This window comes from Ovis aries, chromosome 2, assembly GCF_016772045.2.
Source record: "Ovis aries strain OAR_USU_Benz2616 breed Rambouillet chromosome 2, ARS-UI_Ramb_v3.0, whole genome shotgun sequence".
Lineage (NCBI taxonomy): Eukaryota > Metazoa > Chordata > Mammalia > Artiodactyla > Bovidae > Ovis > Ovis aries.
In genome coordinates this window covers 183,447,170-183,519,258 of record NC_056055.1, presented here as the reverse complement: position 1 = coordinate 183,519,258, position 72,089 = coordinate 183,447,170, and the positions used below count along the sequence as shown (strand labels likewise).

At 44.3% G+C, this 72,089-nt stretch overlaps 1 long non-coding RNA gene across 1 annotated transcript; it reads right to left on the bottom strand.

The window, feature by feature from the left end:
- Window positions 1-12,464: 12,464 nt before the first annotated feature.
- LOC132659323 (uncharacterized) lies at window positions 12,465-40,840 on the bottom strand. Its single transcript, XR_009599627.1, has 2 exons — window positions 40,729-40,840; window positions 12,465-15,877 (listed from the first exon to the last, which is right to left on the bottom strand). It is a non-coding gene; the product is annotated as an uncharacterized LOC132659323 (long non-coding RNA).
- Between the last annotated feature and the right edge of the window lie 31,249 nt (window positions 40,841-72,089).

The window sequence follows — 72,089 nt, the reverse complement described above, 5'->3', positions numbered from 1 at the left end:
TGTAGAAAGGAGATAGAGGGACATTTGGCACAGGAGAGAAAGAAGAGGATGTGAAGATAGAAACAGGAAGAAGAGAAGAAGTGATGAGGGGTCGTGAGCCCAGGGGTGAGAACAACCTCCAGAAGCTGGAAAAGTCAAGGCAACAGGGTGTCCTGTAGCATCTCTGACTCTGCTGACCACTGAAACCTACTGTAGACTCCTGGCCGGTAGTATTGTGAGAGAATACCTGTGACTATTAAGCTGCCAAATTTGTGGTCATGCATTACAGCAGCAATAGAAAAGTAAGACATTATTTTAAAATACTGCGCCCTACACAATCAGTTCCGGCTTTGCCTGCACAAACACTGCTGCTGCTAAGTCGCTTCAGTCGTGTCCGACTCTGTGCGACCCCATAGATGGCAGCCCACCAGGCTCCCCCGTCCCTGGGATTCTCCAGGCAAGAACACTGGAGTGGGTTGCCATTTCTTTCTCCAGTGCACACACACTGCAGTCACTCCTAATCCAGACTCAAAATCTGAGCAGCTGCGTTCTGTGTTCTTCCTTGTACACACCCCCCCACCCCCCAACACACACACACACACTCTCACTCACTCTGGTGCATTTGCATAAAGCCCTCTAACTCAGCTAAGCAAGTTCTAAAAGGACAGGCTTTTACACACTGGATCTCAGGATACGATTAACTGGCAGTAAAAAAGTTGGACTAGGCACCTTGGCTAAAGGAGCCAGAGGTTACATAGCATAGGGTAAGTACACATCTGGCTTGAAAGACAACTACAACATCTGCAACGTGGACAGTGGTGCCTCTTGAGGAAGCAGAATGATTGACACAAACCAACTTAGGACCACCCACCCTAAGTGCCATCCAGCATCAGGATACGGCTGCAGGGTTTTATGAATCATGCCTGTCCTGGTGGTCCAGTGGTTAAGACTCTGTGCTTTTGCTGCAGGAGGGCATGGATTTGATCTGTGGTCGAGAAACTAAGATTCCACATACCACAGCCATGGCCAAATAAAAAAATAAAAATAATTAGAGAGTGGGCTTTCTAGAGCTCACGTAGGAGCTGATGTCTCCTTAAGGGGCTGCCTGTGGGACCCAAGTGCAGGGCCAGCTAACAAGAAGCAGACCACTGGCTGCATCACCAGCCAGACTGCAAGCCTCAAAGTGTGTGGCTGATGCTCTCTGGGCCACCTGGAAGTGTAGCTGATGACCACAGGCATTTCTGCCTGGAAGGCAAGCTGGGGTCAATAGCCAATGGAAAAGGGAGAGTTAATTTACTGCATAACTAGCCCTACACAGAACCCAAGTTAAGTCCCTTAGAAGCCACCGGAGAGCCCAGTGCTGCTGGTTCTGTCACCTGTCAACCTCTCACTGGGCTTGAAATGCCGCCATTCATTCATTCACGTGACAAATAGGTATTGGACACATCCTAGGGATTAGAAATCAGATGAGGAGTTAGGGATAACAGAAAAAATAATGGGTGTCTACTGGAACCAAACTAGACAGCATATTAAAAAGCAGAGACATTACTTTACCAACAAAGGTCCATCTAGTCAAAGCTATGGTTTTTCCAGTGGTCATGTATGGATGTGGGAGTTGGACTATATAGAAAGCTGAGCGCTGGAGAATTGATGCTTTTGAACTGTGGTGCTGGAGAAGACTCTTGAGAGTCCCTTGGACTGTAAGGAGATCCAACCAGTCCATCCTAAAGGAAATCAGTCCTGAATATTCATTGGACGGACTGATGCTGAAGCTGAAATTCCAACACTTTGGCCAACTGATGTGAAAAACTGACTCATTGGAAAAGACCCTGATGCTGGGAAAGATTGAAGGCAGGAGGAGAATGGGATGACAGAGGATGAGATGGTTGGATGGCATCACCGACTCAATGGACATGAGTTTGAGTAAGCTCCGGGAGTAGGCGATGGACAGGGAGGCCTGGTGTGCTGCAGTCCATGGGGCCACAAAGAGATGGACACGACTGAGCAACTGAACTGAACTGAACGGGAAGTCCTGGGTCTAAGAGGAAGATAAATATGTAATCAAAGTGCTAACACAGACACACACACTCACAAATGGCTCAGTATTTTCAGGGATAGAAGTACAAATGAGAATGGAGCACAAAGCAAAGGGAGGCTGGTTTTGACCGCAGAGAAGAGGACATTCATGTTAGATATTACAAAATGAACAGTGCTTCTGAGGGAGGAGCATGTGCAGAGGCCTGGGAGTGAGAGGGCCAGAGAATGGCCCCGCCGTGTCAGGGAATGGCCCCACCATGTGGCCCTGGAGTGAGCAACTCTAAGAGAAAGGGTGGAACCAATGTGAAACGGTTAGTTCCCAATTTGCCATTTATGAGTGTTGTAACTTTGGGCAAGTCGCCTGATCTCCCTATGCCTCAGTTTCCTCTACCAAAATCACCAGGACTATCACTTTCCTCACATGCTTCTGGGAGGTGAATATGAGTGAGTCCATGTCAAGCGCTTAGCACAGTGCCTGGGGAGTAGGAAGCGGTCATTCAGGAAATGTTGACTCTCCCTCTCCTAAAGGGTCGCATAGGTCACTGTGGCAGAATGACATTACAGATTTCACGCTCTTTTTCATAACAGATCCTCCCCTGAGTTCCTCACAAAGGGCATCTCATTTAATCTTCATTATGAAAGTCTGGGAGTTTTGTGTTGTTCTTCCTATGTTTGTAGGGGAGGAAAATTGAAACGAAGACCAAGGGACTCATCCAAGGTCATGCAAATATTGCAAGGAAAACAGGCTGGAAAACATTTCTCCAATTCAAGTGTGTCAGATATGTGTGTTCACACTCATATGCTCCACAGAATTTTGTCCTGTGCATAGGCACTGGGTGAAAAGGGCCATTTTAAGTAGGAAAGCAAAGTATTGTTTTTAGAAAGAATACCTGTAAATGCAACCAGAAAACAAATATCAAAATAAAACACTGATAACCAAAGAAACAAGATACTACTCTTTAATATGCATAATCACTTTTAAATTATTTATGTATTTATGATTGCATTGGGTCTTCATGGCTGCCCAAGGGCTTTCTCTAGTTATGGTGAGCAGGGGCTAGTCTCTAGTTGCAGTGCATGAGCTTCTCATTGCTGTGGCTTCTCTTGTTTGGTGCACAGGCTCAGTAGTTGTGGCACACGGGCTTAGCTGTTCTGCAGCGTGTGGGATCTTCCCAGACCAAGGACTGAACCTGTGTCCCCTGCATTGGCAAGAGGATTCTTAACCACTGGACCACCAAGGAAGTCCCAAGATGCTATTTTTAAAAACAAGAGTACCCAGCATGGATGAAGGTATGAACCAACAGCAGTGTCATAAATGGCTTGTGGATGAATGAATCAGCAAAACATTTTTGCAAAACAAGTTTGTGTTATATTCCAAGAGCATTTACAATATCCAGATCTTTTAAACCTATAATGCTAGTAACTACTGAGACTTGATCTTTAGGAAAAATCCAAAACTGGCAAAAAATTTATGTATGAAGTTGTTTGTAAAAGTATAGTAAGAGTAAGAATTTAAAAAATCCCTAACACAGGTGCTTCTGAAGTCACTGTAAGTAAAAAATAATCATGAACAAAACAGTGCTTAACGCAGTGCTGTCTGAACCACATAAAAATATGAATAGGAACAAAGTCACAAGGAGTGGTGGAGTGATTGAATCTCTTTTCCTTCTCCTATTCTTCAGTATTTTTCAAATATTCTGCTTCATGTCTATATTACCTTTATAATTAGAAAGAATAACTTTATTTCAAAATTGAGAAAATTTTCATGACAGATATTTACTTACTTGAGTGAAAAAATAATAATTTCCAAATTGTTTTAACACAATATCGTGCAGAATCCCCGTAGGTAAAAGAATTTTTTAAAAAGCAGTTCTGGATCAAGTAGGCATGGGGGGCCCAAAAGCCCCGTCTCTCAGCCACCTCTGCTGGAGCCAGAGATATCCTCAGGGTGTAATATAAAAACCAGCAGTGAAGGCAGGTCCCCAGTTTTGTAACCAGCTCGTGCTCTTTCCAGGAAGACCCAGATGTCTATTTCTGTCTCTGGGGTCTTTGGCTAAGGTGGCTGGGTTCCTAGGGTGTTACAGACAAGGACATGATTCAGATGCTGTCGAGCTGAGCACCAACACAGGACTGCAGCGACTTTCCCAGTGCACAGCCCTCTTGTGAAGTCTTAGCGTACCACCTGCCAAGACTGTCCACTGCTTAACCCCTGAGAGACAGACGCTGAACCACCTCTAAGGATCCTAAAGTCACTAGCTTCATTCTGTGGGGAACAAGCACCTAACAGGGGCCCCCTAGGGTGCTGATTGCTAGAGGCTTCTGGCCATGCCTCTGATAACATTCCAAAATTCAGACCAGCAGAGCTTTTGAGAACCTTTCATTGTTGTTCAGCCCCTTAGTTGTGTCTCTTTATGACACCATAGACTGCAGCATGCCAGGCTTTCCTGTCCTTCACTTTCTCCCTGAGTTTGCTCAAACTCATGTCCACTGAGTCCATGATGGCATCCAACCATCTCATCCTCTGTCAACCCCTTCTCCTGTCCTCAATCTTTCCAGCATCAGGGTCTTTTCCAGTGAGTCAGTTCTTCACATCAGGTGACCAAAGGATTAGAGCTTCTGTTTCAGCATCAGTCCTTCCAATGAATATTCAGGACTGATTTCCTTTAGGATTAACTGGTTTGATCTCCTTGCTGTCCAAAGGACTCTCAAGAGTCTCCTCCAACACCACAGTTCGAAAACAGCAATTCTTCAGTGCTCCAGCCTTTTTTATGGTCCAACTCTCACATTTTTACATGACTGCTGGAAAAAACTATAGCTTAATTTTATCCAAATGGTTGCTTGTTTTCTTTAATCCTCCATTCCCTGACCAATTGAATCCTATTCTTTCATTTTCTAAGTGTAAAAGAAACATTTTCTCTACAGGGGTGCTAATCACACACCTCCTTCATTTAACAGTAACTCTTGGAAAGAGAATTAGAACAGAGAACAGTTTTCCTTCAACATTAGTGTTTCCACAGCAAGCCAGGCATGCGGTATGCTCACCCTTGTAAATTTTCCATTGGTCTTGGGAGTTACACATTTTAACCCAAATAAATATATTTGGCTCAGTATCAAATAGAAAAAAAAAATCATTCGTAAGCACTTTCTCTCCTTCATTTTTCTACAAGAGCAAATGAACTTCACACACAGAAGAAGGGCATCAGCTCAGTGCAAAACTTCCAATTCCCAGTGAACTAAATTTCACATCCTCAAATGAGTAAATATAAATGGAGGTACCCTGGGCCCTCGGAACTTGCAGATACAGAGGGCTGACGTACTATACTGTCGTCCCTAAGAGGCTTGAGCAGCAGAGGACTTTTGTCTCCTTAGAGGTCCTGGAACCATTCCCCTACTGAGAGACGATTACATATTAACTTTGAGGGCAAGACAAACTTCCAGTCTTTGGCCCATATGATGTTGCAGAGGCCTACAGATGACACAAGAACAGGCCTAAACCCCCAAATCCATCCATTTTGCTTTTACTCAATGGAGCAGTCCCAAAGTCAGTCTGTTTTTTACCACCAAGAATTACAGTGGCCCCACGGTATCAAGGGCTTCCCTGTTGGCTCAGATGGTAAAGAATTTTCTTCCAATGTAGGAGACCTGGGTTCAATCCTTAGGTCGGGAAGATCCCCTGGAGAAAGGCATTGCAATCCACTCCAGTATTCTTGCCTGGAGAATCCATGGACAGAGGAGCCTGGTGGGCTGCAGTCCATGGGGTTGCCAGGAGTCAAACACCACTGACGGGCTAACACTTTCACTTTCAGGGTACCAAGCAGCTCAAGGCAAACCCGTCCTTAGAACAAGAGAAACAAGTTAAATACCACATCTTTCTTGGGAAGCCCAGTTAAAATGAAATTATCTGAAGGACTGACTATGAGTTTTCTTCCTTTCACAGCTCCAGAGGCTTCCTTACTGCGCAGATGCTGGAAGGATGGTTCTAAACACCCGCTCTTCCATCATGGCACTCCTTGCTGACTAACCCTTCAGAGATGTCCCACTACTTACACAATGTGTCTAGACTTCTTAGTTTGGTATGTGAGTCTCTGGTTGATAATAACCCTTAAATTATAATAAAAGCAGCTGGCACTTACTGAAACATCTCTCCTGTGCCAGGCACTTGATGAATACGATCTTATGTTACATTATCTTCACTACAACCCCTGGAAGAATGTTCTAGGATCTCTACTTTAGCAAAGCAAAAGCAAACCTACTGTAGTGAATAGCTTGACCTCTGGAACGTGGAGGGTAGGGTTCATAATCAGGCTCCCCTGACCCAGAATCTTCCCTTTTCACCTCCTGGCTCTTTGGTCTATGCATCCAGAGGGAAAGTCCAGACGAGACAGGGGGTGGAGGAGGGAGAGTCAGGATATACCTTTCTTTTCCATCAGCCCTGAGCGAGAACAATGCACATGAAATGTACTTTTTCATTTTATCACCCAACAAGCATAATTAGGAACAATGAGGAATGACAAATAATAATGAACCTCTTTTCTTCCTAATTAAAATTTAACGACTGTATTTCTGCCATTATAGCCCAGAGCCGCAGTGCAGGTTGTGTGTTAACAAAGCCAACTCTGAAAGTCGGGGCCTGACTTCACAGATGGCTCAGCCTGGGTCTGCCCAGGCTTGCGAGAGGACAGCCTGCTTTACAGGTGGCTGCTGTCTGTCTGCCCACCTGCCCAGCGGCACTGGGCAAAATAAACTGGATGGGCAGTAGGGGGTCAGACTGAGCAGAATCTAATAAGCAGTGGTAAATACTGCAATTCCATGTACACAGTGGAGAAAATGTAGGCTTTGGTCACAGGTAGAACAGGGTTCAAGTACGGACTCTTACCAGCAGTGGGCTGTGCATTCTCTGACTGGCCCATTAGCCTCTTTGAGTCAGTGAGTGAGAAGGAAAAGCCTCCAGTGGCAGTGTTGGGGATTGTAAATGATGGAAGCAGACTCAGTGTGGCGGTCACTGTAGTCTGCGGCTGCCCATAACCTTTTAACGCTCTCTTTCTATTCAAATCATTCTTCATCATGTAAAACTTACCTTCCCATCAGAGATTCTTCCAAACTACATTTCCCAGCTTCCATGGCCATGGGGAGGCAAACATGTGATTTAATTTTACTGCTCAGAGGCCCCCTGCGCTGGGCTCTGAGGTGAGCAGAGCTATAGGGTGAATGAGGCGGGTCTGGGTCATCTGTTTCACTGGTAGAAGGTGACAGTGTGGCTGTGGAGGAGGCAGCTAAGGTGCCAGCTCCTAACAATGACAGAGCTAGCCCCTCCTCTGCCCAACAGTTCTGCAGTGGGTGCTGAGAGTTCCTCCAGGAAGGTCCACCTAGAATCTGTTTCTCCAGCCCTCTCAGTAATTCTATGCATTTTCTCTACCTATAAATATATCTCTCCCTGATTCAACTGGCCAGAGTGGACAGTGTCACTGCAAGGCAGAGCCCCAACCCAAACAGGGCATGATGGCACCCCTGAAGCCTACTGGTAGAAGTGGAGGAAGTGATGGTGAGAAGATTGCTGAGAGTCAGTTATCCTGATCCCTGCTGGAGGGAAGAGGGCCCCAACCAGGGAAGTCCCGCGAGTCATTCTAGAGAGTCGACCATTGACATGCCTCTTACATCTTCTGCCTTCTCTCCAGCCCACTGCCAGCATCTGGGGCTCCAGGATTACACCTTCACCTGAGGCCAGGGTGAGCTTTGCCACTGGTGTCATCTTACTTTCCCTGCTGAAAAGTTTCTCATAGCTTCCTAAGACTTCAGCACAAAGTCAGAATTTCTCATCATGGCCTGTAAGAATCATCATGGTCTGCAGCTCCTCCTCTCCCCTCTCTAGCCCATTGCTCCTTCTGACACAGAGCCCTTGACATGCACTTAACTCCTCATTCCTCACCTTCCCTTGCCCTATGACCTTTGAAGACACCCAGTTTGTAACTTCAGCTTCCAAACTTCAACCTTCTCATATCCAGCTGACTCCTATTTGCTCCCTTGCTAGGCCATCTCTGTCCCTTAGGCAAGACTGGACCTGCTATAGTTCTCAAACTCTCCTCTTTCACTGTCTCCAAAGCTCTGTATGGGAACTGCCTGCTTAACATCTGTCTGCTGAAGACTTGTGTCCCCCATTCTATCCTGTTTGCTGTTCCTAGCACCCCTGAGTGTGGATGGAGACATGGACTTGTGTTAACACAAGCGATGAGAGTCAAACTTTGGATTTAAAATGATTCAGACATGGATGAGTCTCCTCTTGCACACATGCTATCCATTGACCAAATGGAAGCCAGGGACTTGACAGCCCCTGGTCACGGCAGGATCACGAGGTAGAAGGGGCTTGGGTCCTTGAACGCCTGTGTTGAAGACTGCCTGTCAAATAAGTCCAACTGATATTACAGAAGCCAAGAATAATACAGCTCCGTGTTACAGCTCTATTTTATTTAGAAAATAGCAGGAAAATCCATCCTCGAGGCATGAGGGCATGCCAACCCAAAGACACGAAGAGAAGAGAGTGGGGGAGTGCGCGAGCGCACAGGAGAGACAGAGAGAGACAGACAGACAGTGCATGCATGCGGGAGAGAGAAAGAGACCCCTGGCCCTTTGGCTCCTGTTTTTATGCGTTTTCTCCTCCCCCGGGCCCGCCCTGTGTAAACTGGGCCAGCCAGGAGCGCTGTTTGTTCTACCTGAGGTCCTCACTCCAGTCCTTGGACCTTCCTTTGTTCTATTTTCGTGGGCTTTTCCCTTTCTTGTCCTTTAGCCACTGCCATTTTGGACTCCTGTTTCCTCTTCTAACTACCTAACATTCCCCCCTCAAGAGATGGGAGGCCCAATTCTTTGGGAATAGGGGCTTCAAGGTCTTTCTAGCTACTTTCTTCTGAACTGGGATGATGAGGGGTATTGGGCCTCCCCCTCTTGCTGGTCTCGAGCCTCAGAGTCCTTATAGCGGTGTCCATCTAAGGGTGTGTGATATTTTCCATGGCCAGCTGTAATTTTATATATCCTTGTTGAACTGGCACTGCATGTTGTAGCTTGACCTGTGCAGAGACAAAATGGGTCAGACAATTGGTAATACATGGAGCAATCATAAGCAACATCAATATGGTATAACAAGGACTAGTAGGGGCATTAGTCAATTCTGAATTCCCATCACCAGGACGGCTCAAGTCCCTCCTTGTTCAGGGATCAAAAGATCTATCTCCTGTCTGTTTTGGAGTACAATCCCTGCCAAGGGCTGGGTTTGGCTCTTTAGAGCTGTCCTGAGAAATCTTATCACCAGAAACTAGATTTTGGGGGTGTTCATTACAATGGCACTCACAATGATATTTTTGGTAGCCAACTTTATCTTAACTAGCACAGCCCTGCAAGAGTATGGAGGGAGAATACTGGGTCTGTCCTGGTCACTTCTGCAGCCCCAGCACAGAGCACACATCTTGACACAATATGCATTTAATTGGAAGGGCCTAATAAGCATTTGTTGCATGAATGACAGAGAAAGAAATTAACAGGCCAAGGAAACAGATAGCACTGGGGGATGCAAACGTGATAGGATAAAACCAATTCAAATATAGAGAGTGTTTTAAGGGCAGCAGTACTTGAGAGAAGAGGGATGTCAGTTAGTGAGGCCCGTAAAATATTCCAAGAGGACAAGCCCAGTTGGTCCATGGAAAGATAAATCAGAGAGGAGACAATTTCTATCATTTTCTGTACAGCCATCACTCACTCATTAATGTCTTATTTCTTCCTCTCAACCCAAATCTTACATCCTGACATGATCCTCCAGAGAGAGGAAAACAGTGCGCATAGTTTTCTCTCCATCATAAATACCTGAGCAACTTGATGGCTCAATTGAAAGCACTGAGGTGTAGGGACAATTTCCTCTTTCAGTGCCTGTGTAGACACACGCTTATGTGTGTATTTATAGTATGCATATGTATGTGTAGAATGAAGCTTGGCTCGGTAGAACTAAACTCATCCCAAATATACAATGTGGGCACATTTCCTGAAAGGGGAAAAATATCCTTCTCAGGATTATAAAATTTTATAGCAGGAAGGGATTCTCGGAACTATCCAATTTAAATCCCTAATTTTACGGTTGGAGAAACTGAGGCCAGAACAGCCAAGAAACTTGCTCTGGGTCCAACAGCTCCTTGTTACAGAGTCAGGCTGGTCTCCAGATACCCACTCCAGTGTTTAGAATTTTATTTGTAGGCAAAGAGAGACCAAGATATGAGGCCAGTATTAGTTTACTCATTGGCCCAGACATTAGACTTTAAGGGGTGCCTCATGAGTGACCTCAGGACCTAATCATATAGGGGTTCTGTCCCCAATGGTCAGTAAGACATGTGGAAGCCACACAGCTTCTCATCTAAGGTCCTCCGCTCTAGGTATTTTCCAGAGTCCATTGAAACCTGGCTTAAGCCCACTGGAAACCCACACGTAAAATGATTGTGGTCACCATTTTGTGAGCATTGGAATGTGTTCCAGAAACCGTGGAAAGCACGTTGCCTAAAGTTATTCCACACAGTTCTAACCGCAACACTGAAAAATAAGTATAGTTTAGTCTGTTTTGAGGCCAAGGATACTAGGACTCAGAGAGGCTAAGTAAGTTACACAGGAATACACAACTCAAGTAACAGAGCTGGGATCTGAACTCTGGTCTGTCAGGCTCCCCCTGGTGGCACTAGCAGTAGAGAATCTGCCTGCCAGCAGGAAATGCAGGTGATGTGGGTTCAATCCCTGGGTCAGTAAGATTCCTCTGGAGGAAGAAGTGGCAACCCACTCCAGTATTCTTGCTTGCAGAATCCCATGGACAGAGGAGTTCATGAGGCTGAAATGAGTTGGACACGACCGAGCACATACACTGTCAGGCTCCAGGGCTCGTATACCTTGCCACAGTGACACAGCCACTCCAACAGAAGACTTGAGAATAAAGTGAGACGTAAGGACAGACAGGGCTTCCCTTGCGGCTCAGCTGGTAAAAAATCCACCTGCAATTTGGGAGACCTGGGTTTGATCCCTGGGTTGGGAAGATCCCCTGGAGAAGGGAAAGGCTACCCACTCCAGTATTCTGGCCTGGAGAATTCCATGGACTGTGTAATCCACAGGGTCGCAAAGAGTCGGGCATGACTCACCGACTTTTACTCACCCACTCAGAGGACAGACAAAGCATCACCCAGAAGAGGACAAGACTAGAAGATATGTTCCTTGGTGAGGTGTCCAACTTGGTGTTGCTGACTCACGTCTGTGCTTCCTCTCCCCTGGTGGTGGTTGGGCTCTAATAGCTGGCTCTCCTTCCTGCCTGCTCTTTTTTCCCCAAACCTGATAGGACTCTAAACTATTTACTGCTCCACCCAGCAAAGTTGGTGCGAAATGCTGAGATGACATTTGCGTGTGACCCCATGGACTGTAGCCCACCAGGCTCCTCTGTCCATGGAAGTCTCCAGGTAAGAATACTGGAATAGGTTGTCAACTCTCTCCTCCAGGGGATCTTCCCAACCCAGGGATCGAACCCTCATCTCCTGTATTGCAGGTGGATTCCTTACCATCTGAACTACCTGGGAAGCCTGACTAAATGTGCACACAGAGTTTATACTCAGATCCCTAGCCCTGGAAACCATGTACACTTCTACACCTCCCACCCGCCCATATCCTCCCCCCACAGCCTTCATGCTACCTGGATGAAAAACAGGACTGCCTCATTTTCATTTCCTGCTATACAGTGCATAGCACAGGGCTTGGGGAGGCATAATAAAATTTTGTTTTTTTACTATGCTGTCTAGAAAAAATATTTTTCTAAAATATCTGCTGTATGGAGAAGTGTTTGTTCTCTTTCCACCATGATTTTGTATGGTTTCCTCAGCAGAGTGTGTTTGAGTCAAATGGGAGTTTTGTCTTCTCTAGAACCATAGGCTCATTGTCCTGAAGCTTTGCTGCCTTGGGCAATGGCCCATCTCCTGTGGGCTCCACCTACACCCGCTATAGCAGACCTCGGAGATACTGCAGATTTGGTTCCAAACCACCTCAATAAAGTGAATAGCACAATCAGTCAGTTCAGTTCAGTTCAGTCTCTCAGTCATGTCCAACTCTCAGGCCTCCCTGTCCATCACCAGCTCCCAGAGTTCACTCAAACTCACGTCCATCGAGTCGGTGATGCCATCCAGCCATCTCATCCTCTGTCCCCTTCTCCTCCTGCCCCCAATCCCTCCCAGCATCAGGGCCTTTTCCAATGAGTCAACTCTTCGCATCAGGTGGCCGAAGTACTGGAGTTTCAGCTTTAGCATCGTTCCTTCCAAAGAACACCCACAATAGAGTTACTCAAATTGTTTTATTTCCTCATGCATATGAAAGTTATGTTTGTGCTCTACTATAGTCTATCAAGTGTGCAATCATTTTATGTCCAAAGAAACAACATGTGTACGTATCTTGGTTAAAAAATACTTTATTGCTAAAAAATGTTCACCATCAACTGAAACTTCTGCAAATCCAAATTTTTTGCAAGAGTCACACCAAAGATCAGTGATCACAGGTCGTGTAAGAAATATAGTAACAATGAAAAAGCTTGAAATATTGTGAGAATTGCCAAATAGGATACAGAGACACAGAAGTAAGCAGATGCTGTTGGGAAAATGGTGCCGATAGACTTGCTTGACATGGGGTTACCACAAACCTTCAGTTTATGAAAAATGCAATATCTGTGAAATGCAATAAAGTGAAGCACAGTAAAACGAGGTATGCCTGTCCTTCTGGGTAAGGCCAGCCTCCTCATCCAACCTTCTGCACTCCAGAGTGATCCAGCGTCTCTGGTTTCCCAGATTTTCGATAAGTGATGTTTGCATCTGCCAGGACTGGGATATTGGCAGCCTTCCAAATAGCTTTCAGCAAGCACTAGGTTGCAAAAATATCATTTGGCCTGGAAACTGCTCACAGGACTGGTTGCATTTCTCAGAGTCTTTTCCACCACCCCTCCTCCACCATCCACTCATCCCTATCTCCCTCCCCAGACCCAGCGACATTCAGCATCAGTCTGAAGAATGGGTGTTTTTCTACATGAGTCGGCAGAGTTTTCATACACACACACACACAGACACACACACACACACACACACACACAGGACTTTCCACACCAATACAGACAGATGGAGAAGAACATGACCACATTCATTTACTGGAAACTGGGTGTTTGATTTTCAGTCCTTTTACCCCCATCTCTTTTTTCAAGTCTGACATAGACTAGAGGAAGACAGGACAGTTTTTAACCAGACTCAAGTTCTTGCGGATATCACAGCTGTGTCTCTTACTGGCAAGAACATGTGTGGGGTTCCTCAGAAAGTTGTTTGCAGGGATGGATGCAGGACCAGGTGGAAAGCAGCTGGCACCCAAGGCACTGAATGGAGATTAGCTCCTGCAGCCACATTCATTGCAAGCGGGCTCTGGGCCCTAACTCTGACTTGTCCAGGAGGGCACGTACACAGGGCAACACTTCTGCATGCTGTAACCAGATCTCAGTGTCAGAAGCTCAACAGTCCACATCCTCAAAGCCATTTTGGTGCCCCATGGTCATACAGACAGCCACTAATGACCAAGTGTTCTCTGCCTTGTATAGGACAAGGTGTCAGGAACTTTGTGTCCCTGTATATCTTTATCTCTAAGCTTTACAGCATTCTAGGGTAAGCATTACTATCCTTGTATCATATTAGTAGTGAGGAAACTAAGGCTCAAAGAGGTTAAAAAAGAAAAAGAAGTACTCAAGGTCTTGAAAGAGGGATTCAAATCTAGACTATCAGGCTATGAAATCTCATTCTTCCCACAATACCACAGAAACCTTCCCCCAAATGATTACACTGAGATCCAATCTGCCAATTACCTGAAGGACTCTCAGTGGCATCTGCACCAGAGGGAAAAGCCACTCCTTCCTGTTTTCAAGTGTGTATTGGGCACTCTGAGAGGTAAAAAAATAAAAGCCGAAGTCCCTTCCCAAAGCGAGGTCATTATCATTGACAATCCCCAAATATACGAAACTGAAATAAGAGGTGCTACAGGCCGCCTTTGGTCACACATTCTTAGGCCCACAAGGACCCTTAGAGGAAACCTTCAATACCCTGGTTTGGAAGATGAAGAATTGGCAGTCGGGTGTGAGGAAGTATGTTAGTCACTCAGCTGTGTCCTACTCTTTGCAACCCCATGAACTGTAGCCCACCAAACTCCGCGGTCCATAGGATTCTCCAAGCAAGAATACTGGAGTGGGTAGCCATTCCCTTCTCCAGGGGATCTTCCTGATCCAGGGATTGAACCCAGGTATTTTGCATTGCAGGTGGATTCTTTACCGTCGGAGCCACCAGGGAAGCCTAGTGTGAGGAACGGCTTATGCAAAGTTATGCAGTGTTGATGGTAGTTTCTAAACAGAACGCTGGTGTCTGACACCATGTTCTCTTCACACCCGCATCCCATGGGTTCTCTCATATCAAGGCTTTAAGAAAGGCAGCCTCATAGAACAGTGAAAAATGACTAAGCAGGTCTCCTGCTGAGGGATAAATGGCTGGCTACCTCTGGGTTTTCCTGGGTTCACAGTCCCCTGGCTGCTGTGTGCACGCATGAACTGTGAGAGCAGAGAGCATAGCATATGGTCGCTTAGACCTTCTTGACCACAGCGCAGCCCACTGAGGTTGCTGGGGAGTCTAGAGGAAGGTACACCTTGCTGTGTTCAGGAAAAAATTAAGAAACAGACTCCCCCCACGTTGTAAATGTCATATCATGTTGGCACCTAATCAACACTTTGAAGCATTAGCATTGTTTTAATCACTCTCCTATTGGAAAACAAATGTTGCATGTATAATTACACTGCTGCATTGTACTGTACAAATAACCATGTAATGACATCGTTGGAATTTCTTGGTTCTTCATGGTAATGCCAAGTATAATTACCATGTAATCTGCCGAGAGCAAACACGGTTGTAATTATTCTGTAATCCAATCTAATTATGGGGCAACTGGTTTGTTATTTGTGTTCAGAAGGAAAATATACACACAAAAGAGTGGAAGAAGAAACTCATTTTCTCCAATAGTAGGATGACAAGTGGCGGGGGGCGGGGGGGGGGGGGGGTTCAAGAGGACCCTCAGCTCTGCGACCATCTGCTCAGATGACAAGGTGCATGCTCGTCATGACTTGGAGCCCATGGTTTTCAAGGCTGACTGGATTGGTCAAGTGAAAAACTGACTACAAGGGCAAGTCCAAGTGGGAGTAGAAGAGTCCTCTCGGCAGAGCTGCTGGAGGGGAGCACCCGTGCAGTGAGATGGAGGATGAAGAGAGCCCAGCTCTCATAAAGGATCTCACCCACCAGCTTCTCCTATACCTAGGACATACCTGGGACAGCAACATATAAATCTCTGTGACTATGTTCCCATTCAATTCAGGTGTGGTCTTTTTATGGCGGCTGCAAGTCTGGCTCTGAGCCTTACAGAGAGGAGCCAGGCAAAGAAGAGCAGAAGAATGGAGTGAACAAACATTGGAGCAGGCTTTGGTAGGAAAAGTTTTCTGCGTTGCTTGGTGGGGGGTTCCACTGATTCACTAGGGCTGCTGTAATAACGGACCACACACTAGGTGACTTGAAAACCAGAAACTTAAATGTCACACCACTTTGGAAACCCAAGTTAAAAATCGAGGTGTTGGCATAGCTATGCTCCCTCTGAAGACTCCAGAGAAGAAGGCTTCCTTGCTCTTCTATCTTCTGGTGGTTTGCTGGCAGACTTTGGCTTCCTTAGCTGCAGGTACATGGCTCCAATCTCTGCGTCTGTCTTCATGTCCCTTTCTCCCCGTGTTTCTCTTCAAATGGTGTTCTTTCTATAAAGACATCAGCCATTGCATTAGGGACTCATCCTATTCCAATATGACCTCATCCTAATTTATTACATCTACAATGAGACTTGTCCCCAAGTAAGGTCACATTCTGAGGTCTTCAGAGTTCAAACTTCAATATATCTTTTTTGAAGGGAAATGATTCAATCCATAACAGGGACATCTAATGCATACATGTGAGCTTCCCTGGTGGCTCAGGCAGTAAAGAATCCACCTGCAATGAAGAACACCTGGGTTTGATCCCTGAGTCAGGTAGGTCTCCTGGAGAAGGGAATGGCTACCCACTCCAGTATTCTTGCCTAGAGAATTCCATGGACAGAGGAGTCTGACAAGCTTCAGTCCATGGGTTGCAAAGAGCTGGACATGACTGAGCGACTAATACTTTCATACTTGACATGCATTTATTTAGTATCTACTATGTGCCTAGTGTCTTTTCATACTGTTCATACTATTCATGGGGTTCTCAAGGCAAGAATACTGAAGTGGTTTGCCATTCCCTTCTCTAGCGGACCACGTTTTGTCAGAACTCTCCACCATGACCCATCTGTTTTGGGTGACCCTACACGATATGGCTCATGGTTTCATTGAGTTAGACAAGGCTGTGGTCCATGTGATCAGATTGATTAGTTTTCTGTGATTGTGATTTTCATTCTATCTTCCCTCTGATGAAGAAGGATAACAGGCTTTTGGAAGGTTCCTGATGGGAGAGGCTGACTAAGGGGGAAACTGAGTCTTGTTCTGATGGGTGGGGCCAAGCTCAGTAAATCTTTAATCCAATTTTCTGATGATGGGGCTGTGTTCCCTCCCTGTTATTTACCTGGGGCCAAACTGGAATGCAAAGTGGGCCTTAGGAAGCATCACTTAACAAAGCTAGTGGAGGTAATGAAATTCCAGTCAAGCTATTTCAAATCCTAAAAGATGATGCTGCAAAAGTGCTGCACACAATATGCCAGCAAATTTGGAAAACTCAGCAGTGGCCACAGGACTGGAAAAGGTCAGTTTTCATTCCAGTCCCAAAGAAAGAATGCTCAAACTACTGCACAATTGCACTCATCTCACATGCTAGCAAAGTAATGCCCCAAATTCTCCAAGCCAGGCTTCAACAATATGTGAACCATGAACTTCCAGATGTTCAAGCTGGTTTTAGAAAAGGCAGAGAAACCAGAGATCAAATTGCCAACATTCACTGGATCATCGAAAAAAGTGAGAGAGTTTCAGAAAAACATCTATTTTTGTTTTATTGACTATGCCAAAGCCTTTGACTGTGTGGATCACAACAAACTGTGGAAAATTCTGAAAGAGATGGTAATAACAGATCACCTGACCTGCCTCCTGAGAAATCTGTATACAGGTCAAGAAGCAACAGTTAGAACTGGACATGGAACAACAGACTGTTTCCAAATAGGGAAAGGAGTACATCAAGGATATATATTGTCACTGTACTTTTTTAACTTCTATGCAGAGTACATCATGAGAAATGCTGGCTGGATGAAGCACAAGATGGAATCAAGATTTCTAGGAAAAATATCGATAACCTCAGATATGCAGATGACACCACCCTTATGGCAGAAAGTGAAGAAGAACTAAAGAGCCTCTTGATGAAACTGAAAGAAGAAAGTGAAAAAGTTGGCTTAAGGCTCAACATTCAGAAAACTAAGATCATGGCATCCAGTCCTATCATTTCATGGAAAATAGATGGGGGAAACAATGGAAACAGTGTCAGACTTTATCTTTTTGGGCTCCAAAATCCCTCCAGATGGTGACTGCAGCCATGAAATTAAAAAATGCTTGCTCCTTGGAAGAAAAGTTATGACCAACTTAGACAGCATATTAAAAAGCAGAGACATTACTTTGCCAACAAATGTCCATATAGTCAAAGCTATGGTTTTTCCAGTAGTCATGTTTGGATGTGAGAGTTGGACTATAAAGGAAGCTGAGCACTGAAGAATTGATGCTTTTGAACTGTGGTGTTGGAGGAAATTCTTGAGAGTTCCTTGGACTGCAAGGAGATCCAACCAGTCCATCCTAAAGGAAATCAGACCTGAATATTTATTGGAAAGACTGATGCTGAAGCTGAAACTCCAATACTTTGGCCACTTGATGCAAAGCACTGACTCATTTGAAAAGACCTTGATGCTGGGAAAGATAGAAGGCTGGAGGAGGATGGGATGACAGGATGGGATGGCTGGATGGCATCACCGACTCAATGGACATGAATTTGAGTAAACTCTGGGAGTTGATGATGGACATGGAGACCTGGCATGCTGCAGTCCATGGGGTCGCAAAGACTTAGACAAGATTGAACAGCTGAACTGAACTGAACTGAACTGATGTGCCTGGTGTGTGATAATGGCCCAGTTTTTCTTTTCTTGATTATGTGCGGCATGCATTATCTCATTTAAGTCTTTTACAATGTTTGAAGTTGGTACTATTATTTAGCTCATTTTATATATATATGGAGACTGAGGCTTCGACTTGTGGGAACCCAAGCCCAGCCAGACTCCAGGACCTGCATGCTGAACCCCATACCTAAACTTGCCAAGCCCAACATGGCCCTGGAACATATAGAGACAGAAGCCAAGGTACCTTCAGGGAGTCCACTGACCAAGGTCCAGTCACCATCTCAGAGCAACCCATGAAAGGGGGTTAGGAGGAAGTATTGCACTATAGACAGGGAAGTTTTCGAAACTAGGCATGCAGAAGAAAGAAATCAAAACTGGAAGATGGAAAGTGTGGTTAAGTGTTAGGATGGGAGGACAGGAGATATGCATAGTTTTATCATGATAGAGCTTATCAAGTCCTACCCGATGCTTCCAGGGCCATCCAGGATGGCTTGTTGAGTTGCTCCTATGGATGGTGGCTTTTGCATCTTGCCAGAACGTCTTTACAGGAGGAGACTCACTACTTTATTTTCCATCCATGAATGTGGTATCCAAATGTGGCCTCCTCCTTTGGACACCCCTGGACAGGAGGGTCTAACCTTCCTATTGCCTTTTCTTCCTCACTCAAGGCCTGCTTGTGAGCCATATGGCCCCTGGCCTCGAGAACTTGCTTCCTTTCTCAAGGTACTGAAAACTTTTGGAAGAAGCTACAGTTACAGTCTTAAAACAGGTTGTAAATTCTTTATTTGGGGACTAATCTTGCCAGGTTGGTCGACCCTGGTGTTGACTGCTTTTCTAAACTGACATCAGTTAATCCCCACTGCTCAGAAGTTAATCCCTTTGAGAACAAGATGAAAAGTGGTTTTGTGAGGCAACATTTAAAGGCCTACAAACAATATCACGCCTTTGCCTCTGCTTCTGCAATTTCTACTCCTGGAAAGGGTTCAAAAACCTGTTTGTGTGAATGTATGTGAAGAACTTTTTATGGCTGATCTTGCGAGATGATACTTTGATGAATAATGTAGAAGTGCTTGTACATTAAGGCAGAAGGCACACCGCTTATGTGTGTTTATCAAATATGGCACAGGCAAGGCGCAAACAACAGCTAGTATGGGAATTTCAAAGGCTGTGGAAATTCTGGAAAAGATTCTCTAATTGTGAAATGTCAAGGGGAATGGGTGGAAAAAAGCCTTTAAGGAAATCCTCAGGAAAAATTGATACATGTTACCAGTTGTTACATTTTGGGCCCTTGACTCATTGGAACTGTACTGTGAGATATTATAAGTAATATATCCCCTCACCTTCCTCACACTCACAACAATCCATCTTGGCATCAGTGACTCTATTTTACAAAAAAAAAAAAAAGGAAAGAAACTAAGACTCAGAGAAGTTAACTAACCTACTGAGAGTCACATAATTACTATGAGATAAATGCTGAGATGAAAACTCGCATATGATTCCCAAGCACAGGGTCTTTCACCATCTGCTGGAAGCTACACACTTATAGAGCAAAGACAAATACTACATATCTTATGGCTGGAAATGAGTGTCTTGCTTTCATTTGCCAGATGACCTGTGTTTATTTTATCTGACAGAGTCCAGCTCAGAACCCTCTACTTCCAGGAAGACTTCCTGGATTAGACAGAATAAAAGAATGGATTAATAGAATTAAAATGTCAGCACTCATACAAACCTTATAGGTCATCTTATTCACTGGCTTTCAGCTATGTTTGAGGAGTCCTAGAGATTGTGCTGGGCTTCCTGTGTAGCTCATTTGGTAAAGAATCCACCAGCAATGCAGGAGAATCTGGTTTGATTTTTGGGTTGGGAAGCTCCCCTGGAGAAAGGATAGGCTACCCACTCCAGTATTCTTTTTTGGAGACTCCCTGTGGACAGAGGAGCCTGGTGGGCTACAGTCCATGAGGTCACAGAGTCAGACATGACTGAGTGACTAAGCATAGCACAGCACAGAGGTTGTACTTAGTGTCCTTAGGAATCACTGGGATGGTGGCTATGGATGAATGATGAGGTACCTAGGGGCTGGAGATTCAGACTATTTTATAGGTATTTGTTACATATTTAGGACTTCCCTGGTGGCTCAGATGATAAACCATCTGCCTACAATGTGGGAGACCTGGGTTCAATCCCTGGATAGGGAAGATCTTCTGGAGAAGGAAATGGCAACCCACTCCAGTACTCTTGCCTGGAAAATCCCACAGACGGCAGTCCATGGGGTTGCAAAGAGTCAGACATGGCTGAGCGACTAAACTTTCTTTTTCTTTACATATTTACACTTAACGTGTTGAGCTTCTTTCATAAAATTTCACTTGAAAAAGAACTCTATAGCTGAGATTTAAAAAATAATAATCAATATATGCTGGAGTTTGAAATGCACCATTATTGTCCAGTGTTCTTTTTTTATAGATTGTTATTGTTTAGTCATTAAGTCATGTCTGGTTCTTTTGGAACCCCATGGTCTATAGCCTGGCATGCTCCTCTGTCCACAGGATTTCACAGGCAAGGATACTGGAGTGGGTTGCCATTTCCTCCTCCAGGGAATCTTCCCAACCCAGGGACTGAATTGGAGTCTCCTGCTTTCCAGACAGGTTCCTTACCACTGAGCCACTAGGAAAGTATAAATACAGAGAGGGTAATTTCCTTCCTCAAAGTCCCAGTGATAGGCAGTATCCTGGAACCCAGGTCTCTGAGTTTCAATCCAATATTCTTGTTAATAATCCATCTTTTTTCCTGACTCTGTTCCAACCAGATCCTGACACTTCTTTACATAAGCAGATATATGCACATGTATATAGGTATGTAGGAGAAGGCAACGGCACCCCACTCCAGTACTCTTGCCTGGAAAATCCCATGGACGGAGGAGCCTGGTAGGCTGTAGTCCATGAGGTCCCTAAGAGTCAGACACGACTGAGCGACTTCACTTTCACTTTTCACTTTCATGCATTGGAGAAGGAAATGGCAACCCATTCCAGTGTTGTTGCCTGGAGAATCCCAGGGACGGGGGAGCCTGGTGGGCTGCCGTCTATGGGGTCGCACAGAGTCAGACACAACTAAAGCGACTTAGCAGCATATAGGTATATGACATGAAAAATATGAAGGTTATATATTTATACGTATTTAATCAGTTCCTGTGAACCAAGCTGTAAATTCTTTGAGAACTTGGACCACATCATATCTAGAGCTTTTGATTCTCATTGCCCATGAACAGTCTAACTCAGGGACTCCCTAGAAAAGGAGTCACTTCTTGTGATCTTTATATTCCCATTTACTAGCAAGATGACAGGCACATGAGAGCTCCTGAATAAATGGTTAGAGAATGAACAAGTAAATCTGACTACCAGTTCTCAAGTCTCTGCTTAAATAATTCCAGTGACAATGAACTCACTACCTGTAAAACAACTTATGTTCTCTTGAGTAGTTCCGTGTGTTATGTTGAGTAAAAATCTATGACCCAATAGATTAACAATTAACAAACAAAATCTAACACTGTACATTATGATCAAATTGGATTTATTACTTAAATGCAAAGTTGGCTTAGTATTTTAAAATATATAATATCATTCATTTCATCAACAGACCAAAGGATGTAAAAACATATTTACATACCTTTATCCAGAAAAGTATTAAAATAATAATTCTTATTATTGGTAAAATCTCAGTGAATTAAGAATAGAATTAAGCATCTTTAAACAGGTAAAGGGGGACTACAAAAGAGTAAGTCTACAACAAACCTCATCCTACATGGGAAAACATTAGAACAACCCTCTTTAAAGTCAAGAACAAGTCAAGGGTGCCAACTTTCAATTCTATTCAATAGTTTTACAAGACAGAAAGCCAGCATATTACAGGGCCCAAAAGATATTAATATTGTGAAGAAAAGTGCAAAATATTTTATTTGAAGACATGACTAACAACACAGAAGATCCTAAAGGATCAGTGAAAAATATAGTTAACAAGTTAATTTAGCAAGGTTGTGGAATATAAATTCAATATACAAAAAGCAATTACATTTCTACATACTAATGATAAGCCTTTAGAAAATAAAAATTTAAAAATAATACCATTTATACTAGCACAACAGATACTTTTCAGAAATAAAATGTATAAGATGTGTGTAAGACTAAAAGACTCGAGACTAAAATCTATAAAATCTGAAGAGAAAAATCAAAGGAGAATATGCTATATTCATGGATTAGAAGGCTCAGTGTTGTTAACGTGTCAATTCCCTTGGTGATTCACAATCCAAATAAAAATTCCAGCAGGACTTTTTTTAGAAATCGATAAGCTAATCACAAAACTTATATAAAAATGCAAAAGATCTAGAATAGTAAAAAAATATTTTTAAAAAGAAGCCAAACATACATTTTTAATGGGCAAAATATTTGAACAGATATGCCCAAAGAAGATATACATATATCCAATAAGTACAAAAAAAAATGGTCACATCATTAGTTATCAGGAAAATACAAATTATAATCAAGTATAATTTTGCATTCACTAGAATGACTAAAAGTAAAAGATGAAAGGCTATAGTGACCAAAAAAAAAACTATAGTGACAGGAAGTACAATAGTAACTGCTTAGAGCTGGGAGAAAGAGATTGACATGCGTAAAGGGGCATGTATTTTTAACTTTTGAGGATGGTGAAGGTGCTCTGTGTCTTCACTATGGTGGTGGTTAGATGGTTGTATACATCTATGAAAACTCATCAAAACTATGCACCTAATGGATGTGTTTCATTGTATATCGTGGAAGTGCTCTGTACTCAATCGTATCTGTCTCTTAGTGACACTTTTGGACTTGGCCCACCAGGCTCCTCTATCCATGGGACTTTTCAGGCAAGAATACTGGAGTGGGTTGCTGCTTCCTCTTCCAGGGGATCCTCCCAACCCAGGTATCTAACATGGATCTCCTGCATCACAGGCAATTTCTTTACCACTGCGCCATTGGAGAAGTCCCATTGTATATAATACATTGCATTAAAGTTGTTTTTTAAAATACCAAATTGACTCTAGCAAGTGTTGGATGTAAAATAATTGAAACACTTATACTTTGTTGGTGGAAGTACAAAATGGCACAACTGTTTTGGAGAACCCTGGTTTTATTATTATTAAACTATAAACATAAAAGTACTCTTTGACCCAGAAAGACCACTCCAGGGTTTTTATCTACAAAAGTTGAAAATAGACATCTTTAAAAATACTCACTCCAAATTAGAAACAACAGAACAGATGAATGAGTAGACAAATAGTGATATATTCACTTAATGAATTACTACTCAGTAATGAAAATGGACCAGTAGCAAATACACAGAATCGTGAATTAATCTCACAGACATAATATTGAGTGAAAAAGCTAAACACAGGACAGTACATATGATATTATGCCTTTTATATAAAATTCCAGAACTGGAAAAGATTTATGGTTATAGAAATCAGATTAAAAGTTGTCTTGGGCAAGAACAAGGGATGTGAGATGCAAATGGGCAAGAAACTTTCTGGAATGATAGAAATGTTCTTTATCTTGACTAGAGTGGTGATTACACAGGTATCTTCATTTGTCAAAACCATCCACATAAAATATGTGCATTTGATTGTATGTAAATTTATAACTTAAAAATTGTTGAATAAAAATATACTGGAAAATAGGAAAAATATTACCACTATTTGAAAATGTTGTATACTACAAATAAAAGAAAATATTAGCAAGATAACTGGATATTAGATCAACTTTCAAAAGTTAATCCCATTTCTATACAACAGCAACAGATATTTGGAAAACTAGTTTATATAAAAGATCTTTAATAGCAATGACCTTTAAAGTAGCTGAGAAATATTTTAACCAAAGATGTGCAAGACCTGTATATAGAAAATTTTCAAACTTTACAGCAAGATGACCTTAAAGAAGAGCTAAATAAATAGAGCACAATACTATGCTTATGGCTAGAAAGACTTAACACTATAAAATGTCTAAAATTTCCCAATTTATCAATAATTTAATGGAATTGAAATCAAAAGTCCAAAAGTCCAAGTTTTTATGAAACTTGACAAAGTTATTTTAAACTAGTAGTATGACAGGACAAGGAAAAGAATGAGAGAGAGGAGGTTCTTACCATAACAAATATCAGGACTTCTTGTGAAGCAAGGGTAATCAAAACAGCATGCTATTGGCAGAGGATAGACTAGCTGACCAGTGGGACAAAGACAAAGCCCTGGAAGAGATCCATAAGTATATGGGACTTTGATATATGGCGGAGCAGTGGCACAGATCAGGAGGGACTAGTCAATAAATGGGCAAAGTGGTCATCCACACGGCGGAAAAAAGAAATTGAATCCTTACCCCACACCACTCACAAAAATTGGCTCCAGATGATTGAAGGACTTAAATGTCAAAAGGGAAATTTTAAAGTTTTAAATAGGTCAATATCTTCCTGACCTTGGGAGTAGAGGAAGGATTTCTTAAGCAAGGCACAAAGAATCATAAAATTTAACAGGAAACATAGACCACATTCAAATAAAACATTTCCATTTACAAAAAAAATAAAAAAACCCTTTTTTAAAAAGTGAAAAGACAAGCCACCAAATGAGAGAAGATATTTGCAACATATTTAGCTAGCAAAGGATTGCTGTCTAGAACATACAAAAATATTAGGAGAAAGACAAATAAACCAGTGGAAAATGGGCACTACACAAGTATTTCACAGGAAAAAATACAAGTGGATGATCAACATCCAAAGAGATAGTCAACCTCATTGACAGCCACGGGGATACAAATCAATACCACAATTGACAGACTCAAGAAAGCTGAAGCTACAGAGGGTGGATGAAGAGGCTCTCTGGAACACTGCTGGTGGAGAGGGAGCTGGCATTGTCTCATAAAATTGAATATTCACATACCTTATGAACCAGTTCCTCTCCTGGGCACATAAGAGAAAAAATTGCACATGCACACAAAAAAATTTGTAGTAGTATAATATGATATGAATGAATATTACTACACTTTTTTTTTTTTTTTACTCTTTGTGACCTCATGGACTGTAGCCTGCCAAGCTCCTCTGTCTATGGGGATTCTCCAGGCAAGAATACCGGAGTGGGTTGCCATGCCATCCTCCAGGGGATCTTCCCAACCCAGGGATAGAACGCAGGTCTCCCGCATTGCAGGCTGATTCTTTACCATCTGAGCCACTAAGGAAGCCCAAGAATACTGGAGTGGGTAGCCTTTCTCCAGGGGATCTTCCCAACCGAGGGATCAAACCTATATCTCCTGCATTGCAGGCAAATTCTTCACCACTGAGCCACCTAGGAAGCCCATACCAAGGATTATGAGGGTCCAATTCTAAAATCCAAAAGTAATTTTCATCTTTTAATTAATTTTTATTGGAATATAGCTGATTTATAATAGTTTGTTAGTTTCTGCTGTAGAGCAAGGTGAATCAGCTATACATGTACATATGTTCACTGTTTTTAAGATTCTTTTCCCATATACATCATTACAGAGTATTGAGTAGAGTTCCCTGTGCTATACAGTAGGTCTTTATTAGTTATCTATTTTATATATAGCCGTGTGTTTAGGTCAATCCCAATCTCCCAATTTATCCCTACTCTCCTTTCCCCTTTGTTAACCGAAGTTTGCTTTCTATATCTGTGACTAGCTCAGTTTTGTACCATTTTTTAAGATTACACATATAAGCAATATCATGTGATATTTGTTTTTCTGTCTGACTTACTTTATTCAGCATGACAGTCTCTAGGTCCATCCATGTCACTGCAAATGGCATTATTTCGTTCTTTTTTCTGGCTGAGTAAAATCCCACTGTATATATGTACCACATCTTCTTTATTCATTCACCATCAGTGGTAGGTTGCTTTCACGTCCTGGCTATTTTAAATAATGCTGCAATGGACATAGGGATGCATATATCTTTTCAAATTATAGTTTTCTCCAGATATATTCCCAGGAGTGGGATTACTGGATCATATAATGTTAGTTTTATTTTTAGTTTTTAAAGGAAACTCTGTGCTGTTCTTTATAGTGACTGCACCAATTCACATTCCTACCAACAGTATAGGAGGGTTTTTTTTTTCACCATACCTTCTCCAGCATTTATCATTTGTAGATTTTTTAATGATGACCATTCTGACTGGTGTGAGATGATAATTTAATAAAGTTTTGGTTTCTATTTCTCTTTTTTTTATATATATCAATAATTATTTTATTTATTTATTTATTTATTTATTTTTAGTTTTTTATTTTTTTAAATTTTAAAATCTTTAATTCTTATATGCGTTCCCAAACATGAACCCCCCTCCCACCTCCCTCCCCATAACATCTCTCTGGGTCATCCCCATGCACCAGCCCCAAGCATGCTGTATCCTGCGTCAGACATAGACTGGCGATTCAATTCTTACATGATAGTATACATGTTAGAATGCTATTCTCCCAAATCATCCCACCCTCTCCCTCTCCCTCTGAGTCCAAAAGTCCGTTATACACATCTGTGTCTTTTTTGCTGTCTTGCATACAGGGTCGTCATTGCCATCTTCCTAAATTCCATATATATGTGTTAGTATACTGTGTTGGTGTTTTTCTTTCTGGCTTACTTCACTCTGTATAATCGGCTCCAGTTTCATCCATCTCATCAGAACTGATTCAAATGAAATCTTTTTTACGGCTGAGTAATACTCCATTGTGTATATGTACCACAGCTTTCTTATCCATTCATCTGCTGATGGACATCTAGGTTGTTTCCATGTCCTGGCTATTATAAACAGTGCTGCGATGAACATTGGGGTACATGTGTCTCTTTCCATTCTAATAATTAGTGTTGTTGAGCATCTTTTCAAGTGCTTTTTGGCCAGGACAGCTAGGTAGGAAGTGTGAGAGGCTGAGACTGGGATTTTCAGTTGTGGCTCAACCACTATTACCAGGCATGTCTCTAGGTCCCAGTGTCAGGATGATTGAACTGGACGGTGGTTTTCAAACTCGCTTAGCAGCAAGATACTTTTCTCGAAAGGAATTACAAGTGGACGCGGTGATAAACACCAAGCTTCTCTTCTTGCTGCTTAGGGGGAGGGGGAACTGAACCAGCCTGGAAGCCATGGGGGAGAGCAGCTGTGGTAACAGCCAGTGGAGAAGGGAAGTGATCCCCAAATGCAAGAAGCTGAGAGAGTGGATCAACCTTCCAGGAAGAGCTCAGCCTTCTAGGGCAGGGCTAGTACCTATTATCACTATCAGTAATGAACAACTGCAAAATCTCAACGGCTTACAATAGCACACATTTATTTTTCTCTCACATGAGTCTGTGTGTAGATCAGCCGGATGGGGCCTTGCTTCATGCTACTGCTGCTAAGTCGCTTCAGTTGTGTCCTACTCTGTGCGACCCCATAGACGGCAGGCTCCCCCGTCCCTGGGATTCTCCAGGCAAGAACACTGGTCAGATGCAAATATGGCCTACATGACTCCACTCTGGAACCGTGTTCTTCTCTCAGCAGACCACAGGCTCACAGCAGGGCCAGCTGCATGAGGGGTCTGCAGCACCATCCCTGCTCCTCCAGGCTGTCACCTGGCCAGTCATGGCCAAGCCCCACATCAACAGGACTGGAAGTATACTCCATAAACTTCACTGTGAGGCCCTGCCAAGTCTGGTGGCCTTGGGCCTAGTTATGTCATTATGTAACAGGGAGGGAGTGATGAATTGGGAGCAGATCATGCAAACATAGATGCTGTTTCTCATATAGAAGGGTCCAATCTGCTCCACTGGGCAGGGCAGACTTTCCTGGAAGAGGCCTCCCCACCACTATTAGTCTGGTAGCAACTACTGGAAATGTCAGTATAGTTGGTATCTAAGAAAGTGACTCTTTTTAAAGTATGCTTTCAGAACCTAAATCTAATGAAAGTATTTTTTCACCTCATGGATGAAATGAGTTCCTTATTGGATCCAGCAGCTCCCCCTGGAAAAATACTTGCTATCTGGGCCATACTTTGAGGCCTAAATTCTCCCAGCTCACAATAGAGCTACCCTCAGAGCCTTTTACAGCCTAAATTAGGCCCCCTCCTCCAAATTCATATGTTGAAGTCCTAACCCCCAATATGACTCTTTTTGGAGACAGCACCTCTGAAACAGTTGTTATTATCAGTCACCAAGTCATGTCCAATTCTTTCTGACCCCATAGATTGCAGCATGTCAGTCCTCTCTGTCCTTTACTATCTCCCACAGTTTGTTCAAGTTCATGCCCATTGAGTCAGTGATGTCTTCCAACCATCTTATCCTCTGTCATCCCCTTCTCCTGCCTTCAATATTTCCCAGCATCAGGGTCTTTTCCAAAGAGTTAGCTCTTCATATCAGGTGGCCAAAGTACTGGAGCTGCTGCTTCAGCTTCAGTCCTCCCAATGAATATTCAGGGTTGATTTGGTGATTACACTGAAATGAGGCCATTACTGCTGCTGCTGCTGTTAAGTCGCTTCAGCCGTGTCTGACTCTGTGCGACCCCATAGACGGCAGCCCACCAGGCTCCGCCGTCCCTGAGATTCTCCAGGCAAGAACACAGGAGTGGGTTGCCATTTCCTTCTCCAATGCATGAAAGTGAAAAGTGAAAGTGAATTTGCTCAGTCATGTCTGACTCTTTGCAACCCTACCAGGCTCCTCCATCCATGGGATTTTCCAGGCAAGAGTACTGGAGTAGGGTGCCATAGCTGCCAGAGTCTAGCCCCAGTGGATCCAGGATAATTCGAAGCAGGGATGGAGTCAGCATCCTAGCAAAGAACTTATTTAATTACAGATATAAAGAGAGATAAGAAAAGGATAGTGTAGTAGGAAATACTAGTGGAGAAAAGAGGCTGAATAACTTGGTTTACGTGGAAAGCCAATAAAACTCCAAGACAAGGAGTTTGCACCACCTACGTAGGCCACCGGCACCCACTTGAATAGCAGAGGGTGCCCGCCTTGGGCTCCCTCTCGCGTGGGTCTTAGAAGCCAGGGCAAGTAAGTAGACATGGCTCCAGATGGGAATTCAGCCAGAAAAGAAGAGAACGAGAAAAGACCACATGGGGGAAAACAGTCTTTCTAGGAACTGGTCCATTTCTTTATTTTCCAGGGCCACTTTTATACTTTTAGTTATACATGGAGATAAGTGTAAGAAACAGAGTCACGCAGGGTCAGCTGCTCCAACCCTTACCTAAAGACAGTGCTCTCAGCATATCTTTGTTCTTACAAGGGTCTTACATTTGTTTTATAATATCTTCTGGTCTGGAGACTGATTAACATTTTATGGCCCTACCTTTCTTTCTATTGATAAAGGTTAATCGATCAGAAAACTTGTTTCCCCTTAAGATCTATTTAGTCTTAATATAGTGATAAAGTTACATTTTTACATAGCAAGGACACAGTGATTTATAACAAAGAAAGAGGAATACAGTGATCTGTAACAAAAGAGAAAATTCATTAACTCAAAAAGTCTAGTATTGTTAACATCAAAACTACTGTATTTCTTTTTCTACATTCCAATTACATTGATTAACATACTCCCAGGTGCCTAAGGATATGGAGGCCTGGCGGCAATCATTAACTCAGCAATGAAACCCTGCACCAACATGATTTCTAACCAACTTGCTAATACTATACTAATAATTTTCTAACTTCTCAAAAGAATCTGTTTTTAGAAAGTTTAAAGCATCTCGTGCCTCTCACGGTTGGGAGGCTGTAAACAATCACATGTGGCTGGATAATCCTGTCAGGCAGGCTAGAGAACCATCAGAGGAGTTTTTGGACTGAAACACGCCCAGGAGACTTATTAACTGGAGTCCTAAGTTAACTCCTTTACAGAGAGAGGTGGTGGAGGTTAGCCCCTCGTAACGTCAGAAGTAGAGGTGAAAGGCATAATGCAGCAAGGCAGGCAAACTCTGGTTTTGGGGGCAGATGCACGAGCAGATTCAGCAAGGCTCACTTAAGGCCCGACTCGCCTCTGCCTGTCGGGCCCACTAACCTCATGACCTTTGCCACGGGCGGGACTCCTCATGCCAGCTCCTAGCACATAGCCTTCTCCAAATGAGGTCATTAAGGTGGTTCCTAATCCAATCTGAATGATAAGAAAGGAAATTTGGACAGACTAGGGAGTTCACGCATATTAAGAAAAGACAGTGTAAGGACCCAGCCAGAAGGCAGCCATCTGCAAGCCAGGGACAGAGGTCTCAAAAGGAACCAGTCCTGCTGACTCCTCGATCTTAGACCTTCAGCCTACAGAACTGTGAGAAATACATTCCTGCAAAGGAAGCCACATCCCTGATTCCAGTCTGAGGCATTTGCTATGGCAGCCCCCACAAACTAATACAGTTGTTATTAATATAGTGACTCTGTGGAAGGGGGCATCCTTGCCCCTCCCACTTCCCCTGTCAGATGGAATATGCACTCAATAGCATGCACTACATGGTCAGGATCAGGAGCTGCAGCAGGTGGGCACTGAAGCCCCTCTGGCCCTTGCTGCCTCTATCTCCTTTAGCCTCTTGTTCCCTGAAGCTTCCCTGGTGGCTCAGATGGTAAAGCATCTGCCTACAATGTGGAAGACCAGGGTTCGATCCCTGGGTTGGGAAGCTCCCCTGGAGAAGGAAATGGCAACCCACTCCAGTATTCTTGCCTGGAAAATTCTATGGACTGAGAAGCCTGGTAGGCTACAGTTCATGGGGTTGCAGAGTCGGACACGACTGAGCAACTTCACTTCACTTCCCTGCCCTGAGCCTAAAGCCTCTTGTCTCCATCTACTTCATCCCAAAGCTCTCCCTCTTTCCTTCCTACCCCATCCTTAAGCACCCAAAATTAGGTGTGGGGAGTGCCTATGCTCTCTGCCTTGAGTGGGGCTGGCTCCCTGGATAGCATCATCACAGAGCCCTGCTTCCAATATCAGTCTCGGGCACTAGATTTGCTCCTCCTGCCATTAGTGTTGGAGAAGGAAACGCCAACCCACTCCAGTATCCTTGCCTGGAAAATTCCATGGATGGAGGAGGCTGGCAGGCTACAGTCCACGGGGTTGCAAATGGTTGGACGTAACTGAGCAACTTCACTCCCATCAGCATGGCTGTGGACTGGCCATTCTGCTGAAATCATCACAATCCTACAATGCCAGAACTGCCTCTAAAGAGGAAAGGACCAAGAGGAAAAGGCCAGATGGGCTCTCGACTATCCCCCTTGACAAGAAAGTGTCCCCTGTTCTCCAAAACCCAGATTACGGCAAACCTCTGTTTCTCGTCTGCAATCACATGTTTACTCTCCAGACAGGGAGGGTGCAGCGTGACACCTGGAAGACTAGGACGTGGCGGACAGCCACCTGTCCTGCTGCCTGCATCCCTCCAGTGCAAAGGTTAGAGGGCTCTGATGTGCCTGTCCTCTGAGCTCAAACTCTCCACAAAGGGCAAGTTAGCACAAAGAAGCCAGAAGGCAGTGGTGAGAAAGAGGATAGCAATCGCTGCTTCTGATTTCTCTTGATCTGAATTGCTTTATCAGGCCCTCATGCTGAGGTTACTCTTTTGTTTTTTGTGTCTTTGGGTTTGAATGGAGCTCTCTCACATCTCACAAGGGACTGGAGAGGGAAGAATGAAATAAACATCAATGGCAGGGTTGATAATCCTACAACCATTGACTAGAAGCACCCACCACTGGGCCGATGCCTGGTTAATCTGTTGTGTCAATGCATGCTATTAGCAGCCCTTAATTGATGGGTTATTGACAGAGAGCAGGAGTGAGTGCTGATAGTCTGCAGTGTGAGGGTGTATTTAGGGAGATTTAATCAGCAAATGATAGACATGGTCTCTCCTCCAAAGCCCTTATCCGGTACTGGGTCAAGGCCAGGAGAACCAGCCTCAGGATGGCCCATTGCCTCCTACTCAACAGGTCCAGTTCTTTCAAGGCTGAGCACCTCCACACTCCTCCAAGACTCATTCTCAGGCCGCCAGCCTGTGCTGGTCTCATGTCCGCAACCTATCCTGTCTTTTACATCTTAAAAGAAAAAGAAAAGTGTTAGTCACTTAGTCGTGTCCCACCCTTTGTGATACCATGGACTGTAGCCCCTCCAAGCTCCTCTGTCCATGGCATTCTCCAAGCAAGAATAATGGAGTGGGAAGTCATTCCCTTTCTAGGGATCTTCCTGATCCAGGGCTTGAACCTGGGTCTCCTGTTTTATAGGTAGCTTTCAGCCTTTTATATCTTAAATTCTACCCTAAGTGGGCAGAATGGGAAGGAGGGGAAGGGATGGTGGAGAGGAAATTTAACCACGGGCATTATAATTACAATTTTTAACCGTATGAGGCTCAGGCACTAATCCCCAGCTAAGGGTCAGGAGCAAATGAGGAATTACAAATAGATTTTCCTTTTGGCCTTTTGGATTTTCCACACCAGCTGTGTGGCCTCCCTGGAGTCTTTCTGGAGGAGTCTAATCCCACTGTAGTTTCATGGCTTGGTTCTGGGAATGGGAGGAGGCAGATTCTGAAGGAAGAGGCATAGCAAGGAACCCCATGTGGTGATGAGTAGGGGAGAATTTGCCTCAAAGTCACTCTGGATATTAGTCTCAGATGGAAACTCCAAAGAGGAAAAGCTGACAGGATAATGTGGCACATTTACAAGGGAACATGGGAACTGAAGGAGAGTAAATTCAGTGCAATTCTGTTTAAAGACCCACAGCCTAGCCTCTGTTTGCCTCTTTGTTCAAGACGCTTTTTAGTTAAGTCTTAGATCTTTCTCTGACCATATAATCAAAGCTGTGGTTTTTCCAGTAGTCATGTACAGATGTGAGAACTGGGCCATAAAGAAGGCTGAGTGCCAAAGAATTGATGTTTTTGAACTGTGGTGCTGGAGAAGACTCTTGAGAGTCCCTTGGAAAACAAGGCGATCAAACCAGTCAATCCTGAAGGAAATCCACACTGAATATTCGTTGGAAGGACGGATGTTGAAGCTGAAGCTCCAATACTTTGGCCACCTGATGCGAAGAGCCAGCTCATTGGAAAAGATCCTGATTCTGGGAAAGACTGAGGGCAGGGAGAGAAGGAAATGACTGAGGATAAGATGGTTGGATAGCATCACCAACTCAATGGACATAAGTCTGAGCAAATTATGGGACACAGTGAAGGACAGGGAAGCCTGGCATGCTGCAGTCCATGGGGTCACAAGAAGTCAGACAAGACTGAGTGGCTGAACAACAACAGATCCTCCTCCTGTTTCTAAACTGCATGTGAGCAGAGATGGGAAAGTTTGCTGTGCCTCAGAGAGTAGTTTAGCAGGTCCCCCAGATCTGGTATGTCTCCTGTAAGACTCTTCTTGTTCCAGGTGTCAGCGAAGCAGGTTCTTTGTCCTCCAACTAGCTGGATCATCACAGACATGGAGTAAAATATAAACAAGCTTTAAAGCTGTCTCCCTTTCTCTCAAGACCCAGGGAGCAAGAAAGCAGACAAGCCCAGCCAAGGGAGACCCTCAAGGGCTAGAATTCTTCTTCACTGTGGGCAGAGCATGCCTCATGCTACCCGTGAGGCTGAGGATGCAGCATGGCTCAAGAGTCATGGTGATTAGAGAGTGGTCCTTTCAGAGTCAGCTGAGGAAGAGCAGCATGACCAACAGGGGGACCCTGCAAATTCCCAGGTCAGATGAGTCTTGTTCCCTTGGGCAGTGTCTCTGGATCTTGTTTCTTATAGGAACAGTAGATCCTGACTCTGTGTGTCTCTGTGTGTGTCTCGTGGGGAGTGGAGGCAGTCTAATCACATCAAGGCATCAAGGGTGACCACATTTAAGAGTGGCTCAGTCCTTGAATAACAGTCTGTACCTATTTCAACCTTCAGGCTTCTCTACACCAGAGTTAGAGACCAGGAATCCCCTGGTTTGATGGGGATAAACCAAGGAGCAGTTCAAGTCCTCCTCAAATACATCAAGGGGGCAGGCATTCAAGGGTTGGAGCATCGCCAGCAAATAAATCACATCAACCCCTTTGAAACACAGAGTTAAAATCAACTTCCATTTCAAATAACATTGGCATCTAAAAATCAATCCACTATATGACCTGGTTTTGTGTTAGTCAATTTTGTAATGAGACACTGCAAGCTTTAATTGCCCTGAGAAGATGATACAGTGGCCAGAGAGGGTCTTGTTAAAAATTTATGCTTACTTGGAAAGGCCAAGGATGGGAATCGCTCCTGCCATATGCAACAGAAGTATGCGAGCTTACAAGAAGGTCTTTGCTGAGCTATGCAACTCTCCTGGGATTGCTGGTGAGGAATCAACATGCCAACTCTATTCTTATCACACGCTAGAGGCTGTTGGACTAATTGTCTAGTTTAGGGCAAACTTACTCTTGAAAGATGAGATCTGAGGACCAACTATTACATAATTCAAGGCAAGGCATTTAATCTCACTAGATAGTTTCCTCTACAATAAACTGAGAATTAGAATATATTCATGAGCTTGTCAACAAGGCTGCTTATTCACAGTTAAGTTATAGTGTTTTGCAAACAGTAAGGAAATGTGTCACTGTGTAACCTTGAGGCTCTACCTGATACATTTAGAAAAAGAAAGGACAATGGAGGCTCCATAAAAGCAGGTTGCACTTCAGATTTGTTCCCTGCACGATCCTTAGTGTCTAGTAGAGAAACAGTGCGCAGTCAAGTATTTGCTGAATGAATGAATAAAGTCAGGAAAAGAAGCAATTGGCCCACAGTATGTGGACTGCCCTCCTATCTGATGTCTTTGGTGATAAATGTTCTTTTCCTTTCCCTGTGACTTTCAGTAGAATTGAAGTAAAGCCATCAGTAGAATTCAGTAGACTTCCTTTTCCCTGAGTCCCTGCAGAATTGCCCGCTGCCAGAATCTTTCTGGTAACTTCCATTTGAACTAATGATTCCTCTAAAATGTCACCTTTGCTGAAAATTGTAGAGCTTCAGGAAGGCAGAAGACAAGCTCAGAGGTTGCTCTGTGGCAGGAACAAATACACCACTCTTCCAGGAAATGAAGTAGAGGTGGATGACTACAGCCCTTGACTGAACCATGTGTTCACAAGTCCCTGCTTTGACCTCACTCCTTGTCTGCAGTACCAGCCCTAAGAGAATCCCATTTCAGTCTCATCACTCATGTCCTAAAAATGGTCTGGGAAACTTAAAAGCAAAAAGGTCTAGGAAGACCACTGTCCCATGTGGCTGGACCTGGTTCCTTCAGTTCTAAGCTCAGAGCTGCATCTGAGAACTCAAATCTACCTTCAGGATTCACTTCTAGCCATTAAGTGATGCCAGGTCTCTAGCTCAGGCCTGGCTGTGTAGGAAGCTTGGAAGTTGAAAGAAGGGCATGCTCTTAATCAAGACTGAGAAACTCTCAAAAGCAGGTATTGCGTTGCCAGACTAGGGCACTAGGGGCAAAAGTTTGGCAAAGAACAACTTCTAAGAGGAAACCAATATTTTCCCTGAAACTAAACGGAAAACAGAATCGCAGTTTCAGGATCAAGGCACCCTCAGTGTGGGACCCACATGGAGAGTTTAAGGAATTAGGAATGTTTGTAATTTAACAGGTGAGATGATGGATCAAGGGAAAGAGGAGCTGAGTTTAGCCACTGGGGTTAAAATAAACTAGACAAGGAATGCTACCCCTCAAGCAAGAGTCAGTCAGTCAAATCAAGCTACATGAAGTCATGGAAACAGCTCTGATGCAGAAGTCAGGATTCATGGTTCTGGTCCATTCTATTGTATAATTAATTAGCCACCTGACCTTGAGCATGTCACATCACTTCTTATATGCAAAGTTAATGAGTAAAACTAGGTGACCTCAGCACTCCTTTCAGTTCAGTTCAGTTCAGTCACTCAGTCATGTCCGACGCTTTGCAACCCCATGGACTGCAGCACTCCAGGCCTCCCTGTCCATCACAAACTCTCAGAGCTTGCTCAAACTCATGTCTATTGAGTTGGTGATGCCATCCAACCATCTCATCCTCTGTCATCCCCTTCTCCTCCCACCTTCAATCTTTTCCAGCATCAGGGTCTTTTCAAATGAGTCAATTCTTCATATCAGGTGGCCAAAGTATTGGAGTTTCAGCTTCAGCATCAGTCCTTCCAATGAATATTCAGGACTGATTTCCTTTAGGATGGACTGGTTGGATCTCCTTACTGTCCAAGGGACTCTCAAGAGTCTTCTCCAACACCACAGTTCAAAAGCATCTATTCTTCAGTGCTCAGCTTTCTTTATAGTCCAACTCTCACATCCATATATAACTACTGGGAAAACCATAGCTTTGACTAGACGGACCTTTGTTGGCAAAGTAATGTCTCTGCTTTTTAATATGGTGTCTAGGTTGGTCATAACTTTTTTTTGGCACTCCCTTAATCTTCTCTTATTTCAACCAAAGTCAATCAAACAATGAGATTAATTTCCACACAGTTGGTTGGACAGAAGAAACTAATGTCTCCCTGGCACTCATGCTGGGTTTTCCCTTATGTAAACCTGCAGCAACTCTAAGAGATTGGCACCACTGTCCCCATTTAACAGATGAGACCACCAAGTCTTAAATCAGTCAAACCATCTGTCCCAGGCTACAAGATGGAGGGTGGTAGGACAAAGGCTTAGACTCTGTTTTGAAAACCTCCCATTCTTCCATGAGCCCATGCTCCCTCACAAGCCACATAAAGAATATTAGTGTCATTTCTTGTACCTGCTGTGTCGCTCCTTAGGAGAAAGCCCTGTGCTGCAAGAACACTGGAGTGGGTTGCCATTTCCTTCTCCAATGCATGAAAGTGAAAAGTGAAAGTGAAGTCACTGAGTCGTGTCCATCTCTCTAGCCCTGTGCTAGACTACACTATTTGTATGACAAGCACTGAGCAGGATACAGAGGGGATGCCAACACCTAGAATCCGTGCTCCTGACCTCTGGCTTGGGTGACAGGCTGCTGGTAAATGACATCTACTAAGAGTGGCTTCTGGGATCAGCGTGAGAGGTCACCCTGATATTTCCTATGTTCCATTCTTTATTCTAAAAGGAACCATCTTCAGCCAGAAGAACCCAGGGGCTTTTCACTGCACCATTCATATATTCGTGGCACTGCCACAGCCCTCACTTTTCATCATCTCTTTTCTTTGATCCCTGTAAATTCAATTCTGACTGGGGGTAGGGTAGAGAGGGGATGGAATTAAAACCTTTCCATGTCTGCATGAAGAAGTCCAATGCAAAAATAATTAAAGCTCCAACCATTTATCTTCCATCTCCAATTCTAATCCATTGTTCTGAGAACAATTTAAATGGTGTGCTTCTCTCACTGTGTAATTTCAAATTGAGTTCACACTTAGCTACCTTTTTCCTGCTAGGAACTGTTTCTGAGGCAAGCATTTCAGCCTCCTCACAGGAACAGTTCTAATTTGGAGCTCAAACAGAGAGAGGGAGCTGGTATTACAGGAATGTCAGCCAAGCTCCCAGTTTAATGGCTGTGGGGTGGCTGAGTAGGTGCAGATGTGAGCACTTCAGAACAGGCAGCCTGTGCTGAGATGTGAAGGCCTCCAAGTCCTGGTATTTCAAAGTGGGTAAATTGAAACAAAACTGTGGCATAGCACTTCTTTTGGATGCTACTTTTTGATGACAAAGCTACTACTTGATACCCAATATGGTAGCTCCAATGAATCTATTCAATCTAATCTTCATAATCATGGTATCTCCAAAGTAGAAAATTAATTGGATGAGGTTAAATATCCCCTTTTCATGTCAACAAAATTGGTTTTTCTAGGGATTAAAGGATTAACATGGTGTTAAGTCCCTAAAGAGGTTAAAATACTTTATTATTCATTACAAAACACAAAGATTGGGCTGTTATTTCTTTTCCAATGTCATTGCCACTCATGTCACTAAAGGGAGCACCACAGAGAACTGGTAATGACAATTTCACAAGCTTTTAATGCTCTTCAAAATGCATGTCTGTCCTGCTTACAAACACTTTTCTGGGTGAAATAGCCTGAAATATATCAAATTGAAGACCTTTACAGCCCATTCTCAGTGTCAGATGACCAGTGGGCAGGGATGAGCTTTCAGGAAAGTCATCAAGGCTGTAAAATGTGGCATTTCATATTGCCATTATCTCAGCTTCTGAGCAAACGAGCACCATTTCCCGTCAACAACTGAGAAGTTTTCCAGTTTGGATCAAAGAATGGAAAAATCTGGGCTGTACCATGTCACCACAGGAGCAGACACTTTTTAAATTAGGATTTGCACTTTCTGTACCCCCATATAAAAAAGAAGTGATTTCAGCTCTGTTTTCATCAGAGCTTCATCATGGTTTGCAATTTTAAACCGGAAAAAAAAAAATCCCTAAATCCAGTGTTAACTTTTGCATGTGAGAAAACGGAGGCACAGAACTACGTTATGAGATGCTCTTGGTCACTCAATTGTAAGTGACAAGGTGGTGGCACTGGAACCCAGTTTCCTGACCCTGATGCTTTCTCCCCTACCTCCGACCCCTCGTTTAATACTTCCCCATCATCTCCACTTTCCTACAGATGGATGGCTTAGTGACTAAGGGCCCACACATTTAAAGGGATGTTGGAAGCTGGAACTCAGACTGAGACCAGAACAGAAGTCCAATCCAAGGTCACCGGACTATCCAGTGACCATCCACGACCTCAGCCTTGTGAGGCCCAGGTTCTGAGCTGACACACTAGTCACAAATTCAGGAAGCGTAGCTCTGCCTTTCATTCAAATCCATCCTGGGTGGCTCCTGGCCCTCTCTTGGGGGACAGAAAGGCAAAGCAATTAATTCAGATCATCAGGATAGTCCTGTAAAGCTCTATGCCAGGGAAAGAATAATGAGTCAAACATAGAATTGAGAGTGTGAGGTAATAATGTCAAGTAACTTTAATAAAAGAAGAGTCAGACAAGATAAAGAGCCGTGAGAGGGAACTTACAAAATACCACCAGAGTCAAAAGAGGGAGGTCTGCTCAAGTTGGGGAATCCAGAAATGATTCATGGATGAAGAAATGGCTTTTGAGTGAGTTTTGAAAGAGGGACTTATTTCAGGGGGTTTAGATAAGCCAAGCACATTCAATCTAAAAGGAAAAAAAAAAAAAACTTACACCTGAGAGTAACACCACACTGTAAATCAACTACACTTCAATTTAAAAAAGAAAAACAAAAGAAAACATGCACGTGAAGAGGAAGGCAGAGAGCACTATTTGGGAGGCCGCGAATGATGATTTCCTCAAGGCCAACTGATATGACTTCCCCCCAGCAAGCCCTCTCTGATTTTTCTGGGCTGGTTAAATACCCTCTTCAGTGCTCCCTCAGCACCCCAGGCACACTCCCACCATAGCATTAGTCAGAAGACTGTGTCACAGGTTTGTCCCACCAGACCCGAAACAACTAGAAGCCAGTCAAGATCATGTTTTAGCTTTTGTATGTGATGACCCCAGCACAATGCCCGACGTGTTGTGATGACCCCAGCACAATGCCCGACGTGTGTTAAGTATCCCCCAATATATGTTAAACGTGTCAAGGAATTGGTTTGCATCACTGAAAAAAGTCAACAAGAGAAGTCTTAAAAGAAGTCTGGGTCTTATCTGGGGAGGACCTCAGTGTTTGGAGTAGGAGCTTGTGCTTTTTCAGCATGTGCTGGGGAGCAGGAAGCTGATGGAACAGGAAAGCTCATAAACAGAGTTGCTCTTCAAGAAGAGCACGCTGACTCAAGAGTGAAGAAGGACAGATCTGAACGGGGAGAACCAGAACCTAAGCAGGAGGCTGGGTGGGCTCCGCAGGGCACCCTGAGCCTCTAGCAAGGTGGACTGGATCTGGCCAAGGGTGAAAAGGTGGGGGTGGGGCAGAGAAGCACAGGAGGATTTGCAGGGAAATACAAGTATGCTTGTGCATCCATAGCTCTCTATGCCTCAGTTGGCAAGGATGGGAAGAGGGACCTTTCTGACATTTATTTCTTGGAGGGGTGGTCTATAAAATATCTATGGCCTGTAAAGTGCTTTTAATTTTTCAGATGCAATAACAAGAAGGGAAAAGAAGTGTTACTTCTGCATCTTCATTGGAGAAAGCTAAGATGCATAGACAGGCTAGGATTTGCCCAGAAAGACAAAAAAATCAAACTCAACTAAAGCATTGGAAAATCACTGTTGATAAAACCCTGAATTTTAGACATTGTCAACATTCAAACACACACACACATCCTAACTCTCCTTTTTTTCAACTGACATTCAATGATTTTGTCACAAAATACACAAACTTTTCAATTAGATGCTAACATATATTTTGCTATACTTTTTAAATGCTGCATGTTTCATATTTGCCTCCAACAGAGCAAACTGCCAAACTTTTCAAAAGCTGCAAAAAGCCCCAGAGGATCAGTGGGTAGGACAACAGAAAGCTGAAGGCTCAGGGTCGTCAGTGAGTATTACCATGGCTACTCCAGCAGGTTACTTTACATTGTTCGATTTGTACTGTCTACTCACATGTCCAGTTCAGTGGTACACTCGTGGCCTTCAGGGAATCTCCAATTTAATGTCATGAGACTTGGTTCCTGTCTTCAGGAAAATTACAGATAATCAGCTTGAGAAGTCAATGTATGCACACCGTATACACACTCCACACACCTTACTCCAAGCATCTCACCAGCAGACAGCAGTAATACTAATGAAAAAATATTACTGCAGAAGTACATAGTCTATGATTACAGAATTACAAGAACTAGTGAGAAAGAAGTTAATAATGGCTAAAGGAGAAATTTCCAAGTAAGGATCATGGCTTCATAATTTACTTGATGAATAGCATTGGGCAAATTACTCAGACCACTCTGACCCTCAGTTTTCTCATCTGCAAAATGAAGGTAATACTAATAAATACTTACTTTAGTCATTGTGGAGAAAATTGTAAAAGAAATTATATTGTAATAAGTGGCATAGTATTATGAAATATAATATTAATACATATACTGCTACTGCTAAGTCACTTCAGTCATGTCCGACTCTGTATGACCCCATAGACGGCAGCCCACCAGGCTCCCCTATCCCTGGGATTCTCCAGGCAAGAACACTGGAGTGGGTTGCCATTGCCTTCTCCAATGCATGCATGCATGCTAAGTCGCTTCAGTCGTGTCCGACTTTGTGTGACCCTGTGGATAGCAGCCCTCCAGGCTCCTCTGTCCACAGGATTCTCCTGGTGAGAATACGGGAGTGGGTTGCCATTGCCTTCTCCAATTAATAATTAATACATATACTGACATGTATCTAGCATACACAGGGTGTGCTCAGTCGCTCAGTCATGTCTGACTCTTTGTGGCCTCAGGGACTGTAGCCCACCAGGATCCTCTATCCATGGGATTTTCCAGGCAATAATACTGAATGGGTTGCCATTTCCTTCTCTTGGGGATCTTCCTGACCCAGGGATCAAACCCATGACTCTTGCGTCTCCTGCATTGGCAAGTGGATTCTTTACCATTAGCGCTACCTGGGAAGCCAAGCATACATAGTGTGTGTGTGTGTGTGTGTGTGTGTGTGTGTGTATAGATAGATATAGATATAGTATAAATGTGGCATACATATTATTGTCTATTATTCTATACTATTAATATATCATTATGATAAATTTAGCGTTGAGCGTAGAGGGACTATCTTGTATAATGAATTGAAGAGGAGGGCTGGGCAGTATCCTTGGATAAGGGCAAGGGAGGGAAGGAACCCAACCTCTAATATGTGCAGGAGTGGCAACCATCTGGCAAGAAGGCAGGCAGGGGGTGGGATGACTTGTCTGGGGGCGCCTCAACATCAGGGACAGACAAAGAAAGTCTAGAGAGGCATGAAGTAGGATGGGAAGAAGGGATTGATGGAGACAGTTGAGATGGAAGGGTAGGTAATGCTCCTGTCATTCAGAGAGACTTCCACCATAAGCCTGGCATTATTGACCAGGAGACCAAAGCAATTTAATGTACAAGTACTATTTTAAATCAATAATGATTATGTTCATGCTAACACCAGCTTGCATCTTCACGTGACCCTTTTCAACTTTGTTGATGCAGTCTGATGCCATGGTCTTCCTTGTTCCCTGACCTCAGTTCAGTAAAGCTGCAGATGTATTGCTTTTCCTGCTTTATAAAGACAACAAACCTGAAATCAAATGGTTCTAGGATCTGCCCAAAGCCACATATACACTGAGGCACACGGCTGCGCCCTTGTCATTAGGGAGTGTTCCTGTTGGGTTGTGCCATTTTGGATGGTATCTAGTCTTTCTCTAGACCCCTTTGAATAATCCTAAAAGCCCAGGTCAATCTCTTTTGTTTCTTTTGCAGCTTTCTTGTTCCTTCTTCTCCCAATTTATTTATTTTTATAAAATATAAATTTATTTATTTTAATTGGAGGTTGATTACTTTACAATTCCCCTTCTTGAGACACATTGGAGCCCCTCTACATGCTTGACCTAACAGATGCTCAATGAATCTTCGTGGAGCAGCGGACTAAATGACATTCCTCCTGGGCACTTGCTTCACCATTTACCCCTCCAGCTGGCCCTCGGGGCTGACCTCAGGGTTTGATTTCAGAATGATCTTGACATCCCAAGGGTTTGCCCTGAGTGGGGAATGGTTTGGGGGACCAGCACAGCTAATAGACCAGCACACTGAGCACAGTGGAGATGCTGACTAAAACGGGGAAGATGCCCACCTGGTACCTGGCTGTGCCCTGAATCAGCCCCTGCCAACAAGCTACTGGGGGCAGGGAAATGTGTCAACCCTGCCCACTGCACCTCCAAACACCACTCCCCAAGGGCCCCTGTGTTTTTCTACAGCTAGAGGAAGGGTATGGGCGTCCGAATTCTTTTAAGGCGACATGCCTCTTGGCAACAGTGTACCTGCTCCTAGCTTTGGGAGAGGAAGGACAGCAAGCCTGTCAAAAGTCCCGCTCTCTTATGCCTGAAACAGAGCAAGACCAGAGTTGACGACCATGCATTTTAGAAATGAAGATACCTTTCTGGTATGATGGCTACAAGTCCTTGAGCCAAAGGCTCTTTGGAGACAACGCAATTTGAAAGGCAGAGCCTCACAGCCCGCTCACTAGCCCTTCCTCTCAGTCTTCAAGGCTCAATCCCTGCCCAGAGTCCCATCATCAAAATGTCATGTGGCTGGACGTTATTATCTTAGTTTCCTACAGAGATAAGATTTATCTTAGTTTCCCGAGATAAGATTTAATGCTATGCCCTTAGCCTTTATAGAGGGTCGACAGGAAAAACATTTAAGGACTGTTTCCCTGCCTTTGTAGAACTGCAGTAGAAAATGGGGTCCATTGTACTACCTGGCATCCTATGCAGCCTTGACACAATAAATCCTCCTTCCACACAATGCCAGATAAAGTCTTTCTCTCCCAATTTGTACTTTTTCTCTCTTCAGATATTACCGACTGGATAACCAGGCATGCATCTCTTTCATTTTTCTTCTTTTTGCCTTCGTTTCTATTAACCTGGCACTGAATTCAATTCTCAGCTTCAATAACTGATTCCATCCCTGTGTCTTCCCACATCTGTTTCTCTTTTCTTTTTATCTGCTTTTATCTTTTAATGAGCAGGGGCTTCCCTGGTGGTTAGATGATAAAGAATCTGCCTGCAATACAGGAGACCTGGGTTTGGTCCCTTCATCAGGAAGATCCCCTGGAGGAGAGAGTGGCAACCCACTCCAGTATTCTTGCCTGGAGAAGTCCATGGACAGAGGAGCCTGGTGAGCTACAGTCCATGGGGTCACAGGAGTCAGACATGACTGAGAGACTAACGTTTATGTATGGCTAATTTTGTAGACTGCTCAAATCCTGTCCCCCATTTAAGAAAAGAAGAAATAATAGATAATTGATAGACAGAGATATAGGAATAGGGTTGGTAAGTAGACCAACTAGCTTTGGGTGAACAGATACAGTTATGAGTGGGTAGATAGCTTGACCTGAGTCTCATCGTTTCATGCACACAATTAACCCAAAATGGAATCAGGAATCTAGAGTCAGCCCGTTGTTGGTCCAAGATCTCCATTCAATCCAATTTAACAAAAGTATGTTGAATAGTTCTAACTTGAGCACAATATTTTCCAGGATACAGTTTGTGTTTTATTCATATTTATATCCAGCAAAATGCTGCCATATGGTAAGTGCTCACAAAATGTTGAAGGAAAGTTGAATTCAAATAAACTCGAAACTTACTCTGCTAGATGCAATACACAATGTCCAGAGCCCGCCACATCCTTGGGGAGATATAATTCACAAACCTCAACAGATCACAATGGCCATATAATCAATACTCCACTTGTAGACCATTCAGGCTGATCAGCTAAGACCCAGCTCATAGCCACTGCGGGGCTTTTTCAGGCTGCTTTCCCACCCATAATGCCCACCCTCTTTCCATCCTTTGAACCACTCCTGCTAGCCTTTGAGACTTAACTCAAGTCTCACCACCACAGAACGTGTTTCCAATTCCAGCCAGCCCACACTGATTTCTCCTTCTCTGACCATCCACTGCACACAAGGCTTCTCAGGGACTCTGACAGCCCATGACTTACCCACCCAAACGTCCCATGGGTGAGTCAATTTCAGCCTGGCTAAAGTGAAACTTATCTTTCCAACTGCCTATCTTTCCAATGTAATCCGTTAATGTGTGTGTGTGTGTGTGTGTGTGTGTGTGTGTGTGCGTGTGTGTGTACGTATTGTTGTTCAGTCGCTAAGGTGTATCCCACTCACTGTGACTCCGTGAGCTGCAGTATGCCAGACCTTGCTGTCCTTCACTATCTCCCTGAGTTTGCCCAAACTCATGTCCATATAGCCTGTATATATATATATATATATATAGGCTTCCCAACGGCTCAGTGGGTAAAGAATCCACCTGCAGTGCAGGAGACACAGGAGATTTGAGTTTCATCCCTGGATTGGAAAGATCTCCTAGTGGAGAGTGGTTGCTAGGCCAACAAGTACCTCACACCAACAAAGTGAACCAGCAGGTCAGTGACAGAGTGTGTGAACTACAAAAGGGTTGCTTCTTCCCTTCTATCCCCTAAGTCTTCCACAAGAATCTCTCTTATGACCCACTTTAACCCAAAATACCTAAGAAAGAGAATTTGGGGAAATTACCTTAGCCTAACCAAGTGGAAATATTTTGAACTCACCACAACCATGTATAATCTTCATGGTCTTGAATAAGTAACCATTTTCTGAGCCTCAGGTTTCCCATCTGCAAAATGGCAATAAGATGGCAAAGCATTAATTCATGAGAATTAAATATAATTGTATTTGTTGAGCTCTTAGCACAGTGTCAGACATGAAGTTAGTGTTCAATAAATGTTATCAATTAAGATTAATCTGGCTTCTCCTACTATTTTCCTAACTCAGTTGGTGACATAAAATCTACCCCTTCAAGCTTAGGCTTGACTTCTAATGGTGGCCAAGTTGGCTAAGATGTCATGAAGACATCTCTGCCTTTGCCAGGCAACTTCTGGGAGGCAGGTCTATTTGAAGGGTCCTTGGTGTGCCAGGGTTTTGGAGCTGCATAATCACCTTCCTGTCCATCTGTAGTTGGCACCACATACCCACCTTGTCCTTAGCCCAGGCCTCTGACAGCAGTGTTTCTATCTTCATTCCAACTTCCCAGACCCAGACTCAAAGGGCTTCCAGGGGCCCCTGGACAACCTTAGAGACTGGGCTTCTTTCCAGGGCAGACAGTACTGGTTCTGGCTAGGACAGACACCCAAGGAAGTTTTATCTGGGAGCAGACAGCCTGCATCTGGATCCTTGGCCTGGAGTTCAAAGACTCTAGACCTTTTTCCCCCACAAGCTCTTTAGAGCAGTAGAAGTCCAAATCACCGTAAAATCCTGGAGCTTATGTAAAGCAAGAAGCTCTAGTCCTTCCTCAGGGTTCCCTGTTACCCAGTAAGTCTTAAGCTCCTTTTAGGAGAGATCTGCAGGTGGCTGAATTCCTCTAACTCAGGCCATATTAAAAGTGAAAATTCAGAATTTTATACTTTCTCTGCTCCCTAGAGAAACAAGATCTTTTTCTTCAATATTGTTTACATGAAACTAAAACTTTTATTTGTTAATAGTTCTTGCTAGGATAGTGAATAAAAACTCAAAGAGCAACCCCCACCACTCCCCGACCCCCGCCCCAAAGAAGGAGTCAGTCCTCCTCTTGACTTCTCACATCCAATCAACTACAAAGCTCAAAACCCTGCCAATAATCCCCTGTTTAGGTCTCAGTGTGTTTCCCTCCTTCTGTTCTTACTGTCACTGCATTAGTTTTCAGTTCAGTTCAGTTCAGTTCAGTCGCTCAGTCGTGTCCGACTCTTTGCGACCCCATGAATAGCAGCACACCAGACCTCCCTGTCCATCACCAACTCCCGGAGTCTACCCAGACTCATGTCCATCAAGTCGGTGATGCCATCCAGCCATCTCATCCTCTGTTGTCCCCTTCTCCTCCTGCCCTCAATCTTTTCCAGCATCAGAGTCTTTTCCAATGAGTCAACTCTTCACATGAGGTGGCCAAAGTATTGGAGTTTCAGCATCAGTCCTTCCAATGAACACCCAGAACTGATCTCCTTCAGGATGGACTGGTTGGATCTCCTTGCAGTCCAAGGGACTCTCAAGAGTCTTCTCCAAAACCACAGTTCAAAAGCATCAATTCTTTGGCACTCAGCTTTCATTAGAGTCCAACTCTCACATCCACACATGACCACTGGAAAAACCATAGCCTTGACTAGACAGATCTTTGTTGGCAAAGTAATGTCTCTGCTTTTTAATATGCTGCCTTAGAAAGCATAACTACAAACAAAGCTAGTGGAGGTGATGGAATTCCAGTTGAGCTATTTCAAATCCTGAAAGATGATTCTGTGAAAGTGCTACACTCAATATGCCAGCAAATTTGGAAAACTCAACAGTGGCCACAGGACTGGAAAAGGTCAGTTTTCATTCCAATCCCAGAGAAAGGCAATGCCAAAGAATGTTCAAAACTACCACACAATTAGTCATCTCACACGCTAGTAAAGTAATGCTCAAAATTCTCCAAGCCAGGCTTCAGCATTAGTTTAGAACCGACTATGAATGCTTCCTAACTTCAATCTTCTTCCTCCAATCATTCCCCCACATGTGATCACAATGGTCTATGTCAAAACAAACAAATAAGCGAAAAAGAAAAAAGAATAGGCAAATCTAATACAGCACTCCCCGGCTTACAAATGGCTCTTCAGCTGGTTTCCAGGCCATATTCCCTTATACGTCCTTAGGGGCTGGCTCTCCATGACCTAGACCCTGCCCCTTGTCTAGCCTCAGTGGCCCGATTTAGACTAATCATGTCGTGTTCTCAGCATTGAGAGGTCTATGTGTGACCTTTTTCTGTTTTTATTTCTTTTGTTTAATGGTAACCCACAGCTTTGCAGAAACTGACACTGACAATACCACGTGTATCTGCTCCTCATCACTATACCCTCAACCTGTAGTGTGGATAGATACATGATTCTACGTCTATGTTAAACCTCCCTGCTCATCTTACATCTATCCTCTGAGTTTTGAGGATCGGCTGGCCAGAAGAAGAGCCTGGAACTGCAGAAGAGACACACACACTCACAGACACACACAGACAGAACTGCTGCCTCAAACTACCCGGTATAAAAGGAGAAGGAAGAGGTCAAACCCTGCTCCTTCCAGTCTTTGGAAGAAGTAGCTGCACTCAAGGAGAAATGTAGATCAGTGGGTGGCACCCATGTGTCAGGAGCTCATTTCTCCTTCATAGGGCAGAGCGCAAGGCCAAGACTACCGTCCTACTGCAGGGGTTTTGAACCCATCGGGAGGGTTACTGGAGAAGGCTCAATTGATGGGCTTCAGTTGAATAAATGTTCTGACATTTCATCCAAGCTTATGTGTGAACGTACCTTTTTTTGAAGGAAAAAGTCCATCGCTTTCATCTGATTTTCAAAAAGATTCCTGACCCCAAATATTTTAATACCATCTTATGTGTGACCCCTAAGATATGCCCCGGAGTTGGGGTGGGGCTGGGGAGGATGAAAGGCTAGAGACTGGTCTGCCTCCCAAGGTTGCACCAGATTGGGTAAGGAGGGTGGCTGACAGCCAGTGTCTCGGAAGCCCACATTGCATCCTTTCATCCCCACTCGTGTGCACAGAGCACAGCTCTGGGAAAGCATTATGAGCTGAACCGCCACCTTCATTATCCCCTCAGCTGGATACTACATGCAGTGAACAACCGGCTGGACTGTACATAATACCCTTTGGAAGCTGCAGTAACTTCCAATCTAACCAAAGAGAGGATGTTCTCCTCTTCCAGGGTGACACCACCTGGGAGGTACTGCCAGTATCTTCTGTCCCAGATTCTTCACTTGCAGATCCTCTACGTTCCTAATTGCCTGTTTTATGCCAAGAGCACCTCTTATGCTGTTGCTTTCTTTGATTGAGAGCTCCTCTAGGCTCCAAGATTACTGTGGATGGTGACTGCAGTCATGAAATTAAAAGATGCTTGCTCCTTGGAAGAAAAGGTATAAAAACCTAGAGAGTGTACTAAAAAGTAGAGACATCACTTTGCCAACAAAGGTCCATATAGTGAAAGCTATGCTTTTTCCAGCAGTCATGTACAGATGGGAGAGTTGGACCATAAAGAAGGCCGAGTACTGAAGAATTGATGCTTTCAAACTGTGGTGCTGGAGAAGACCCTAAGAGTCTTGCAAAGAGCCAACTCATTGGAAAAGACTCTGATGCTGGAAAAGATTGAGGGCAGGAGGAGAAGAAGGCAACAGAGGATGAGATGGTTGGATGGCATCATTGACTCAATGGACATGAGTTTGAGCAAACTCTGGGAGACAGTGAAGGATAGGGAAGCCTGGTGTGCTGCAGTCCATGAGGTCACAAGGAGTCAGATACAACTGAGTGACTAAGCAACAATAACTAGTGCATTTTACTAGAGGAGTAAAATGTGCCTCAAATACTAGGAGAAGGTATGTAACACCTTTCTGTCCCTTGCCCTAGGGTGCCTAGTACATCAGCAGATGTGTTGGTTGAGTGCCTGTGTGGCACCTTCATTCAGCCACAACCCACCAGTGTGCATACAGAACATACCCAGCAGACCACCCACCATGTTCTTCCATCAGCATCCCCTTAACTGGAGGAAACCCACACAGCCCTCTTCTTGCCTCCCATACCCTAGGCTTCTCTCATTCCCAAAGCAATCACAACCTCAGTGGGGAGAAGGTGAGAGAGGAGGTGTATTTTGAATGAACGGCTGTGAAGAGGGCTGCCCTGGTAGCTCAGACAGTAAAGAATCTGCCTGCAATGGTTCAAAGTCTGGGTCAGGAAGATTTTCTGGAGAAGGAAATGGCAACCCACTCCAGTATTTTTGCCTGGAGAATTCCATGGACAGAGGAACCTGGTGGGCTACAGTCCATGGGGTCGCAAAGAGTCATACACAGCTAAGCGACTAACACTTTCACTTTCACATAAGAGAGAAGTGTGGTTACTGAGGAAAGGGTGAAGCAACAGTACTAGTGACTGGGAGAAACGCTTCTCCAAGAGGAAGAGCAGGGAATTACACCTACACTAAGCAGTGGCCCAAGAGCACCCCTAAGCCCGGCTTCTTTGGCAGCCTGAACACTCAGAGTTCTGGGCACTGTGCTCCCTGATGTGGATAAAATTCAGTCCTTGCCTTGTAGAGTTCACTGTCTTGGCTCACAGGTTAAGACACTTGTTGCAGAGTGTGAGGTTAGCAAGGGACAAGCCAGGCTCGAGTCCTGGTCTCTTAACTCCTCCCCCTGTTTACTTTCAGCAACAGCCACTGTGGAACATGATCCACAACCTAACCAACCACCACCATGCATCCACGGTCTCAGGACCCTCATCACTTGGGCAGGAGCACTCCTTCTTTAAGTCCCCAAAGCTTGTCAGCTCCACCATTATCTCAGGTCCTTTGGTGGCCATTTTCACTGTCAACCCAGCATTCCAGGAAGATGGATTGTGGTACCTGAGAGAATGCCTTACTGAGTGAGTTTGGATTTTTGTGTTGCCTGGAAACCTCTGTTAAATATCCTGTCCCCACAGGAAGACAGTCATAAAGAATTTCATGACTATTTCTCCAGGAGGCAAAAGTGTAGGATATTTATAATTTGGGTACCAGGATGCAGTGACTCACAAGCATATTCAGGCCAGGGGTCCTTCCTGAGCCGCAGCCTCTCTGGGTCATTCTGTGGTGGAACCAAGGTCCCATAGAACTGCAGCCAGAGCAGCATCACACCTGTGTTCCCTGCAGCCTCAGGCAGCACACGCTGAATGATTCAGGTGAGATCCTTTCCCTGTGTCTTATTGTGCCTATTTCCAACAGGAAGGACTTCAATAAGATCATTTGCTGTTCAGCTGCTAAGTCGTGCCCGACTCTTTGCGACCCCATGGACTGCTGCGTGCCAGTCTTCCCTGTCCTTCACTGTATCCTGGAGTCTGTTCAAACTCATGTCCATTGAGTCAATTATGATATCCAACCATTTCATCCTCTGCCACCTTCTTCTTTTGCCTTTACTCTTTCCCAGCATCAGGATCTTTTCCAATGAGTTGACTCCACATCAGGTGGCCAAAGTATTGGAGCTTCAGCATTGGCATCAGCCTTTCCAAAGAATATTCAGGACTGATTTCCTTTGGGAAATTGACTGGTTTGATCTCCTTGCAGTCCAAGGGACTCTCAAGTGTCTTCTCCAACACCACAATTCGAAAGCATCAATTCTTCAGTTCTCGGCCTTCTTTATGATCCAACTCTCACATCCATACATGACTAGTGGAAAAATCATGGCTTTGATTACATGGACCTTTGTCCTCAATGTGATGCCTCTGCTTTTTAATATGTTGTATTGGTTTGTTATAGCATTCCTGCCAAATAGCAGGATCAGTGCTTACCAAACTGTTCACTTAGTTGCATTTAGTTTCTTTCTTCAAAAGAAAGCAATGCCAAGAAGGATACACAAATACAGAAAATAACAGCAGAGCTCCTCTGGTTGAAAGGATCCCTGGGTTATGAAGGAAACCTGAAACTCTTCTCTGCTCAGCCACATAAGCCTTAAGGCAGCTCCATGGGACCCCTAGGGTCCCACAGAACAGAGCTTGGAAAGCAGTGGGCTAGATGATCTCTAGCAATCCTTGACATCTCTAAAGCCATACCATAGGCCCCTATTATTAAATCTTGATTCTCACTTGGCTTTTATTCATTTGTTACCCATCTTCTTAACTCCAGTGACAGAAATGGAGGAACATTTGTGCAGGAAGTGGTAGGGGACATCCTGCATCTGTATCTTCCCTGCAGGATTTCAGACCAGAGATATTTGGTGTCCCTAATTACAACATGCCTCCCTATGCTGTGTACTCCAACCAGCATACAGCATGCCACCTCCCAAATCTCCAAATATGGCTTCATGACGCTGAACATCCCAGTTACTCTGCTATGAGTATCATTGGGTTGCCTGTATGTTAGTCTTGAACACAAGGCTCTTGCACCTCCTCAGTGCCCAGGTAGAGTTGGGCATCTTTCTCTAGCACAAGTCATGTTCTTTGTTCTTTAGCTTTCCTGCTTGGCTTCTGAATGTCCCAGGTCATATTCTCTCTCTCTCTCTCTCTCTCTCTCTCTCTCTATATATATATATATATATATATATATATATATATATATATACATACATACATACATACATTAATGTATGTACTAATATACTATATATATGTACACTAATCTCTCCTACTGTGTGTATGCTGGAGTTGCCATTTCCTTTTCCAGGCAATCTTCCTGACCCAGAGACCAAACCTGCATCTCTTGTGTCTCCTGCCTTGCAGGCAGATTCTTTACTTGCTGAGCCTTCAGGGAAGCCCCAAATTTACCAAATATTTTCTATTTTAACAATAAGTTGAGCTCACTGAAACCAACAATTTGTTATCTAACAAGTAATGTTACAGACTGAATGTTATAGACTGAATCCTCAAAACTCACATGCTGAAATCCTACCCTATGAAGTGATGGTATTAGGAGGTGGGGCCTTTGGGAAGTAACTAGGATTAAGTGAAATTCTGAGGGTGGAGGCCTCATAAGAGGCACTAGAGAGTTTGCTTCCTCTCTCCGCTCTCTGCCATGAGATGACACAGCTGGAAATCAGCAGTCCACAGCCCAAAAGAGCCTTCCCTAGAATGTGATCATGCTGGCATCAGATCTTGCAGTTCCAGTCTCCAGGGAGAAATAAATTGTTCATAAACCTCCCAGGCTACGGTACTTTGTTACGGTAGCCCCAACTAATTAAGACAAGAATCAAAACAAAATTTGGTATTCCCTACTAGCTTCAAAAGGCTTCCCAGTTTCCCCTTGTAAAGAACCCACCTGCCAGTGCAAGAGATGTAAGAGACATGGGTTCAATCCCTGGGTTGAGAAGATTCCCTGGTGTAGGAAATGGCTACCCTCTCTAGTATTCTTGCTTGGAGAATTCCACGAGCAGAGGAGCCTGATGGGTTACAGTCCATGGGGTTGAAAGGAGTCCAACATGATTGAGCAACTAACATTTCATGAGTATAATAGGCTCTGTGAGTTCTGTGAGTCTCTCTAGTGAAACAAATATGAGATGGCTTTGGGAAACTCCCAAGCTTGCAGTCTGGAATCTTCAAAGGAACTCTGGGCTGAGAGTTCTGGGTCTAGCCCCGGCTGTCACTGTTGTGGTGGGTGTGACCTGAGCAAGTCACATTATACCTCCCATCTGAACAGTCAGTATAAAAGGCCCATCTCTTCTTTCTTAGGTGCATACTGAGGGCAAAATGATGTCACAAGTGGAAGAATGTTCCGAGAAAATTTTTTAAAAGGATAAAATAAGACAAAGTGGTATTTTAATAATTTAACAACTGTGAAGGGAAATGGACAAATGCAGGTACTTATGATCTAAAGGAACATTTTCAGTAGCGTTATCAGTAGCAGCATCCCTAGCCTCTCGGCTGTTGATGGCCCTGTTCATGAAGTCCCAGAGTCAGACACAACTGAATGACTAACACTTTCGCTTTTCACTGAGCTTGCAGTTGGTGTCAGAAGTGATGGTGGTCTTGTGTGGACTTTTCCTTCTAAATTTGCAAGTGGGATCCTTGCAATTGAGTTACAAGTCTTGGGCAGACTTGCCCTCTGAAGGACTGCATCCATAACCTTACAGTTTGGCCAACTCCAGGCAGGATGTGTAAGGAAAACCATCCAAGCCCCAATCTAGATCTTCCGGAGAGAAGGGGGCCTCATCAAAGTCCCAGTCAGCTGGAGTTCTCCAGCACTGACTGTGGGGTTTACGGGGGCTGCTACTGATAACACTACTGAGCAGGTTCATTGAGAGTATAAGTCCCTGTGTTTGTACATTTCCCTTCACAGCACAGTTGTCATATTATTAAAATACCACTTATTTTATTCTTTTTACTTCGCAGAACATTCTTCCACTCATGACATTGTTTTGCCCTCAGTATGTGCCTAAGAAAGAAGAGGTGAGCTTTTATACTGACTGTTCAGATGGGAGGTATAATGTGACTTGCTCAGGGTCACACGCACCACTAGAGTGACAGCCAGCACTAGACCCAGAACTCTCAGTTCAGGGTTCCTTTGAAGAGTCCAGCCAGCCAAGAAGTCTGAAATTCCTCACTCCATTTCTTTTTGAAAAGTTGCTTATTTATTTTTGGCCTCACTGGGTCTTCGCCGCTGCACAGGGGCTACTCTCTGGTTGCGGTAGGCGGACTTCCCATTTGGTGGCTTCTCTTGTTGTGGAGCACAGCCACTAGGTGCATGGGCTTCAGTAGTTTCAACCCGCATGGGCTCAGTAGTTGCAGCACATAGGCTTAGTTGTTCTGTGGCACGTGGGGTCTTCCTGGACCAGGAATCAAACCCATGTCCTTGCACTGACAGGCAGATTCTTATCCACTATACCACCAGCGAAGTCCCTCACCCTGTTTCTTTAAGACTGCCTGTATACCTCTTAGAAATACTGCACAGAAACTGAGCACGGATAGAGTGAGAGCAAAATTACCCCATGTCTGAGCTAAGTCATGTTTGCATTGACTGTCCCCTCCACTGTGATGACTCTCCTTTTGTGGTGGACGCTGTCAGTGCTCTGCCCAGATCACCTTCAGCTGTTTCTCTTCGCACCCTTCCTCTGAGCTTCAGTGTGCTTCTCAAACAGCCTATACTGTTGGGAACTATCCCAGAGACCAGAGCCACGTTGCCTGAATACCCAGAGAGCGGAAGTATTTTCCGCCCTGGGGTAGCCCTAAGCCAGTGACTGATGGGTGTGATATATGAAAGCCCAGTGCTCCTGCCTCTCTTTGGTATGATTCTGAGGCAGAATGCACTCCAGAGGTCCCAGTAGGATCAGGATACAGCCATCGTGTACAGAACTTTTCCTGAAACAGTATTCTATTTAATTCTTCCCTTTCCAGATTCTCCTGGGAGCACCATCTTAACAAACTGTTGTTGTTCTTGTCCAGTTGCTAAATTGTGTCCAATTCTTTTTGACCCCATGCCCTGTAGCCTCCCAGGCTCCTCTGTCCTCCGCTATCTCCCAGAGTTGCTCAAATTCCTGTCCATTGAGTCGGTGATGCCATCCAACCATCTCATCCTCTGTCACCCCCTTCTCCTTCTGCCTTTGATCTTTCCCAGCATCAGGGTCTTTTCCAATGAGTGAGCAGTTTATATCAGGTGGCCACAAGTATTGGAGCCTCAGCGTCAGCGTCAGTTCTTCCAATGAATATTCAGGACTGATTTCCTTTAGGATTGACTGCTCTGATCTCCTTACAGTCCAAGGGACTCTCAAGAGTCTTCTCCAAAAGCAAAGTTCAAAAGCATCAGTTCTTCAGTGCTCAGCCTTCTTTATGACTAATACACAAATACTCATCTCAGGGTCTGCTTCTTGGGAACCCAACCTAAGACACTTCCTAACCCCTATCTGACATAGAAAGACTCAGAATCATGGGTCACTGGACTCAGAAGAGCATCCAACTTTGTCCCTGTAGTGGACAAATACTGAGGGTTCTGATAGAAAAAGAACTCTGAACTCCATAAATTTGGATGTGAAATGGGAGCCTAGACACTTCATGGCCAGTCATCTTAGGAAGGTTTCTGAACTTCTGTAAGATTCAGCTGTCCAATCTACAATTCGGGGGAAGAGGGTGGCATTATGAGCTGAACTGGGTCTCCTTCTCCTTAAAATTCGCATGTTGCTGGGAATTCCCTGGTGGTACAGTGGATAAGAATCTGCCTGCCAATGCAGGGGACACAGGATCAATCCCTGGTCCAGGAGAAATCTACATTCCACTGAGCAACTAAGCCTATGCGCCACAACCACTGAGCCCAAAATCTGAGCTGCAACTATTGAACCTGTGTGCTGCAACTGCTGAAGCCTGCTTGCCTACAGCCTGTGCTCCACAACAACCACAGAAGCCTCAGCAATGAGAAACCCTAGAACCACAACAAAGAGTAGCTCCCCACTTGCCACAACTAGAGAACGCCCACAGCGCCTGTGCACAGCAATGAAGACCCAGCGGAACTCCCCCACCGAAAATCCGTACGTTACAGCCCTAACTTCCAATGCCTCAGAATGTGACTGTATTTGGATAGGAAGCCTTAAAAAAGATAATTAAAGTGAAATGAAGTCACATGGGTGGGCCCTAATCCAGCATGACTGGTGTCCTTATAAGAAGAGGAGATTTGGACACAGATACAGAGACGTAAAACCATGGAAGCCACAGGAAGAAGGAGGCCATCTGCAAGCCAAGGACAGATACCTCACAGGGGAAAAAAGAAGAAGAAGAAGAAGAAAGAACCCTGCCAAAACCTTGATCTTGGCCTTCCAGCCTTCAAACTCTGAATAAATTTCTGTTGCTAAGTCACCTAGTCTGTGTCTCCCTGAGGACAGCTAGACTAAGAGCAGGTCCAGCTCTTAGTCTGACAATCAAGACAAAGAAGCTCATGTCACACACAGCAACAGCCACTGGAGTCATTCTGGCAAAACAGATACCCTGTTAGAATTCAATGCCAGGCTCCATGGCCCTGATCACCTGGGGCTCAAGGGCTCCATGAATTTGTTCTCTTATCCTCCCCACAAGCTCAAGTCCTCATGGTAGTGATGTTGGCAGGGAGAGGGTCTGGCACAAGAGCCAGTCAGTTGAGCATCAGCATTTGGAAATGATTCCCGACAAGCGGTGAGGGGGCAGGTTGCAAGCTGGCAGCTTTCGCTCCAGATCATTTTTGAAAAGTTCTTATCACTTAGAGATACCTATCGATGTCTTCCAGATGGAACACGATGTCTGCGATTTGCTTCAAAATAATTCAGGGCACAATGGGAAGAGAGTGAAGACATAGATGAGTCAGCACAAATATGAGTTAACTGGTGCAGCTGAGTGAAGGGTACACGGAGGTTTATTATATGATTGTTGTGTGTGTGTGCATGCGTGTTTGGAATGTTCCATAATCAAAAGCTTAGCATTTTTACTTAATAATTGTATAAGAAGTTGACATAGCAGGTCTGAAATACTTAGAAAGGCCTTTGACAGGCATCTGGAAACTTGACTGGTTCCTTACTTGGATAGACAACATATCCCAACTGAAAAGAGTGGCTAGCTGTACCTGGACTGGGAAACAACATGGTTTATATGGGACATTTGCTTTCTCCCAGGAATCTTGAATTTTAGTACATGCTCAGCAGAGTGACCAGCTCCCAGGAAAACTTGGGCCCTGGGTCCCTAGTGGGCTTTTCTTCACAGAAGCATCACAAGCATATGACTGCATGTTGTTGCTGGGAAGAGTGTGCTCTGTGTGACGTCTCGTGGGAGGGAGCAAGCAGAGGGAAGCCAGAGCAGAAGGAGCCTGGGTTCCACCTGTGTCTTTTCACCTTATCATCCATCTGCGTCTCCTACAACCTGACTTCAGGAAAACTTACTGTGAGCATGACAATATACCAAGTCCCCTGAGTCCCTCCAGTGAGTCTCCAAATGTGGGGGTAACCTCGGGGACTCTCAACACAGTTTATTTTTTAATCACTTTTTAGCCTTTGTGTTTTTAAAATTTTTATGGAAACATAGTTGATTTACAATGTTGTGTTACTTTCAGGTGAAAGCAACTATCATTTTAAAATAAGATGATTTTACATAAAACTTTGAATTTACAATTTCTCTTGAAAAAGCACAAAATCCAACAACCCTGGATCTTTGACAGGTGGTTTGACACAGTCCTCAGAAATACAGGTTCCTGAGGTGTGTTCATTACAAGGCATGACTCGCTGTCCATTAAAGCTCCTTCAGGCCCTTTGAGGATTCAGCAAATATTTACAAAGAACTTAGAGTTACTAGGTTTGTGCTAATAATGTTAATAAACAGTAGTAATACTTTGCACTTGCTTGCTCTGTCCCAGGCTTTATCTATATCATTCCTAATCCTGACAACACCTGCAAGGTAGATCTTATAATCACCATTTCCAAGGTCATTTGTTCTGTGACTGCTGAGTGTCTAGACCACATGCAGGCAAAGTCCTAGGCAGCGAAAAACAGAGGGGCAATAAGACAATGCTCCTGCTTGCGTCACCTTATATTTCTATCAGTAAAGACAGACAACAAGCTAGTCAACAAATGAATAGATATTGTATGTATCAGGCAATATTAAGTACTGTGAAGTAAAATCAAGCCAGCAAAAGGGTCAGAGAGGGAGGAACTTAAGACTTCCCTGAGGACATAATATGTAACCAAGTGCCTGGATGAGGTGTGAGTGGGAGCTTGCAGACCTGAGGAATAGCTTCCCAGGACCAGAAAGAGCATGTGCGAATGTCCCAAGGCAGAACTGAAATTGGTTTGTCTGTGTTGTTAGGGCTTGATGAGCAAGAGGTCAAAAGGTTCAGCAGTAGACCCACTCTGAGGGTCTATAGAAGGAACTTTAGATGTTATTCTTGGTGAGATAGAAAAGTACTGGAGTGTTTTAACCAAGATGTGGACCCAGTGGTAGAAATTGAGGGTCAGAGACAGTAAATAACATTGCCCACAAATAGCAGAGGCGGAATTCAACCCCATGTCTATTTAACTCCAGATAGAGTTCAGGGTCCATGCCATTGCAGAGGGAATGTTTCTTTCTCTCAAAGTTCTCAGAGAACTGAAAACCCAACAAAATTCGCAGCTTCCTTTTGCTCTGAGACCCACCATCATAAACTCACAGTTCACAGAAACATCCCGGTCTGAAAAAGGGGTATCTGTTACATTCAGCTTTTTGGCCAAGATTAAATGTAGGTAGATGCTGCTTAATGATCATTAAAAATTAGAAACACACTATATACAAGAGCCAAGACAATGAAACAACCTAGAATCCATCCACAAATGAATGAATGAAGAAGATATGATACATATATACAATGGAATACTACTCAACCACGAAAAAGAATGAATAATGCCATTTGCAGCAACATGGATGGATCTGGAGATGATCATACTAAGTGAAGTAGGTCAGACAAATATCATATGATACCACTTATATACAGAATCTAAAGAAAAGCACAAATTAACTTGTTCACAAAACAGAAATAGACTCATAGATATAGAAAATAATCTTATGGTTACCAAACGGGAAGGGAGGGATAAATTGGGAGCATGGGATTAACAGACACATACTACTGTATATAAAAGAGGTAAGGAACAAGCATTTACTGCACAGCACAGGAAACTACGTTTAATATCATGCAATAAATTATAATGGAAAAGAATCCAAAGAGGAATACAGATATACATTGATATATATATTAATACGTATTAACCAAATCATTTTGCCTTACACCTAAAACTAACACGATTTTGTAAATCAACTATGTGCTATGTGTGCTAAGTCACTTCAATCATGTTTGACTCTTTGTGACACTATGGACTATAGCCCACCAGGCTCCTTTGTCCATGGGATTTCCCGAGGAAGAATACTAGAGTGGGTTGCTATTTCCTCCTCCAGGGGATCTTCCTGACCCAGGGATCGAACCTGAGTCTCTTACGTCTCCTGCATTGGCAGGCAGATTGTTTGCCACTAGTGCCACCTGGGAAGCCCCCAAAAGTTAATAACACAGGGGCATGTTTACATGAATTCATTCATGACAACTCATGATTAAGTACAGTTTTTGTCAATTAAATCATTTGAAAACCACTGATATGCTTGCTCTTTTAAAGAACTTGAGAAAAAAGCATTAGTTAAGATAAAAGGAATCATCTTATAATACAAATGATGACTTCCTATCATCTTTCCTCCTCAAATTATGGTTTCTGTACATGAGATATTCTTAATGCAGTTATTAACTCAGATCCCTGAGTTATTAGTGCCAGCCTCACTGTATCCTTGTTACTAAGATCTGTAACATTAGACAGAGCACGCTGAGGTTTACATGCGATTAAACTCCCTCTCCTTCTGGTGGAGAAGGAACCACACTCACTGGAACTGGCCCATCAAATCTAGGGAATTTACGTCACCTCTTTAGAATTCCAGTCCTCTCCACACTGTCATATTAAACAGCCCCCCTCAGACACTGGGACCCTGGATGCTTTTGGTCCTATATCTGAATTTTCTTTGGCCAAACAGAAGCAGCTTTTAATTCTCCAGAGGACTCCCACAGGAAGAAAATGTAGGTGTGCTTCAAGCCTGCTGATGATCAAAGGGAGAAATCAACTTTTGTGCCAGTAACTCTTGATTATTCAGGGGCGGATGATCCAATTTGTGGATTAGCTGGGCCTCTTGGTCTTTCCTGATTTCACTGATCATTAGCCCATGGCCCCCTAGGGCCAGGAAGATAAAAGGAGTGCCAGGCAAAGCGGTCCACTGGCTTCTTGGCGGATCCTGTAAAAGGGGGCAGGGCAGAGAGGCAGTCATATGCAATGGAGAAAATGAGGTTTAGGGATTATCCGGATTTCAATGAGCTGGTTTCTCCATAGCTCCCTGGCCCCCTACCTGGGTCCCTAACTCTGGATAATGGACAGTGTACCTTGGATGGGGTGGAGCGTGGAAACGGCCCAGTAGATTCCGAAAGTGGTATTTCAAGTACCCTGGGGGGCAGAGCTGTGAAGTTGCGCTTTACCGAGATCCTCGGAGCACCAGGCTCCTCCCCATTTCACGGCAGGTGTGGGGAGGTGGGGTTGCTGGCTTCTATACAGAACACTTCTGCACCAGAACAGCAAGGCTTTTAACTTGGGAAGAAGAGTTCATCCTCTTATAAAGCACTTTCTAGGATCCCTAAAGCCTCCAAGGAGTTGGGGAGGGGAGAGAGGAGGATGAGGAGTAAGAAAAAAGAGAAAGAAATAGAGAGAAGGGGGGAGGAAAGAGATGAAGGATGGGAGTGGGGGAGTAAGGGAGAGAAACCGAAGTCCAGCCTGAAAGGGTTTTGATCCCCAAAGTCCTAGAATAAGCCTTCTCAATGATCAGATCAGACTGACAAACAAGCACTGGGTAATCATAAATCCACCTCCTCTGCAAAGTCAAGCTGGGAAAGAGGGCCAGAGGGACTTGGCACAAGCAGGAAGACAGGTCTTCAGAGGCCAGATCTGCCACTTAGCCACTGTGACTTTGGGTGAGTTACTCTTGAAGCCTCAATTTCCACATATGAAGAGTCAGGATAATATGAGTACAAATTCCTTCATACTCCTGGAGAAAAAAGGGAGATTCCCCCAAGTACAGATCCCAGCCCAAGAGGAGGCACGTGGAAAACACTGAATGGATGAACAGAGCTCCAGAAGGGCTTTGAGCCTCAGCCCTTGCAGAGATGCCCACATCCTCATCACACGCATCCTGTTCCTGGCGCCTAAATGCGCAGTCGGCTCCACCACCCTGTGGTGTTTCGGCTGTCGATGGTAGCGAAGCATCCAGGACACCACTGGGCTCATTTATGGATTGTCCCAGACTATGGTCTCCTGACAAGGAGTCTGGTCTGGGCATTTGAGATCCAAGTCCTGGCTGATACTAGCTTGTTCTGTGATATTGGAAAGTGATATACCTTCTCTTAAGCCTGTGTCGCTTTTCTTTAAATGGGAGCAAGAATTCCTCTTTTATCCTGGGGCGTGAGACAGTGTGAGCTGAAGAGTGGAAACTGCCGCTGTAAATGAGGGAATGATGCTGCGCGGTGAGGGGGAGAGGAGTGTGCAGGGCAGGGGAGGGCGAGAGGGTGTTAGGGAAACACATGTATTTAGTTCCTCAAAATGTCTTCCTAGTTTTCAAAGTTTCTAGTAAATATTTATAGTCTCTAACAAAAGAAATCTATGGAGCCAGATGCCCAGGAGTAACTTCAGGCCCCACTCCTTGCCCCAAAGACAAAGAGTTAGTCAGTCCTCAAAGGACAGTTACTAACCCAGCGCCAGCAGCGAGCTGAGCTCAGTACCGGAAGCTGGAGATGCAGAGATAAATCCTCTTACAAAGAGACAGAAAGACGAGAGACAGAAACACCAAGAGCTGCATGACCTTTGCAAACTCTCTGCTCTCAGGCTCCCTTTTTATACTTAAACATTATAATGTGCTTGTGTCTATTTATATTTGTCCATAAGTTAAAACAAGTATTTAAAACACAAGAACACACAAGCACACATTTCAGCACCCATCAGAGAAATTCCATCCCTGCAGGTCACGGAACTTCTGGAAAACTCCCCCACATGCTCATGGGAGAAGGGGAGTGAAAAAGAAAAGTACAGTTTTGGTCTTAGTATGGAAATTGTTTTGACTTCTCAGACACCCCTGGAAGAATTTTGGGGATCTCCAGATTCACTGGACCACACTCTAAGGACCACTTCTGTGGGGGTGGGATGCTCAAATTTTAACGTGCCTACACACCACTTGGGAATCATGCTAAATTTCAGATTCTGGCAATCATATATATGTGTGTGTGCGTGCATGCATGCATGCAAAGTTGCTTCAGTCATGTCCAACTCTTTGTGACCCTATAGACTGTAGCCTGCCAGGTTCCTCTGTCCATGGGATTCTCCAGGTTAGAATACTGGAGTGGGTTGCCATGGCCTCCTCCAGTGGATCTTCCATACCCAGGGATCGAACCTGTGTTTTTCATGTCTCCTACATCAGAAGAAGTGTTCTTTACCACTAGTGCCACCTGGGAAGAATATATAAATAATATATATATTCATTTCCACTGTAAGTTATTATAAGATATTGAATGTAGTTCCCTGTGCTATACAGTAGGTCCTTGTTGGTTATCTATTTTGCATATAGTTGTGCATGTATGTTTATCCCAAACTCCTAATGCATCCCTCCTCCCCTTTCCCCTTTGGTTACCATAAGTTTGTTTTCTATGCCTGTGAGTCTGTTTCTGTTTTGTAAATAAGCTCATTTGTATCATTTTTTTTTTTATGTTCCACATGTAAGTGATATCATGTGATATTCGTCTTCCTCTGACTTACTTCACTTAGTATGAGAATCTCTAGGTCCATCCATGGTGCTGCAAATGGCATTATTTTATTCTTCTTTTATGGCTAACTAGTATTCCAGTGTCTGTGTGTGTGTGTGTGTGTGTGTGTGTGTGTGTGTGTGTGTGTGTGTGTATCACAACTTCTTTATCCTTTCCTCTGTTGACGGACTTTTAGTTTGCTTCCATGTCTTGGATACTGTAAATAGTGCTACTGTGAATACTGGGGTATAAACTGCAGATTCTGATAAGACAGGTCTGAGGTGGGGACCAGGACTCTGCATCATTGTTGGCAAGTCCCCAGGTGATGCTGATGTTGCAGTACTTGGACCACACTTTGAGCAATAAAGCTATAAAAATCCAAAGAAGAAATTAGTTCACCATCGACTAAAGTGACCGAAATTTGGATCTTCCAAATTGGGCAACAACATTCCAAATAGTGGGAATGAGTAAGAAGGCCATTTCAAGTGAAAGAGATGACGTAAGCAAAGGCACAAATGTAGGAAAATACAAGTTTGGCTAAAGCATAGGGCCCATGCTGCTGCTGCTGCTGCTGCTGCTAAGTCACTTCCATCATGTCCGACTCTGCGACCCCATAGATGGCAGTCCACCAGGCTTCTCTGTCCATGGGATTCTCCAGGCAAGAATACTGGAGTGGGTTGCTATTTCCTTCTCCTGTGGTGCCCATAAAAACCTTCAAATTGCCCAGCACTTCACCCTAAGGCCACAGCACTGTGTGTAAGGGAAGCAGGGAAGCACTGGCCTGGGTATCTCAGTGTAAAGGGTGTTAGACCCCCTCCCACCCATCATTATCACCAATACATGTCTATTGAGCACCATGGGAAGCAAGGAACTCCAGTGGACATTGATGGTCTTGCTTCTCCATCATCTATCCCCATTTCTATCTTCCCTTGAGAGTCATCATTTTTCTACACTCAGTTTAAGTAGTTTGGGTGGGTTTGGCCCAGGAGAAGCACATGCTTCAGGTCTGGCTAATGAAAATAGAGCCTCGCTATGGCCATAGTGATTGTTCAAGAATGGACACAGGGCCAAACAAGCCACTGTTAGCTCCCCTGGTTCTTCTGCTAGTTTTACAGAAAAAAAAAAAAAAAAAACCATGCAGGGAGATCATCTAGACAGAGATGCCCAAGGAGCCCCAGAAGTTAGAATCTTTACAGACCAGGCTCCAGGTGGGTGAGTGAAGATGAACCCAGCTCCAGAACCTTCTAACAACAATCATCTAAGGAACCCCAAGCAAGCAATGCCTAGCTAAGCCCAGTCAACCCTCAGATTTATAAGCAAAGTGAATGATTGTTGCTTTAAGCCACCATTTTTGATGAGTTATTATATAATAGACAGCCAGCACTAGTGCTTGCTTATGTGCTCAGTGACTCAATCATGTCCAACTCTTTGCAACCTCACTGACTGTAGCCTTCCAGTGTTGTTCATGGGCTTGTACTGGCGAGAATCCTGGAGTAGATTGCCATTTTCTCCTCCGGGGGATCTTCCCAACCAAGGCATCAACCCTGCAACTCCTGTGTCTCCTGAGCTGTAGGCAGATTCTTTACCACTGAGCCACTGGGGAAGCCTAGAACTGATGCTCGGCTTACCTATTAATTCCAGCACTAAAAACACCAGAAAATGAATCAAAATTCAGGACAAGGAAGCCATTGGACAGAAAACAAATTTTCCAAATGTCTTCACTTTGAACCAGCATGGTATGTGTAGATTTTGTCAATAAATATGAGTCTCAGTGTACACCTGCCTCGAGTAACTCACTTTTTTAAGCATCTGCCATGAGACCAGTCCTCCTGACAGGTAATTCAAATGCTTTAAATGAAGTCTGAATAGAGACATACCATTACCCTATTTAGAGAGAAGAAAAGTGATGTGCAAAGAGATTAAGCACAGCTGGTAAATGATAGAGCCAGGACTTGAACCCAAAGCCCATCTTCCCAGAATTCCAAGCTGTCTGCCCATTTCTTCTCTTTCCTGGGCACTTTAAGCATTATCCACAGAATCAGCACCTTCTACTGTGGGACAAGACTAGAAAATGATGTGCATGAGACAGGGCGCTCAGGGCTGGTGCACTGGGATGACCCTGAGGGATGGGATGGGGAAGGAGGTAGGAGGGAGGGTCCGGGTGGGGAGCATATGTATACCCGTGGTTGATTCATGTGAATGTATGGCAAAACCCATCACAATATTGTAAAGTAATTAGCCTCCAATTAAAATAAACCTAAAAAATAAACAAACAAACAAAAAGAAAACAATAAGACTCCTTTTCTGTTTAGCATGTCACAGGAGGTCTCACCACCCCTGCAGACCTAGTGCTTTCCTATCTTCAGAGGTCTATGTGCCCCACTCTGACCAATGCATCATGCTGTTGAGGACAGGAAGCCACGTGGTACAGCAAGGGAGGGGCAGCAAGGCCTTGGGATCAGATGCCCTGATCAAAATCCTGGCTTCACCACTGGGCAACTGTGGGACCACCAGGCAGTGACTGCAGCGCTTGTTCTGGATCAGCATCCTCCTGCCTAAAAGAGGTACAGCCCCTTGCACAGGCTGGTCACGAGAATCAAGCCCAATAGTCCAGGCTACAGCAGGAATGTAGTGAACATTCTGTAATGTTTGGGGGTTCCCATTATCTTCCCTGGTAGCTCAGATGGCTAAGAGTCCTCCTGCAATGCAGGAGACCTGGGTTCAATCCCTGGGTTGGGAAGATCCCCTAGAGAAGGGAATGGCAACCCACTCCAGTATTCTTGCCTGGAGAATTCCATGGACAGAGGAGCCTGGCAGGCTACAGTCCATGGGGTCATACAAAGTCAGATATGACTGAGTGACTTTCACTTTCACATTATAGAACAGTGCCTGCTCACTGATGCTTTCCTCCTTTACTTGGTTTCTTCATCTCAAATTGTAAAATCCTTAGGGAATGAGACATCTCTAATATTTCTTCAGGGTCCCAAAACCTATGATAAAGTATGAAGCATGTTGGATGCCTGATAAACATTTAAACCAGGTTAAGTCAACAGTTTGCCTGGTTTAAATCTCAGCTCTTATATTTCACATGGCAAGACTGTGGAAGGCCACAAAGATCGTGGAAAGCCACACAGGCCAGAAGTGTCCTTTGAAAATATAGATGTTAAAAGCATACAAGAGATGCTGTGCGGGAGAGAAAGACAGTCAACAACTTTTGTATGACCTCCCCAGGCCTTACAGAACATGGAGTTGGAGCTGACAGACATGAATTCAAATCCCGAGTCAGCCATCAGTGAGCAGGAAGCATTCAGCGAGTCTCCAGCCCTGTTAGTCTCAGCTTTCTGATCTGTACAGTGGGGCTAACAATAGCTACCAGGCACTGTGGTGATTAAATGAGACATTTTATGTAAGGCATATGTTGGCGTATGTAGGCACCATGAAAGGGAATGGTTATCATCAGCTGTACATGTGGGGATAAAATCCCTGGCTTACTCACTTGACATGGCAGTTTTGTGGATCAAGGGAGACTAGATGGCATGCTTTCAAAATATTTATAAAGTTCAATGCAAATAAAGTTATTAAAATCCAGAAAAAGTCTAAATCATACAGTATAAATATCCTTTCTGTTTGCACATGCAAAGCAGAATACAGAATGTAAGGCAGAAACTGCTGGGGGAATTCAGAGAAAGGGTCACATCAATGACCCATTCGTCTGGAGCTGAAAAGGACCTTCAGTCTATGGACCACATTTTTCAGGTTGGGAAACCAGGCCCAGAGAGTGCCCCCGTGCGGCCAAGCTCACACAATCTGGTTGGCATAATCAGGAGGGGAACTCTGGACCCAAGCACCCAGTCTAGTGCCTTTTCACTATTTTCCATCCATCTGGCTTGCACTGACTGTCTCATAATCCAGGTATCTGCCCTCTGGAACATTCTCAAACAAACACTGAATGCATCTGAAAAATAATAAATGCAGATCAGTTATAACACCTGGACATTTATTTCCTCATGCCTGGGAGTTACAGAGACAATGCCTCGAATATCTTTCTCTCTCCATTATGTCTCTCAAAAATAGTATGAAATTGAAATGACTGCTGAGAAAGAATAATGTGTCTTGGGGAAAACATGCTTTCTACAAGCTGCTTCTCTGTCCTCCCCATGAAGACACCAAGGTCTGAGAACCTGGCTTTGCATCACACTGAGCCTTAGCCATGAGGCCAAGCGTTTGGCTCTGACAAAGAAAGCTCTTCAACATTGGAAAAGCTCATCAATGTTGGTATCTGAGTTCCTCTCTTGTCATGAAGCTCTCAATATTTTAAACACTCTGCACGTAATGCTGGATTTAAATGTTATTTTAATTCCTTGCACATAACGAGGCTGCCTTTTCTCCCTGGTCATCCAGGCTTGAAGGCCGCGTCACCTCTGACCTGTCTCCCTGCTTTGAGCTCTATGTCCATCCAATTTTTACACAATCATTTTTCCTTTCCATGCTCATGCCACTGGCTGGCAGCAGCCCTCACCCCTCCTGCCTGCCACAGCCTCCCCACTGGGATCTCAGAATCCATGCTTTCTCACAACCCCAAACCCTGCCTGGCATCAGCTCTAGTCTCACCCCTAAACTCAGCACTCAGACCTCCCCTTGTTGATGGGATCAAGTCCAAAAGTCTCAGCCAGGCTGTAGCTGTCTCCTGTTTCATTCCTGCCTTATCTCCTTCCATCCCCTGAAAAACTAACTTGCCATTGCCTTGTGATGGTGAAAGCCTGCTGTTCTCTGTATCATCCGTGTCCTCTCCCACCTCTGCTTACCAAAATCTCATTCAGCCTGCAGGTCCTAGGAACCCCAGTGCTACTTCTTCCAGGAAGTCTCTGCTGCTTACTCAGGCCAGACATCCCTCGTTCCCTTGTCAGAGCTCCTCCCTACTACAACCTCAGCCCAAGCCACCACTGCCACATGTCCTTGCTTGTCACAGTGCCCAGAGACTAACGGACATATTCTTTCAGGCTTAAGGCCACATTTCATTGTTTACCTCTCACAACACAAAGCATTTTACCTTCCACATCCAAGGTGCTCAATAATTATCTTTTGATTGAATGAAAGGGAAAACAAACAATAAAAACACTCAATTTTTTAAGTCAGTGCCTTCTGAGACATTCAGCAGAATTCAATAGGCTGAGAACTGAATTCACCAATTCTGATTTCTTCTCTGGATGTTAATTTGAAAGTTCCCTGATACCTTGTGCCTCAGTTTCCCCATCTGCAACCACATGACAAAAACACTTCTTAACCTGCTTCAACCAGGCTATTTCTTTTCCCCTAAAGGGTGGCAATGCCATGCTTGTTTTGTTTTGTATTGTGTTTTCTTTTTAAGCAGGCTAAGTACACAGAGACCTGGAAGGTTCTGTTTGGAAGAGTAAGACCCTGGGCCCGTTGCCTGGAGTTCAATGCCAGCCCACAGAGGTTCTCTCACCAACCAGAAAGGAAACAGCTGTGGTGACAGATGTTGCTGGTGCTGATTCTTGCAGGGTTGTTTGCCTTCAGATTTCCCAGGCAGTCTCAGTTTTTTGCAGTCAGTCTCCTTTGACAGGTTTCCCCAGGTCTTCAAGGGTGTAAACAAGCCACCTCCTTGCCCCATGCATTGCATCTGTTTCCTCTCTCTACTCAACAAGCACACAGATAAGGGACATCCACACACCATGCGTACTCCCCATGCCCAGGAGACTTCATTTTGAACATGAACAGTGGCCTGCGGAGAGAAACCTTTTCATTTCTCCTTAGGTTGCTTTGTGTTTTGGTAGGTGTGTGGGTTGGGGGAGCCGGGGGGGGGGGGGGGGGGGGCGCGGTGCAGGGAGGTTGGTGTAGGAGGTAGGGATGTCCCGCTAAACCTTATCTAAGACCAGTATCTCCAAAGATATGCAAACTTCTGATCCCACCGGGGACTTCAACTGAATACCAAAAAGGGGGGGTCTTTGTTCCCTCTAAACAGACTATTTACTTTGAGCTGGTAAAATGAATTAATGAAAGGAAATGACACCTTCGGCTTCTGGGGGAGGGGTGGTAAGTGAAATCGGGAGTGAAATCCCTCCCCTCAAATAAAAGGGGAGGATGAGGATGAAGGGTGGCGGGGGAGGGCGGATCCCATAGGGTTCTCTAAGGCAGACTCGGCTAGAACACAGGTTCCTCTTTTCTGGGATTAAAAAATCGCCTCATAATACTGTAAGGCCCATGTATATGCAAGCAGTTGGGAGTTATTACGGACCTAAAATAGGAAACCATTCGCTTGATCTTTTGCTTCAATCCTATTAAGGGCCCCCTGGAGCTCGAGAGAGATACCAGCCTGTCATGTCCCTGTTGCTGTGACGACCCCGTCTTTATAGAACAAGAAAGAGAAATGGTAGTGATTGGCAGACCTTGCTTGCCCCCGTATGTAACACAAAGGGCGACAAAACGAAGAGGAAGTGAGGCCCTTCTCTGAGGTCCGACACTTCTTAACCCTACACCATCTTCCACCTGGCCCCAAGGCGCCCCCGCTCGCCTCCTCCAAAGGGAAGGGGGGCCGGGGGGCCGGGGGAGTCCCAGCAGCCTAATGTTAAGTGCTAATGTCCAAAGATCACAAGTTACTTTTTTGTGTAATCCCGAGTAATACCATAAGGTAAATATGTATGTATGTATGTATGTATGTATGTATGTATGTATGTATGTATGTATATATAAAGCCTATCATCTATCAACTTCTTGAAGGGAGGAAAGGAGCGGTCCAGGCGTTTCCAGCCCCGGGCCGGGCCGGCGACATTGTCAGCCGGGCACAGTTTGCCCGACATAGGAGGTGGGGGCCCTCTCGGGGGCTGGAGGCGGCCAGGGCCTGATAAATCCCACCATATGGTGCCAGACTCCGGCTCCCCGACCATAAATCACGACCTCCCTCCTCGGGGTTTCTGGCCGGGCTCCTCCGATTCCCGAGAAAGTGCCGGAAAAGTGCAAAAGGCTGTTAAGCGCCAGGTTTCTCCGCAGTCTGGGGCAGGAGGGGGCGGGCGCCCTGACCGTGTCCCGGAGACCCGCGGGGACAAAGGCCCTAGTCCGCCGCCCGGTCCCATCGAGGCCCGAGGTGGCCCAAGGAAGCCAGCTGACCCCAGAAGCGGAGGCTTCGGGGTCCGGCCTGCCCCTTCCTAGGAGCGGGGGCCCGGGCCCGAAGCGGCCCAGCCGCGGCCGGCCGGTGCGCCCCTGGAGCCCGCGCGCAGGCCCCGCTCCCACGTCCGCCAGCGAGGTCGCCGCGCTCGGCTCCGCGACCCGCCCGGCTCGGCTCGGCCGCTCCCTGCAGCCCCAACTAGTTCGCAATCTCCTCCCGGAAAACTCAACCCCAAACCGTCGCCGAGGCCCCGGGTTGCTCTGAAATGTACACGGATTAGAAGTCCAAGATGATTTCCGGCGGGGGGAGAGGGAACAGCTTTGTGCCCAGGGCTCGTCTTCCTGACTCTTTGATGCGGGGAGAAGAGGGAGAAAAGGAAAAAAGAAAAGAAGAAAAAAGTTTCTTTTGGGGGAAGCAGTGCAATAGGAAATGAAGATCCGCTCTGTAGTTTAGCTGAAAGGAAACGCTGTCTAATCCTGACACGTATCGCATTTAAAATAAAACTCTTTTATCTTCTGGCGTGCCGAGCCCCCCAAACATTGTTCGGACTCCTAGAGGGGGAAAGACGTCATAAAATGAGAATTTGTTTCATTGTGGGTCTCTCTGCCAACAGGAGGCTTTTAAAGGCACGCCAAACAAAGCGGGTGCCAGGAGGGGGCCTTCCCAGGTGAGCCGGAGAAGGGCCAGCAGCTTCTCTCCGGTCCCGGCAAACGCCCGAGAAGAAGTTGGGGAATAAAACCGACTCTTCCTCCTCGTAACCCCCCAAGTTTCCTTTCCAAGACCCTGTCCCTCTCCCAAGTAAATTACAAGCGACTGTCCTCCTACGCCAAGCGCCTTGGCTTCACAATAAGCCCCGCAGATTTTTAAGAAAAGATGTTGGGGTTTGGAAATGGGACGAGAGGGACGTGGGACTCGCCGCCGTCCTGGGTTCAGTGTTATTGGTTCCTTTCCCGCCAGGCGTGATAAAGGAAAATATTTTAACTGCATCCTAGAAGCTTGTTTTTAATTCTGGTGGTTTTTTTTTTTTTTCTTTCTTTTTTTCTTCCAAGAAACAGATCAAGAAAAACTAATTACAAGGCACGGCACCGAAGTTAAATGAAAATGTAACCCGGCAATACGGAGAGCAAATTAATTTTTTAAAAGATAGATTTTAGTTAGGAAAAGAAAAATACATTGTTTTCCCTGGTAACATTTGTTAAAACTAGGCTCAATTTGGGGCTGAAAAATCAGTCCTAACCCAGAACTCTGAGGCCGTTCCCTGAGTGCGTTGTCTTTAGAAATTCTAATTTAAAAATGTGCAAGCTTTCTTTTGGGTCTTTGTTTTGGTTTGTATATGGAAAGGTTTGGGGGTTTTAAATTTTTGTTTGTTTTGTCTTGATTTGATTCAAAATACTCCCTCTCAGTTTAGAACGAGAATGGAGGTCCTGGAACCTGGGAGGATATAGGAAAGTATTTTTTTGAAAGCACCCCAGTTGATATTTTATTGAAATAATTAATTTTTAAAAAAAAACACAAACTTTCTCCCTTTTAGGTGGACGTCACATTTCTAAAAATGCTCTTGACTAGTGGGAAAGTAGGCATCGGCCAGACACATATCTAAGTTGGTCTAAAACAGGGCTTGCTCACAGGGCTCCCTTCACGCCAAGTGAGAAAGGTTTTGTTATTTCTGTTGTTAATGATGGAGTTTTTGTTTTCATTTTTGTTTAACACTCTTTTTGGGTCTCTGCATTCTATATTCTCTTCCAGAGGGAAGGTTCAATTTTCATTTCAAAAATGCACAAACTGCCACACAAAAAATGGAAATCATAGTATGTACTTCATGTTAAAGATACTTTTAAAAGTCTAAATGTCAAAATATGATAATAAATATTTTCAAATGGAATGAAATATATGTCTGAATAACCACTTCCTGGCTGTTTGTCAGAGTCTCCAGCATATTTCCTTCATGCAGTGTTTGTCTGAAGCCATTACGAACTCCATCCTGTTAATTTTTTTACATTGAGATAATAAAAATTATCTTTCTCAAATCTTCATCCCCTGTTTGCTTTGTTTTGGCTTGTCGCCTAGTTTGATCCACATCGAACTAAATTTGGCAGCAAATGTGTTGACAAGTATTATATGAGTTATTTGGGGTTTTTAAGATGAAATTTTAAGTCTATTAATTTATTTCTAAATATGAGACTCCCCCCCACCCCCACCCCCAACCCTGTTTTACTGTACTTGTACAGAGCAGGGCGCAAGTTAAAAAAAAAGCCACGTCCTCTTTTACTGTATCGGCAGTGAATTTGCGCCACCTTCTGGTAGGTCAGAGAA